Source organism: Peromyscus leucopus, chromosome 2 (assembly GCF_004664715.2).
Source record: "Peromyscus leucopus breed LL Stock chromosome 2, UCI_PerLeu_2.1, whole genome shotgun sequence".
In the NCBI taxonomy this organism is placed as follows: Eukaryota; Metazoa; Chordata; class Mammalia; order Rodentia; family Cricetidae; genus Peromyscus; species Peromyscus leucopus.
The window spans coordinates 41,522,062-41,594,150 of record NC_051064.1 but is presented as its reverse complement, the minus strand read 5'-3'; positions in this window follow the sequence as shown (position 1 = coordinate 41,594,150).

Here is a 72,089-nt window from a genome sequence, read left to right as displayed (position 1 = left end):
AACTCTTTGATTTTATTCTGATTCTTTAAACTTTTCTTAAAGTATGAATTTCATATCAAAATTTACAAGATTAATATATATATATAAATACATACATATATATATATATATGTTAAACTTTGTTAAGATATAAATGATCATATAGAGTACTAATTCTAGAAAGAAAAAAAGTTTCAATTAGCTGCATATATATGTCTTTGTGTTCGAGTCTTTTATCAGTTTTCTGCAGGAAATCACAGCCAGGCCTAACATCAACTGAAGTCTCCAGGAAGAAGATGGGGCCCCACAACAACAACAATTCCACGTGGACAATAATATTATTAAGCTGACAAACATCATCTACAGACCAGCTTTGGACTACAAAGTGCTCAGAGCAATTTTGAGATGGCTAGCTGAGATGATCCAGTCTCAAAGAATACTTCAATAAGTACTTGAGACAAACTCTGAACTTTGGCATTATACATAGACTGGATAATGAAGGATATAGTTACCTTTACTAGAATTTTACAATTAACCTAACATTTTTTTTTCAGGATAAAGATACCTTCGCCCATACCCAGCAGGAAGCAATTTTAAGAATGTGATGCCCACATTCCCAAAGAGGTGGTGTGGGCCTGGTAGTTTTTTTGGTCTTTTTAATGGGTTTTGGATCTGGGATAATTTTCATGGATTAGGAGGGTTGGTTACAAGGTGTTGTCAAGGGTTAGCAAAAAGGCCAAGCAAAGGAGATTACATTTAAGGTTCTTGTTAAAAAAGAAAAGAAAAGAAAAAGAAAAAGACAATTACTAGTTTTAAATGCTTTACATTGGATTGGATTGTTTTATATTGTATACAAATTATATATATTGAAATTGATATTGTTAGACAATCCTATATGTATATTTCTAATTGTACTTACACTGTTCATTTAACAATGTAATGCAAATTTCTGATCCTTGCATGTTATTATTACCAACTATTAGGGTATAAAGAAATGAAAGTTACTAGTTAGACATTATAATAGAACTTGTAGTCATATTAGATATGTTTTAAAAAACCCTTCAGAGATCTACAGAATATGGCATTTAAAATGTTTTAATAATTTAGAAAAATTTCTTTTTTGTTATGACTATGAGACATGTCGGCTCCTGGCAGTACCAATCTACTTCAGAGAAAATATGGGTGTTGAAGAAACTGCATATGGAGTTAACTTTCATTGTGGCAAAAGTTAGCCAAAGGGCAACAAAGTATCCTCAAATCTACAGGACAAATTGGACAGACAGGACATGAAACAAAGGACTACCAATTCTTACAAAAACAAGTGTGGTTATGGCTTTATCAAAAGCATCTTCTAAGGCCAGGAAAATATGGCACCATCCCTGAAGTGGCCTCCGCAATTAGGAAAAGGTACGGTGCCCGTTTCTTTGAAGGCAGCTGAACAGGTAGTGGGTCAATGGCTTCTGATGTGCAATGGAACAGCAGATGAACAGTTATTCTTGAAGAGTAACTAAGCTCACGCCTCTCAATAGTAGACTGACATTTAATAGAGGGATGTGTAGAAGAACGAGATACTGAGATGAAGCCACATATACACAGCCAAGAAGAATGGACAGCTGAATTAAAAAAAAAAAATCAACAACTTCTAGAATTTAAAATCCTGAATCATGACAGGACACTAGTGGAATTCAGGTGTTTCTGGTACATGGACTGCTCTCACCCAATGTGAGGTTGAACTGTTGACCTTGTGTGCATCCTACTTCACTAATGAGTCTGTCAGATACGCTAAGCCTATAGGCTGAAGATGATGCCCCAACACTGTGGAGAAACCTCAGGTGACTGTCCCAGCAGCTGGCTGTTTCTGTCAACTCACAAATTTTTTGGAAGTTGCTTGCATGCACTTCCTGTTTTTATTTTTGTTAGGTTATTTTCCTTCTTGGATCTCTGAGGGAGTTGAAGATTATTTAGTTATAGTTGAAGAATAGTTAGGATAGAAAGTGAATTAGGTACATTGTAGACTTACCAAAATAGGATAGATAATGGAATTGTTTTCTCTGAATTTGTCAAATACAAATGGACTAGACATTGTTTAGGTATGTATTACTTGTATATATTGTATATAGTTATTGTACTTTTGTATATAGTTTTTCTTATGTTAGTTATAACATTTTCCCTTTTTTCTTTTTATTAAAATAGAAAAGGGAAAATATGGTAATATTTTATTTGTATTGAAATTTGATTTTAATTGTATGTTAATAAGTAAAGTTGCCCGGGGATTAGAGTTATTAGAGCCATAGCAAAACCTGGGCATTGGTGGTGCATGCCTTTAATACCAACACTTGGTAACCAGAGCTAGGTAGATCTGTGTGTTCAAGGATACAGCCAGCATTGGAGACACACGCCTTTAATCTCAATACCAACCATAGAAGACCTGGAGGTCTGTACAGACAGGCAGTGACAAGGCAGTCATGTGGTTGGGTTTACAACCAATGAGAAGGCAGAAGAGAACGTCTATATAAAGACAAACAGACAGGAAGTAGGTCTCTTTCGGAGAGGTCTCTTGGCTGAAGAGGCTAGCTGCAGCAATCAGGTAAAGCTCTAACTCTGATTTCTTAGCTTTTTTCTTTGCATTGGTTTTGTGTTTCTTATTTAATAAGACGGTTGGTTACATGTACACCTACCCAACAAGGACAAGACTGTAAACAGATGGTTTTCTCCCACCAGTGGTTCCCTAATAACCACTCAGAGGTTTAATATTACTTATAAATATTCAGCTGGTAGTTCAGGATCATTACAAACTAGCTCTTACACTTAAATTAACCCATAATTCTAATCTATGTTTAGTCATGTTGCTTAGTACCTTTTCTCAGTACTGCATTCTCATCTTGCTTCCTCTGCATCTGGCTGATGACTATATGTATTTTCCATCTTTATGTGGCTTATTATATTTTTTATTACTTTATTTCTTTTTAAAGACTTTCTCTACCCTTTTTGTATTTCAAATCTACATATATTTCATATATTTTTAAACATACTGAAACCTGTTTAGAGGGGTTTTGTTTGCTTTTTGTTTTGTTTTGTTTTTATTTTTTGGAGGCAATTTCTCTCTGTAACAGTCCTAGCTGTCCTGGAACTGGCTTTTAGGCCAGGCTGGCATTGGACTCATAGAGATTCACCTGCCTCTGCCTCCTAAGTGCTGGGATTAAAGGCATGCACTACCAACATGTAGCTCTGTTTCTCTTTTAGATTGGTTCAATCTCGTGTAGCCCAGTGTAAGCTTGAACTCCTGATCTTCCTGCTTCCTCCTCCCAAGTACTGAGATTGAAGGTGTGTGCCACCATTGTCTGGTCTCTATGGTTAACTAGTGGCTAACTCCACCCTCTGATCTTCAGGCAAGCTTTATTTGTCAGAACACAAATAAAATATCATACAATGTAAGACCTGATATTATCACCTAAAATTAAAATCTTCCCAAACCTAAATTCCTGGATACCAGTGTATAAACATACTCAATAACATCCAGGACAATATGTCTCCACCAGAGCCCAGTAACTTTAACACAGTAGGCCCTATGTATTACAACACAGTTGATGCACAGTACAAAGATCTTAAAATAGTCCGTATGAATATTATACAGGTTCTGAAGTATGAAATAAATCAATACCTTAAGGAAATATATTAAAACACAAACCAACAGTAGAAGGAAATGAAAAGTGTTCAAGACCTGAAAGTGGAAGAAGAGTCAATAAAGAAAACTTAAACTGAGGGAAACCTAGAATGAAAATTTTAGGAACTTGAACAGCAACCTTGCAGGCTAGCCTCACCAACAGAATATAAGAGATTGAAGAAATAATATCAAGCATTGAAGACAAGATAGAAAAAACAGACAACTTCATCAAAAAATGTTGAATGTAAAAAATTCTGGAACAAAACATGAAGGAAATATGGAAAAGACAAAGTCTAAGAATAATAGGAACAGAAGAAGAAGAAACACAGGTCAAATGAACTGAATATATTTTTTATTTTATAATTTAATTTTACATATCAGCCACAGATTCTTAATTTTTAGATATTCTGTATGATTGGGAAGTGTTTTTTAGACATGAAAGAATGTATGTGTTATATGCTAATACTATGCCATTTTCACAAGAGGAATTTGAACAGTGATGCATTTTGGTGTTTGAGGAGAGTGTTCTAGAACTAATGCTCTCAGATACTGAAGGATGATTGCAGTTCATTGATCTAACATCACTATCAATATTGTGATTATGAATTGCAATTCCTACTTTTAGCAGTTCTGACAGTAAACACATACCAGCCCAGATCCAAACTAGACTAATTCCAGAATAGAGAGGACACCCAGGCACCATGTTCTACCCCTAGCTAAGGAGCTATTAACAATTGTTAGTTACTGAGAGGCAAAGGGTCAGTTTTATCATGGCCCCTGAGAAGTCAAACATACCCAGTGGGAGGATTCACATCAGAGGATATTTAGACATCACAAAATTGCCTAGATGGCTTCAGGAGTTAAGAAAAAAAAAAAGGCATACAGAGTTGGGTAAGAAGAGAAGGAGAGCCGAACGGTGGTGGCACACGCCTTTAATCCCAGCACTCGGGAGGCAGAGCCAGGCGGATCTCTGTGAGTTCGAAGCCAGCCTGGACTACCAAGTGAGTCCCAGGAAAGTCGCAAAGCTACACAGAGAAACCCTGTCTCTAAAAAAACCAAAAAAAAAAAAAAAAAAGAAGAAGAGAAGGAGGGTTGATATGAGAAGAGTTAGGGAAAGGAGGGTAAACTTGATTAAACTTGTTGCATGAAATTCTCAAATAACTAGTTAAAAATTAAATAAAAAATACAATAGACATCAAGGCATGGTGGCCTACATCTGTAATCTCAGATACCCAAGTCAAAATAAAATGTGTTACTTTGTATATCTATCTAATTAAAAAAAATTAAAATGGCTGGCAAGGTAGTTCAATGGTATAGCATTTGCCCAAACATGAGTAAGAACCTGTTATTCCCCAATTGTGGAAAATGAAAAGGAATACAAATATAGGTAAGTGTATTTAAATTAACAAAGTTCTACCAAACATGGTAAATATGAGAAAAACCTCAGTAATTCAAGTGAGAATTTAAAAATTGCTTGTATTAAACAACCCTGTATCCTACATGAGCAATAAGGCTCAAACCTATGAAAAATAAAGAAATGGTTTAAAATTAATATACAGAGAAAATTAATATTATCCAGTAATTGCACTTTTTAAAAGGAAACGAGTATTTGCCAAGTAATTGATTAAAAGTATGTGTTTCAGAATTTAGACAAAAGAAATGTCTGATTGCTTCCCACACCTGAAAACCTCCTTGTAGGATCCATGGCCTGTTAAGCATCTTAATCATCATAGTAGTTGTTACCTTAGTCATGGAAGTTCAGAGACTTTGGTATTTGCTGCAAAGTCTTACTGGGCCCAGGAAAATATCTAAAATTGCTGTCTTCGTGGTGGTGATTTATGTACCTAATCAGATCTTCTCTCTTATGAAGCTTTATTATGATATACAGAAGCAGTCTACACATAAAAGAATGATGGCAAACAGAAAAATGAAGTAATGCAAAAGTAAAAATAAGCACAGACATTCAAAAGCCAAGATTCAGATGATGTGGGGAGAAGAGACAGAATCAAGAGGTTAAAAATATGCAGGTGGGAGAGCGTTGGCCAGCCAATGAGAGATCGGGTCGACATGACAGAGCAGCTCCTGCTTTGTGTGGAAGCTCCCTTGATGCTGGGAACACTATTGTTCTACTCTAAAAATCTCAGTCCTGATGGTTTTGACTTTGCTGGCATTGGCCCCACCTCTCTTATTTTTCTTTGAGCTCCTAGATGCTAAGTTAACTAAAACAATCTGAATTACCTCTTTGTTGCAATCTGAAGAGTTTAGGCAAAGGTACTGACAATAACAATATCCTTAGAGAGATTTGCCAGACATGACATTGGTGTGAGCCATGGCTATATGGGCAATGAGGAGACATACTTGTCAATGGCAGAGAGGAGCAGATAGTGCTAGAACTTTCCTCTCTCCACCTTCTCTTGCCCTGTTTTTTGCCTATGAATATGTCCCTCCTCCACATACTGTCCCTCACACTGCCCCCTCACCTCTCCATCATAAATGCACTGAGAAGTTTGTGTTTGTTGTTTTTGACCATTTATATGAAGTTGCTCTTTTCATTATGTTCTTCATTCACAGCGGTGGCTTTAAAATTTCCCTGGCTTACCTGAGTTCTCTAATTTCCAAAAAGACCAACATACTCCAGTTGTTACTTTGCTTTAATAATAATTTCTCCATCTGTCTCCCTCACTACACTAAAACTGTTTTAGATTAAAACAGTTTCATTTTAATCATCTCTATGTTCCCAGAGTCTGACACAGTATCTACCATATAATAAGTACTAAATAACTTTAGATGAATATATTAAATCTTTCACCTCTAGTTTAGCATAAAGTTTAAGATATTCATATGTAGTTCTCCATAAGATGGTATGTGATTTACTAGAATCAATAATCATAGTCAATTTTGCTTCTCTTACATGAAATAAAATTGCACTGGCTACTATTGTTCATTTTTGATTTACTTCTTCTCTCATGTCATTCTCCCTCAGCAGCTGGAGAAATAGAAGAGATTTATGTCTTCTCCAAAGGCATAAATGTTAATTTGATTTTTAATTATTTTCCCAAGTAGCAGACATGCTCCAGTTTAGTTCCCACTTAGGATCAATATTGGTTCAAGTTACTTTAGTACTATCACCTTTAAAAAAGCCATGTCACAGCTAGAATTATAAAATTATGAACCAGCGCTCATTATTATTAACAACAAACATTAAATTTTATTTTCTCTCTGATGTTTGTGAAAGTATGGGAATAAGAAGGAAAAAATAATGGTGATTCTTTGAATTGTAATCACTATACAATTCTATGATGTTCCACATGTCAACTGCAATAACTTTTTATTCTACACCTAGTGATTTCTGTTGAATTTCAATCTTCCCAATACCATTAAGTGTAGTAGGATACATTATTTAAATTAATGGGAAAATTGGAGTGTTTTTACACAAAACAGTGACATTTTACAAAGTTTTATTACAGGAAAACAATCTGGCACTCACTATTGAGCTAGATAAGTGGAAGAATTAGATGCAGAACAGTGTGAAAAAGTCAGGTTCCAGGGCCACAAGTTAAAGCATTTAGAACTATGCTTTTCTTCCATTGTTCTTCATTTATGATTACCAGGCTTTTCATTCTTGAGCATAGACTCATCACAGAAGCCCTGAACAAATAAATCCAGGCACTGACTTCCACAATTAGAAGAAGCATATAAGCCTTTTTAAATACGTGCCCTACAGTCTCATGTGAAAACCTCAGTCAGTCATCAGATTAAATGCCTTACTCATCCGTGCAAAGCACTCTGCCATTCTGCCACTGGATGTGTGTCTTTAATATACTCATCCACTAGAGTGCATTAGATAGATCCCTCATTATTTCCTCAAGTTCAACCACCAAGATATGCATACACTACACACACACACACACACACACACACACACACACACACACACACACGTATGTATGTTGCAACAAATAATGAAAAATAAGACATGAACTTGAAAAAGAGCTGAGGGGCACATAGGAAAGTGAAAGAGGAAGTGTGTAATATAATCTTAAAAAGTAAAAGAAAAAATCATAAAAATTAAAACAATATTTCAGTAACACATTTAACTTATGGCTTTTAGAAAAAAATAAAAATATATTTTATTCAGTAGATTTATATATATATATATTTATGTATATTTTTATTGGTAAAAGTAGAAAAAATACTAAACTAATGATACATAGAGATGAGACACAGTAGTTCTTTCAAGGTGACTTACAGCTGTCATTTTATAAATGCTGCATTACATGTTATGTCATTTTCTTACACCTTATTATTAGATTATGTTAAACACACACATACACATACACATTCCTAAATATCTGCAAAAAAAGCCTGCTCAGTCTGTATAATGTCACTTGTATGTGTATTTTCAGGCTGACCATAATTGATGAGCTCTTCTGTTATGGCAAGATAACCCTAAGGTATACAGTAGTGGCATGCATATCTTAGTGGTAGCTAACAGTTCTCTAATAGGACTTAAGATACACTATGATTGACAGACAGAGCCATGGGGCAAAATGAACAGAATAATGTCATCTTAGGAATAGTTTTGTTTGCATGAGAGATAGCTTACTACAAAATGAAAAGCTTTTCCCACTTCTATTATCTGTCAATGCTCTTGCCCTCTACCCTCAGTCAAATTATGATACAGCAAAGAAACCCCAAGCAGATGCTAGCCCCCTGATCTAATACTTACAAACTCAAGAACTGACAAAAAGAATCAATGTCAGTTGTTGATAAATTATTTAGTTTTACATATTCTATTACAAATGCATAAAACAGAATAGTAGAAGCTCATATCACTTTCAGGTTATAATATATTCCAATTAGATTCTGGTCACGGATATGAAGAATTAAATTAAATTAAACTGACCCCATATTGTTTGAATTTTTTGTTTGTGTATTTGGCATAAAGAAATAAAATAATGTTAGGGTACTTAAAAAAACCCTCAGAATTCTTTTTTTTTTTTTTTTTTTTTTTTTTTTTTGGTTTTTCGAGACAGGGTTTCTCTGTGTAGCTTTGCGCCTTTCCTGGGACTCACTTGGTAGTCCAGGCTGGCCTCGAACTCACAGAAATCCACCTGGCTCTGCCTCCTGAGTGCTGGGATTAAAGGCGTGTGCCAACACCGCCCGGCTTAACCCTCAGAATTCTTACAGGTAAACATACAAACATGAACTGACAACCTCACATAACAATCTAGTTAAAGAAATTCATCATCACAAAGAAAAGTTTTTAAGAAAGCATTGGCAGTGGAGGGGGGGCTTTTGATACTGCTTACTTGGTACAGTGCTTGTCTGGCATGCACAAAGCCCTGGGTTAGATACCCAACTCTAGTTGAATTACCATATCAGTGATCTCAGCAGTTGGAAAGTAAAAGCAGGAGCATCAAAAGTTCAAGGTCATCTCTAATGTATATAGGATGTTTGAGGCCAACATAGACTACATGAGACTGCAAAACCAAACAAAATGAGCAAACAAAAAATATTCTCACTCTTCACGATCAAAGATATTAGAATTACTGCATCTTGAATTCAAGGTAATATTCCTAACACAAAAAGACCATGGATAAAATAAACAAAGCCAAACCAACAGAAATCAAAACCTAAAATAAAATAATGAGAAAAACTCAGTGGATCAGGAAAACAGCCATTTAGACAAAAGCTAAAATAATTTATTCTCTGGTAAATAATTCTGAAGCAGTCACACACATAGACTATCTATCAAAAAATATGAAAATCTACTAATCAAATTGAATGCATTAAATAATTAAATCAAATAATTTAATGTAAAATTTAAGGGAAGATATGCCCAATAGAACAATGCCTCAAACATCCTCATACCTGGAGAAGATACATGTGCTCAAGACAATGAAAGAAGAAGGGAGCCCAATGAAGGAAATATAAACTTATGTTTTCAATTAGATAGGAGTAAGCCTCTATCTCATATATATGAGACTTGTAGACTCCAAGTGTCGAAAATTGGAAGATGGTCAATCTTCTAAGGAGGGCATAAGGGGTTAAAGTAGATGTGACTAAGAGAGAGTAGTAGTAGGAAGATGGACAGATGTTGCATGTTTTTGCCCATATGTGAATCTAAATTAAATTTAACAATATGTGTTAGATCTCTGGTGTGTGTGAAAAATGAAGGGTAAAGGGAAGGGATCAGGGCATGTAGAATGACATGAGTAGGTTAATTGTTAGTGAATAAGGTCAAAATACAAGGATACACATAAATGAACCTGGTATCTGTGGTGGTTTGAATAAGAATGGTTACATAGGCTCATAGATTTGAATGTGTGGTCATTAGAGAGTGGTGTTACTTGACAGGGATTAGGAAGCATAGCCTTGTTAGATAAAGGGTGTCACTGGGGTTGGGCCTTGGGATTTCAAATGCTCAGACAAGGCCCAGTCTCTCTCTCTTCTTGCTGAGTGCAGATCTGGATGTAGAACTCTCAGCTGTAGCAGGAATCTTAACAGTTCTTATTAATAAAATCAAACCTGAGGCCAGTTATTGGGGTCCATGCTGGTAGATCAGAGAGACAGAACAAGCCACAGCTATCTCACCTCGCCGGATCCTCAGCTGGTCTTTTCTCCTCAGACTGGAGGCCTCTGAGTCCTCATCCGGAATGGGTCTCAGCTGAATTACTACTCAAAAGCCTGAATGCTTAACCAGCCCAAATCTTAACCAGCCAAATGCTTCTAGTTTCTGGTCCTCACGCCTTATATATCTTTTTGCTTTCTACCACCACTCCCTGGGATTAAAGGCTGGCTTTCTGGGATTAAAGGCGTGTGTCACCATGCTTGGCTATTTCCAATGTGGCCTTGAACTCACAGAGATCCAGAGGAATTTCTATCTCTGGAATGCTAGGATTAAAGGTGTGAGTGCCACCATTTTCTAGCCTTTGTATCTAGTGGCTGTCTGTTCTCTGACCCCAGATAAATTTATTAGGGTACACAATATTTTGGGAAACACAATACCACCACACTCAGCTACCTCCCCAGTACATTGTCTGACTGCTTGACACCATGCTTCCTGCCATGATGACAATGGATTAAATCTGAACTGTAAGCCAGCTCCAATTAAAAACTTCTTCTTTATGAGTTGCCTTGGTCATAGTATCTATTCACAGCAATAGAAACCCTAACTAAGACACTATCATTGAAAACCATTATTCTTATACCAAGGTAGAATTTTAATTTAAAATGTATTGTAAGAATGTAGCCCGATGAGAAGAATTTGGGACAGCAGCCCCTCTTTATCTCTTTTTTTCTTTGATACCCTGGCCACATAGTGAATAATTTTCCTAAGGTCTCTTCCCTTATGTGCTACATCACAAGCTCAAAGCTAGTGGGGCAATAAGCATGAACAAGAACTGGTATGGCCCAAGTGAACATCTTATCATTGTGAGCTAAATATATCAGTTAGTTTTCTAGAGTGACAGAAAGGTGACCAGCCTACTATGGTGGCTGTCAACTTTACAGACCTGAGACCAACCTCTGAGCACACTTAGTAGGGATTAACTAAATCAAGAGGGGGGACTCAGAGAATGTCTGTGAGAGATTATCTTGATTATGCTCATTAATGTTGCAAGAGCCATCTTCGTTGAGGGCATGGGCGTTCTCTGGGTAGGACAATTTGGACTATGTTAAGTTGGGATCCAGGTGAACGTTGTTGTAGATTCATTTGCTGCTCTCTGCTTCTTGAGGGAGAATGTAATGTTACAGGCTGGACTGAGATCCTGCTCCTGGGACTTTGCCTCAGTGATGTCCTGTGATGCAGAACTACATGCCAGGGTAAACCTTTCTCCCTGGACTACTCCTGTCAGAGCTTCTTATCACAGCGACAAAAACTAGGACATGACACTCTGTTCTCCCATAAAGAAGAAATACCACACACAGAACCTGAGGAGGAAGTCCACAGTAGCAGGAGATTTATATGCAATTTTAATGTTTGTCAGTTAAGATATTAATTACAGTAGCTTTCTAATTCTTGACACTATTAAATGAAAAAAAACTACAGATAAGTCATTGACTGGGGTCCTCTAAACCAGCTGAATCCACACTGAGAGGATTCCTCATCCAATTCTTCACGTGGGTAACTTCTGAACTCCTCTTTGAGGCTTAGAGAATGTCTTCATTGCATTTTCATTTCCTGGAGCATTTCTGCCCTGTCACATGAGAGGGTCTAGAAAAGTAGTGCTCAATGAGAGAAGGCACAAACTATCTTTATTTGTGGGTCAAAGTATTTATTTTTATTTATTTATTTTGTGGATCAAAGTATTTCCATCCCTAATGTTCTATGATTACAAATTATTCTCTGGAGAGAATGTGTGTGTACATTTTCTTTTCTCTGGAAATGCTCAGGCCCCGTTTCTTCCAGACATAGAATCTTGAAATTAATCTCTGAAGAAGTAGAAAACCTTTAGCTGCTCCCAGAATGTGGTCATGATACTTTTTTTTTTTTTGGATAGAACCTGCACTATATTTTTAAATAAGGAAAATGGTTGTCTAGCCACAGTAAAGTTTCTCCAGTGGTTTTTATTTAACTTCCTGCCAATATTAGTCAAGTAATTGAAAGCAAAAGAAACTCAATACTAATAACCCTAAATGTGTATATATAGGGTCTTCTATGTCAAGTACATGGTTTCCTTGCTTAGGCCAAATTCCATTCTCATGAATTCCCTTTCCTCATGTGTCTCTACTCCATTTTCTCCTATCTTGCGTCAATCATACTACCATCATGGAGCGAGCATCATCATGCTTGAGTAATGTGGCCATATTGAAACTGGCTCAACTGCAAATGCCTGAAACAACTACTTCAGGCCAAAATATGGGGTAAACTTGTGCCCACGCCCCCCCAAAAAATCTCTCCTTCAACCATAATGAAAGGAAGAGTAGGTTTGCCTGAGAAATGGGAAGATGAAAAGAAAGAATACTCACAGCCACCTCCTCTCATGAATTATTTACTGGCTTTCTAGAATTGATACAGAAAATATCAGAACCTTATAGAACTGCAGAAGCTTCTTCTATTGAAAAGGACAAAAGTCAGCACTTTACAAGATATGCTAGAAACACTTCAGCATAGGTAGAAACATCATCAGTGATTCTCAGATGTTAGTGATGTTTACAGTCTCTAAATTCTGTAAATTTCTTCATCATTCAGTGATACGGAATCACATTAACATTTTATTCCATTCTATGAAATATTTCCATCCATGACTGATATCATAAACCTCAGTCTTTAGTATTAGCCTTGATTTCCCAAAATTTACTGTACAAATTTCCATGAAGTTTAAAGAAGACTTGCTGTATCACAGGGCCTTCTCTTGCTTAAAAAAATTTTTTTTGAGCTAGAGCTTCATGTTCTCAGGCCATCCTCAAATTCAATATCTAGCTAAAGTGACCTTGAATTTGAACTCCTTATCCCCCTGCCCATACTTCCCTTGTACTGGAATTACAGGCATGTATCATCACACTCTGTTCATTTTGTACAGGGGCTCTGACCCAGGGCCTCCTGCATGCTAGACAAGTGCTCTACCAACTGAACCACATCCAGAGCTTGTTTTTCTTTAGAAAATAAATTCAACAAAATATGGCAAGGTTAGAAGGATACTGAGGACAATCTATAAAATGCTATAAAACTCTAACTATAGGATATAGAAAAGGAATCTGATTTGTCTGAACAAATTTCACCTGTGATGATGAAGTAACATGTTTACTCACTCAGTGGGCATCATATGAGTGTAGTACATCAACACCTAAAGAGCCTTGGTTTCTGCAATCAGTGTCTGAAAGAATATTTGCATCAGAGAGGCACATCCTTTGTGATCCGGTGATATTTATTCACCCCAAAAATAAATTTACTACAGCAAGAAATAGGTCCCAAATTATTCAATAAAAAAGAAATTATCTTCACTAAATATTTTAATCAATATATACCCTTTGCTGATTCCTCATTATAATGTTGTCAATATTCAGAGGGAAAAGATCAACAGAAAACACAGTTCATGGCTGGCAGTTTCAGAGGGAATTTCCTATTTGTAGACCGAATTGCTCATAGTAGATTGGTATGTTTCCCTCTAGTGGTTAAATGGCATTTAACTCCATCTACCAAGTCACCTTTATAAAAACAAAGGAGGGAATTAGTACAAGGCAGCATTTAGTGTGTGTGTGTGTGTGTGTGTGTGTGTGTGTGTGTGTGTGTGTGTGTGTGTGTGAATGGGGGGAGTCAGGTTGGAAAAGATTTGCAAGTAGAATCAAGTCTATTTGTTATGTAGAATGTAATTCATAGTTTTAAATACCTGATCAGTTTCTATGGGCTGAACAAGGACAGAGTATATTTTAAATACCTGCTGATGAGAGATGTTGATGACAAGGAAGGAAATGAAAATCAGAAGGGGAAACAATTAAAATACTTACTAAAACCAATTCATTTTAATGTGGTACAAGAATAGTAATGAAGCTAGATTAGCAATTTTTAATTCCAAGTTACAATTCTTATTTAAAAATATCTTATTAAAATAATTTCGTTTTTGCCAAATCTAAATTCATCTTTTGACTTCATTCCAAGGAAGACTGACTGCATTTCTCTTCTGACCCTGTGTCCTCGAGGTGGATAGTGTTCTACACAAGGAGAAAAAGTAGTGACACTCTAGTCACAGGAATCATTTTCCCACATACAGCATTCTTCCCAAAATATTCCTCTAAATAAATGTGGTGGTTTATTCCTTACACTGGCTTCATGTACCATTTTAACATGCAGGTCGATTACAGAAGAGATCCCATTTTCTTTGTTCAAAAAACTACAAGCAGGTTCAGGTATTGACAATCAACCGAACAGCAAAATGCCACACCAGCTCCAAATATGCACACTGGGGTTCCTTGAGCAATCAAACTTGCTGAAATTAAGGGTCAAAAGGCAGCACTGTGACTTTAGACAGCCCAGGGGAAGACAACAATCTCCCACCTCTCTTGTGTTCTATGGACTGACCATGATCACAGAATAAGAAAAATAGCTGGCAGATCACAGGCTCATTTCTGTACCAGAAGCACCTGCAGTTATTGTGTACAAAGACGCTCACAATGTCAGCCTTTCAGAAGCCCATGAAGCTGGGTGTCCATCCAGTTTCTCATAGGGAAGTATGTGTATGCTACAGAACATGGGAAAAGACCGTGGGACAGACAGACAGACAGACAGACAGACAGACAGACAACACACACACACACACACACACACACACACACACACACACGCTTTTTTCAACCCGACTATTCAGTTTGCTCAGTGTTATGAATTATTAAAAGAGAAGAAGTAGAGTTGAAATCAGAAGCTTAGAATTATCACCTCATCACTCACAGAGAGCAGATCTTTGAGGAGGAAGGGGGAACAAAAAGAAGCAATTATTCCATGAGTCCTTTTTGTGTTGAACAGATTATAAACAATATAACCCATACATTTATCTTGCCTCTGTAAGAAAAATAAACAGATGTAACTGGAACGACATGCAAGTATCGATCATTTACTTCGCATGCTTCTCTATTGTCCACAGTCAGCTGTGGAGAAAATATGTTAAAAATGATTAAGCCTCGATAGAAAATAGAATCAAAGGGACAAATATAAAACTCTGCTATTTTCATTTATATTTTGTAGCTGCTACACTAAGCTGCAGGGGGATTAAGCAAAAGGGCCATGAATTTTTAGAAACCTTGAGGAAGGTTATCTCTTCTGAAATCTAAAATATGAAAATTCCAGATGCACATCTTCTTACATACTGAGGTCAACTAATATAGATTAGAAAGAAAAAATGTGTTAATTCCTTGGTATTATTAAAACAAAATAAAGACTTATATAAGATCTCATTTGATGTTTATGTAATTTATAACAAATGAAAGGCATGGACCAACAATAGAACACTTCTCCTATCTGAAGTTATTTTGATTTTCCTTACTTTCCACTAAATTCGGAGTAATTTACAAGATAAAATTGTTTGTAATCTCATTGTTTCTCATGAATCTACTAGAACCGGCTAAATTTGTCATATGTCCCAATCTCTGTTAAAAAGGGTATTTCATCAATTTGTAATATCAATTGGCATTTATTATTGATACAGCATTAAAAATGGATCCTGTGTTTTTACACAAATAATGTGTAATTTAGTCACTGCAATGTGTATAATTTGACAATAATGTTTAAACAGAGCTATAACTGCTTAGGACTCAGTGGAAAGAAATTTTACATTGTGTCTCTTTTTCATCATGACACTGAACCTGGAGTGTGCTTGTAAAATAGTCCAGTTAAAGTGAAAAGAAAAACCAAAACTAATTTTAGTAAAGTGGTAGCTCACTAGAAAACAGAAGATGTGTAAGCAAAGCTTTGTGGTAAATGGAGAATGGATGTAAGAAATGAAATGCTGAAAACTGGGCAACAGTAGCGAACGGCAGATTCAATGCATTTCTTGAGCACCTTTCATGAAAAGTAGAGACATTGTTAAGAATACGTATTAGAACTTCATCATGTTTTATTTTGGTATTTTCCTCCTATAGTTGACTAACTTCATTTCCTGAAAGACAAGGAGGAAACCTTCTCTTCACTTCCCTTATATTCTTTACCAAGTTTTACTTTTCAGACAAAGATAAACAAAGATGACTAACATGAATATTTCCCAGGATACATGTAAGGTGCTCAGTAGACGTCATAAACACACTGGCCAGGAGTTAGATGAACTCTGGCCACAAAGCTGTGACTCAAGTTCAAAGCAAGCATACAGACAATGGTGGACACTAACTAACTGTGTAGCTAAGCAGGCGGCTGTGCCACTGTGAGCAGTCAGTTTGATTTTCCCTTTGTGAGGTAATTATTTCTGGGACAATCCGGAGTCAGGACACTGAAATGCCACCTGTGACAGGGAAGAAAGGTAGTATTTAAAATTTGAAGGGCCTCTCATGGAGCTGAGAAGTAGAGGCAGAGAAGCCACTTTACTGACTCTAACAGGGTGGTGCTCCATGGTGCTGTCTTGTACATGCTGAGATCTGAAGATTCTGAAAAGTCTAAATGGTTTTTCTGTCAAATGCACTTTTAGGTTTTTTTTTTTTTTTTTTTTTTTTTTTTTTTTTTCAGCACTGATGAGTCTGATGAGTTCTTAGGAAGTGCCAATAAGCAGCGTTGAAAGCTGGAAAGGAAGAGAGCATTGATGGCAATACCTTTGTGACAGCTAATAGAGCCCGCCCATCAGAATATTTAGCTGACAAGACCCCCAGCCTTCCCACCAACACACTCTCCTGGCAGTAGTCTAAGAGCCATCTTTTCCTGTCCTGCTTGCATGCTAATATGCCCTCTACCCCTTCGTATTTTCTCCTTTTCTCTTTCTACCTGAGAACCAATTCTCTGCTCCATACAGATATGACTTACCAATGAACCACACATCAGTGAGGGACATACTTGTTTGTCCATGCTTGCAGTCCACCTATACCAACAAAAGTGGAGAATTCAATGTTCTGGAAATATCCTTTTGAAAACTTACAGAGAAAATGCATTTCTCGGTTTTTGTAAAATAAAAAAAGTACATTAGATATCTAATTGCAGCATACATTTCATTGAAAACACATACTTCAAAACCTCTAAATTATAGTTTAGAAAAATCCATTCACATGCAGAAAAATCCTACAGTTTTCTAATAAATCCTTCTAACATAAGTTTTGAAAGCACTGGGGGTTTACCTACAAACCCAGTACAATGTTCCAATATCTTTCTACAAGCCTGGGGAGCAGCACAGGGAGATGAACACAGACAGAAGAATCTATTCATAATTGAAACAGAGATCAACCTTTAGAATGAACAGAAGTAACATGGCTATTTCTCACCACAGGGCTAATCGTGCATTCCATCAGCCTCATTCATGTTCCTTCTGTGTCCCTGCATCAGTAGAGACACCAAACCACTGTCCTGATCACTGGATTCCTACAACTTGACTACAGAGTGTGTGGACAAGCCCTATTTCAGCCAAGCCTGGTATTCCATACTAGAATAGAGCATGGGGCTGATATTACTTGGAAATGAGAGTAGCATTAATCTTGAGTGTGAAGAACCATAGCAGTTTCATTCAAGAACTTCTGGGTGTCTAATTTCATCCCCTTCTATCATTTTACATGAGATTTACCTGGTATAGAGTCATGGACACTAAGCCCTTTTATAGACTCCTGTGCTAGAGGGTAAAGAAACCATTACATGTTTCAAGAGAAGTAAGGTAGGATTGTTGTAGCCTCTACCAGTTTTCAATATCCGTAAGCAATCCACATATTTTGAATTGTATATTGGATACATTTTCTGTGAATTAAACTTCCTAGCATAGCCTTCTAGAAGAGAATACATACCATAATTCTTATGTATCCAAGCATGGTGCTAAGTAGCAAAAGTTGAATGTGTCACCCAGCGATAGTCAAAGAAACTAATTACCTAAGGGAATTCAGGAGAGGCTGCATAGCTAACTGTGCCTCAACAATAAAGTAATGAGATTCGTTTCCACAGGCATACGTGAAAATCCTATTTATTCTGTGCATTAACTTATGCACACATTTCAGAGCATCTATGCAAATCCTACCTGGCTCACTTCTTTCCTCTCTGTGGAGGTTTACCTATCAATATAGTCAGGCACCTTATTTATCTCCTCTGAACTTATCGTACATGTCATTCATTTAAAACTCAGTGTTTGTACTGCCATTAAGAGTTACTGTATTGCCGGGCGTTGGTGGCGCACGCCTTTAATCCCAGCACTCGGAAGGCAGAGCCAGGCGGATCTCTGTGAGTTCGAGGCCAGCCTGGGCTACCAAGTGAGCTCCAGGAAAGGCGCAAAGCTACACAGAGAAACCCTGTCTCGAAAAACAAAAAAAAAAAAAAAAAAAAAAAAAAAAGAGTTACTGTATCATGTCTGTACCTATCACACTTTAAAACAGTCATTTCTATTGATGTGAGAGCCGTGTTAACTATTTATTATTGCTTACCCAATTTCCTGATATTCAGCATCTGAAAGCAATATTTGCTGTCTAAAACAATTTCCCTGGGCCAGGAATCCAGAAGTGGCTCTATAGAGTAGTCGTGTTCTATACTTTTTATGAGTTTCCACATGTTAAGATGCTTGGTAAAGTATGTATGATTTCACTACATCTCCCATGTGTTGGAAGTTTTGCTCCTGATGTGGCTCTGTTGGGAAGTGGTGAGGTTTTAATTTTGGAGCCTAGTGAGAGGCCACTGGTCATGAGCTGCTCTAATCAGAAAACCAACAACAATCTATGAGGTGACTGGTCTTGGACTTACAGCATCCACTGGGTGTGAACTAAATAAACCCTTTTCTTTACAAGGTATCTATCTGAAAATGAACAAATACACTCTTTATTGGAAAATTTACTTATCTGGAGATTAAACTTATTTCACTCTTGGCCTGTCTTAGTCCTTCATTAACTATTAGCTGGAATCCTCCACTCTTCAGCATGTCAAGTCTATGTAGTATTCCTTGGAACTACATAGCTAACTCCATTTTAAGAAACTGTGAAGGACAGAGAAAAAGAGAAAGAGAACATGAAGGAAGGGAGGGAGAGGGAGAGAGAGAGAGAGAGAGAGAGAGAGAGAGAGAGAGAGAGAGAGAGAGAGAGAGAGAGAGAGACGAGGGGAGGCAATGTGTCTAAAGCTCTTTTATAATTTGGTCTTTAAAATTGCAGTTTCTGCCAGGTGTGGTGGTACAAAACTTTAATCCCAGCACTCAGAAGGCAGAGGCAGGTGGACTTTTGTGATTTGGATGCCAGCCTGGTCTACAGAGTGAGTCCCAAGATAGCCTGTGTTACACAATGAGACCCTGTCTCAAAAAGCTCATTATCATGTCCTCTAGTATATTCTATTATTCTGTTATGTGTCATGTAAGAAGAGTCTGTGTGACAAGGACAATATCAGGGAAAGACATCCTTGAGAATCATTTTCAAGATCACCTACTAGAAATAAATATAAATAAATAAATAATTTCCAACGATTACCCCTGTCAAAAAAGTCTGATGCTTAGATTAAATATTCTCTGCTTAGAATAAAGAATCAAAATATATTTTAAATTGATAACTATATTGTGCATTCTCAAACTACAATGGTTACTTTACCAATATGTCTACACTTAAATCCATTGATCACATCAATATAATAGAAAAACAACCCAGCAGTGAAAATTACATAGATTCATTTCTACATAAATAAACACACAGGATTTTGGTGATTGTTTCTCTTTATTTCTCCACATAAGAAATTTTGATTACATTGACCCGCTGCTAGGGAGGATAGATAACACTGATAAGCTTAGATGAATACTATGATAACAGAAACAATTTTCCAGCAGCAAGAACCAGTAATACAAAGAGTAGTAAGATTTTTATGGAGATGTGGGAGCAGCAACCAAAACTGAAGATGTATTAAAAGCCAGAAGGCAACCTGTCATTTAGTAAGATGATTTAAAAATAAAATTTAAATTTAGTACTCACATGTGTTATCATCAAAGAGAGGGACAATGAGAATATTGTTAGCAGGAATTACTAATATTCTAAACTTTAATTATTGACTCATGTTTTTCATGCATTCTGCTATCATTCTAATTTCTGCATCACATTCTTACACAGTTCAGACTTTCAAGAGCTTTGTACTTGGCAAGGCTTTTTTGGGTGATTATTTCAAATTGTAATATTTCCTCTTAGCAAGAAAAAGTTCTCATATAAAAAGAATTGGCAATATCAGCAATAGGAGAAAATGAAATTAAATGAAATATTTCTTAGTTTTACACCCAGTTGGGAATTGAATGTTGAGTTCCCACAAATGTGGTGATATCCTAATCTTTAGAATCCGCAAACGAGTCCCTATGCCGAAAATGAAATTTTGCAGGTGTGAGCACTAGAGTTGGAGCCACAAGAGGCCAAGGGAGTCTTGAAGACATAAATGGCCCATGGCGACTCTCCCTCAGTACTCTTGAGAAAGAACATGACTGCCAAAAACAGAATAGAAGGTTTCTATTTTCACACCTCTGTCTCCAGAAAAGTAAAAGGACACTTTCTACTGTTTTATGTCATCTAGTTATAGCAGACTAGGGAACTAACCAATCTTAAAAAATAAATAAAATAAAATAGCATTCAACATTTTAAATCTAATCTGCATGTTCTCTTTCCAGCAGACTCAGCCTTTGGAAAGTCATGGCCGTAAATGACATCATCTGTAACAGGACTGCCTGATGCAGACAACTCTGTCGCTAAGGATTCTATTTGTAAATAGGAATAAAGCAATTTAGAAATATAATTGACACAACTGGTCAACAAATATGAATAGAAATTACTTGTTTCATGTCATTCTTGACTATAATGAACTTATAAATATGTCTGACCTAAGGGCTTTTTTTTTTTTTTTCATTGTATTAACAAGCAGACTACTGGAGCAAATTGGTGTTGAATAAAATTCAACTCTCATCATTCCTGTTCTAAGGTTAGGATTGAATGTGAAGTATAATGAAAAAGACAATTGTCCAGTGCCAAACAGTCAGCCAAGAAAATAAATACAAGTAATATTATACAGACTCAATGAGTTATATCTAGACATATACACACACACATACACACACACACACACACACACACACACACACACACACACATGAATGTAAAAAATTGTGAAAACAAAGAATCATGAATTTGAAGGAGGTATAGAGGGGTGTACAGGAGGGTTTAGATAAAGGAAAGGGAAAGGAACCAAGTTGTAATTAAATTATAATCTTAAATTATAAAATTTAAAAGGACAGTCATAAGTAAACATCTTTAACAAAAATATTACTGGTGAATAAAATATGGCAAAATGAGAGAATATGAAAAATAAAAAATGGTACTAATATAAGGTACTAATATACTTTACCAATATGTCTACACTTAAATCCATTGTGTTTCCTAGAGTGTGGTTCAAAGACCATTAGCTCCTAGAAATATTTATACTATAAGTATAATATACTATACCAGGGCTACCTGACCAAGTAAATGCTATTAAACCTGTGCTTTGGAGGTGAATGAATGAATGCTCTTGTTTTAAAATGCTACATTGTTTCTCAGTAAAAGCAACCACAATCAGAGAAAAAAGAAGGATAGGAGCAGAGAGGCAGAGTGAGGAGCATGTGGAAAGTGGAGGTGGGGACCTCCATACTCTAGTATTCATACTTCTGATCTTAATTCAGAGTCACCCTGTCTGGAGGAACTTCAGAACAATTGTGCAGTAACAGAGAAAGCTGCCTGTGTTCCACACACTCCTTGGCCATGTTATCTTTAGTTTGGGTTTCATGGTATACAAAATGGGAAAACATATTTTAGTTGGAGTTCATTTGTTATAGCACAGATAAAATATTCCTCATTTAGCAAGCAGTCTGCCTATTGTCACTGTTATTATAGTTCGATGTTTCATAGCAATTAAGCAGTCACTAGAGGAGATGATACCAGCTAACATCTCCACTACTCAACTCATCTCTTCCACAATAATCAATGGGCTGAGAGATTGGCATGTGGAAATGAAAAACTAATTTTTGACAGCAGAGATGACAAAACACAACTGTTAGTTTAGCAAGAGGAAATTATAAGAAACTTGTGGTGGTAATCTAATTGTACTGAAATGTGATTTTGATTGTATGTTAATAAATAAAGTTGCCCGGGGGTCAGAGCTATTAGAGCCATAGCAAGAGTGTGGCCGTGGTGGCACATGCCTTTAATCCCATAGATCTCTATGTGTTCAGGGATACAGCCAGCATTGGAGACATATGCCTTTAAGACCTAGGGGGCTGTACATTCAGACAGTGACGAGGCAGTCACATGTTTAGGTTTACAACCAATGAGAAGGCAGAATGACTGGAAAATTGATTTACAGACAGGAAGTAGCTCTCTTTCGGGAAGCTGGGACACCGCAGGCGGAAGGGTGAGATTTTAGCTCTGAGCTCTGACCTCTCGGCTTTCTCCTTTACATTGTTTCTGTGTTTCTTATTTAATAAGATGGTTAGTTACTTCTATATAAACTTGATAGAATTCATCAGCATATCTGAAGAATGAATCAATCCATCAAGAAGGGAATTGGATAGCCCTGAAAGCCCAGAAAACCAGAAACAAATATAAAGCTTGACACTGATGTCTAAGAGAAGGAACCACAGCTAAGATTCCTGTGTATTCCAGAACATGAGCAATACAGGAATTTTACTAAGATGTTTGTGAAATCACACCACTAGAACTAATCTTACTTTTCCTTTTTGACACCGGATGCTGAATTAAAAATGTTTTTATCAGGCTACTGATGCATCTTCACCTGGTGTGATGAAATGCTGACTTAAAGTGGTGCCATCGAACTTGATTCAACCTAAGAATATGATGATAAATAAAAATTTGCTGCTAGGCCTGACAAAGTTAAATGAGCTTATCCTGTTTTAGGTAGGTACTACTCTCAATAAAAATGGCTTCCTTAAAATAAAACAGAGATATAGGTTCAGAAGCAAACTGAGATTATATGTGATAACTAATTTAAAAGAAAAGAAGCAAAGGTTTGCCATCCTCCAGAAGAGAAAATGGTCTTCCCTAGAGTCCCCAAGAGAGCATGGCCATATCTGCATCTCCATTTGCAATGTTTAGACTCTATAAATACCATCAGATTTGTGACAAGGTTCTCTGCAGCCTCAATTTTTATGTCTTTGTTTTGTGTAATATTGTATTCAAATATATTGTTTATGTAAGATTTAGATCCTATGTTGGCAAATATGGAACAATTCACAATAACAATAGTAACACTGTTTATAATAGTCAAAAATATGGAAACAAGCTAAAATTACATCAGGGGATGAGTGGATGAAGAGAATATTGTATATATGCATGATGAAATATAAAACAATCATAAAAAGTGTAAAATATTGTCATTCACCAAAACATGTATAGTACTAGAGACAAATAAAATAGTCAAGTATAGAAAGTCACATGCCACCTGATCTCAGTCATATATGGAATCTAAAAAGAAAAACTGACTTAATAAAAGATGAGAACATAATGGTGGTTACCAGAGGTTAGAAGCGGTGAGAATGAAAGAGATCAGGCAGTAAAAGGTTGAGCAATGGGTAGGAGTTACATACAGATGAGAACAAGAAGTTCTGTTATGCTACTGTAGAAAAAAACTATGAATAATATAATATAACATACCTTGTAACAAACTATAAGAAAGGCTTTGGATCATTTTTTGCCATAGAGGAAAGATATTTGAAGAGTTAGATATATTTAAACATTCCATATTGTAGCTATGTATTGAAACTTCCTATAAAATCTCATTAGCATGTGCAATTTCTATATTTGTATATGTTAGACCAAAATATTTTTAATAATTAGATAAGAGAACCAAAATAACAGTAATGTGCAAACATACATGAATTTGAAACTTTCTATGACATTTATCTTATAGCTCCACATTGGCATTGTGGTTTTTATCAATACATCTTATGAAATGGTCTATATGGGTTTACCCTGAAAGAAATAACTATCCTTATATTTTTGTGGACACCATTAAGGCCTCTTTTTGTACTATCCTGAGTCAAGAGACCCTTTGTTCTTCTAGGTATTCATGTAATACCTTTCTTAATGGTCTTTATCCTTCATTTGACACTATCATGGTCTTTGTGGAGGCTTTGTGGGAAAAGCAGCAAAAATACACAAACAAAAACAAAAAAATACCAGTCATTGATGAAGTTCATGTGGCTCAGCAGAAAAAGACACTTATTACCAAGCCTGAATTAAACCATTTGGTCCTACATGGTGTAAGGAAAGAATTGAGGAGCAAAAGTTATCTTTTGAACCTCACATGATCTACCTCGCATGAGCCTTTTCATAAAGTAAATAAGTTCAGCTTAAAGAATTAACCACCATACAACTACATTTAAAAAGTCTCCTATATTACAATATAAAATGCTTCCATAATATTATTGTACTTTGCCACTCAGAACTAGTACATAGATTTAATTGTCACTTAAGTACTAAAAATTCTTGAGAGTCACACAGATTTCAACAATAGTAATACTAATGAATGCAGATTCTTAGCCTTTGCAATTTTAATCAGGTATTTAAGAATGCAAATGTTTGTTCTAAAATCCTATGCTGCATGTGAGATTTTAGTAAGAAATGATAACACCCATACATATTTTCCAGTTTGTTTTAGATGAGACAAAACAAGAGACATTTAGTAAAATTTTATTTTTAATTCCTACAGATAATCACAATTCTAGTATGCTGATATAAAATGTTTTTAATAAATTAATTCAATTTGTCAGTTAGTCAAGAGACATTTTTTTGAGTGCTTGTGTTGGCCTGGGACATATGCTAAGTGCTGGAAATGTAAAGTAAATCATACTTGATGAATGCATTCCAAGCAATGGTTCCTCCCTGGGAAGAAAGGCCGAAACAATTACTGTAAGTTCATTTGAGTGCTGTGAAAGTCATGTTAGGTTCCAGAATCTCAAAGCTTATATCTGCTAGGGAAGATAGGAAGTGGTCAGTTAGCCTCCAGGTAGATAACAGCAGCCAGAACAGTCAACACAACAGGGTGTGTTGAACAGCCTGTCTAGACTTAACTATTTAAAACCCCTCTTATCTTTGGATGTATATTCTTGTTTGAATGAATCAGATATGAGATTTGCTTTTAACTGAGGTCTTATTGTGCTGCCCAAGCTGACCTTGGCCTGACGGGTCCCACTGATCCTCCTGTCCCAGCACCTCAGCCTGCTAATATCAGGGACTAAAAGTGAGTCCCACTTTGCCCACTGGGAAGCACTTGTTTTTTGTAGTTTTCCTTTAAAAAAAAAATAGTAATCCCCAAAATGTCCTTTTCAATTAAAATAAACTTCCACTGACTGCCCATAATTGGCCCAGAAAGTCAGGCAAACCAGGTTGTTTTAAAAACAAAACAAAACAAAAAAAAAAAATCACAAAAAGTAAACAAAACTCAAACAAACAAAAAATTTGTTTCTATGTCACACAGTAAGAACACTCTAGATTTCTCCTACAGCACATTCAAAAGAAAACAGATACAAACTGCAGCAGCTTGGTTTGTTTGTTTCTGCTCTTACAGGAGAAGATTTGAAAGCCATCACTTGCATACTTACGTGGGACTACCTAAACATCAACAATCTCCTTGTCCTCAAAAGATTCAGTTTGTAGAGAAACCCTGCCAGTCTCTTGCTTGCCCCAGATCTTGAGAGGCAGATGTGTTAACAGCCAAGATCTGCTTACCTGGAACAAAAAACATTGACCAACAGAACAATGAAAGGTAATTTTGACAAGGTACTGGAGTTTGAGGATAGAGAAGTTGAGAGTGAAACTGGGATTCACGCCGGGGATATTTTCCAGAGAGGACTACACTCCTTGTAAAAGGGGCAGCCTTATTACTCCAGAAAAAGGCAATCGTGAAGTCCATATCGCGCTTCCTTCCTGTGAAAAGTGGGAATGGTGGTGGCTGAGCACCGTAAAGAATCACTTGTGGAGTTAGTAGTTGAGGCCTCGTAGGGCTAGCACGAGGTGCTAGATTTGATCCACCACATTGCAGGAAGGGAAGAGGGAAGGAAGGGAGAAATAAAGGTCAAAGAAAGGACTTGTGGAGAGAATCCCCTCCTCCAAATCAGGACCACAAACAAAACCAAAAGGAAAGCCTCCAGAAGTAACATGTTGCACACACAAATGCGGATGTGAAATCTGCATAGTGCCCAAGGAACAAATGCTTGAGAGTGGCCCTTCTGCCCTTCCCGACTTGCCTTACTGGCACAAAGTAAGGTGATTCTGTCTTTTTTTAAAAAAGCCCTCCACTGGTAAAATGAGCAACTACATTGAGAACCTCCACAAACATCAACACCAGCTGACTTGGAAAATTAACTGAAGTGCCGGCGTGTGCGCACGCTTTAATCCAGCACTTGGAGGCAGAGCAGCGGATCTTGTGAGTTCGAGGCCAGCCTGGACTACAAGTGAGTTCAGGAAGGCGAAAGCTACACAGAGAAACCTTGTCTCGAAAAAACAAAAAAAAAAAAAAAAAAAAATTAACTGAAGTACACAAATGTACTTTGTGCCCCAGTGACTTCCAGATGTAGTCCAGACCCCATGGTGAAAAGTCAGTAGGTAAGGATGGGGCAGTGGTGGCACACGCCTTTAATTCCAGCACTCCAGAGGCAGAGACAGGCGGATCTCTGTGAGCTCAAGCCTGCCTGGTCTACAAAGTGAGTTCCAGGACAGGCTCCAAAATTACAGAAAATCTCAAAAAACAAAAACAAAAACACAAAAAACATCAAAGCACAGGCTGAACTCCTATGAGGAGAGAAAAGCCAGGCTGTCAGTCTGTTGGTGCAGGGGGAGCAACTTAGTAGAGGAAAGAGTTTGTTTGGCTTATACTGCTACCTCACAGGAATTCAGGAAGGAGTTTGGAGGCAGGAACAAAAGCAGAGACCACAGAGAAATGATGTTCACTGGCTTCCTTTTTGTGGCTTGCTCAGCCTGGAATGGCAGTGCCCACACAAGATTGTCCCCTCTCACATTCATCACTAATCAAGAAATGCCCACAGGCCATGTCCACAGGCCGATTTGATGGGGGCAATTTCTCATTGGAAGTACACTCTTCTCAAGTAACATTAGTATGTGTCAGATTCACCCAGGCCCAGTGGAACTTGTGCAGACAGCACATCAGAGAGGTCGCTTGCAGTGTGGGAAGTTAGCTAAGGTGGCTGGCCCTTGCTGAGGTCTAAAGATAACCTTCCTCAGCAGGAGGGAGCAGACTGAGGATCAATGCCTTGCATGAATTCAAGTGGGCAGAGATGCCTCCCAAACAGATCAAGCCAATCAACTGTCTCACTCATTCAGAGGGCCTGATCCAGTTGGGGACCCCTCAGCCATTAGTTCATAGTTCATGTGTTTCCATTCCTTTGGCTATTTGTCCCTGTGTTTTATCCAACCTTGGTTTCAACAATTCTCGCTTATATAAACCCTCCTTTTTCTCGCTAGTTAGACTCCCGGAGGTCCACCCAGGGCCTAGCCGTGGATCTCTGCATCCAGATCCATCAATTGTTGGATGGGTTTCTGGCACAACAATTAGGGTGTTTGGCCATCCCATCAACAGAGTAGGTCAGTTCCAGCTGTCTCTCGACCATTGCCAACAGTATTTTGTGGGGGTATCTTTGTGGATTTCTGTGGGCCTCTCTAGCACTTTGTTTCTTCCTTTTCTCATGTGGTCTTCATTTATCACGGTCTCCTATTCCTTGTTCTCCCTCTGTTCTTGATCCAGCTGGGATCTCCCACTCCTACGGGTTCTCTTTCCCTCGAACCTTTCCCTTCATTCTCCCACTCATGTCCAGGCTGTTCATGTAGATTTCAGCCATTTCTCTGTCATTGGGTGATCCCTGTGTCTTACTTGGGATCCTATTTTCCAGGTAGCCTCCCTGGTGATGTGAGTAGCAGTCCAGTCATCCTTGTTCCACATCTAGTATCCTCCTATGAGTAAGTACATACCATATTTTTCTTTATGAGTCTGGGTTACCTCCCTCAGGATGATTTTTTCTAGATCCATCCATTTGCCTACAAATCTCATGATGTCATTGTTTTTCTCTGCTGAGTAGTATTCCATCGTGTATATGTGCCACATTTTATTTATCCATTTTTCAGTTGAAGGGCATCTAGGTTGTTTCCAGGTTCTGGCTATTACAAACAATGCTGATATGAACATAGCTGAGCAAGTGCCCTTGTGGTATGATTGAGCATTCCTTGTGTATATGCCCAAGAGTGGTATAGCTGGATCTTGGGGGAGATTGATTCCCAATTTTCTAAGAAAGCACCATATTGATTTCCAAAGTGGTTGTACAAGCTTGCATTTCCACCAGCAGTGGAGGACAGTTCCCCTAGTTCCACATCCTCTCCAGCATAACAGAGGCATCCAGGCAGTGGGACCGGGTCCTGTGCTCATTGCATGATTTGGCTGTTTGAAACCTGGGGCTTATGCAGGGTCGCTTGCCTCAGCCTGGAAGGAGGGGACTGGACCTGCCTGGACTGAGTCTACCAGGTTGATCTCAGTCCTGGGGGAGGCTTTGCCCTGGAGGAGGTGGGAATGGGGGATGGGCTGGGGGAAGGGGAGGGGGCAGGAGGGGGGAGCACAAGGGAATTCATGGCTGATATGTAGAACTGAATACTATTGTAAAATAAAATAAAAGGAAAAAAAAAAGAAAGCAATTCAAGTGAGCAGAGAAAAGAGAAGGAAGGTATGGCAGCCTAGGTAACCTAAGCTGTTAGACGAGAAGGATGAGCAACTGAGTCCTCACCTCTGCAGTAAGGACAACAATGGGTCAGGGACCACGTTTATACCAGCAAGGAACATATACGAGAAGGATGAGCAACTGAGTCCTCACCTCTGCAGTAAGGACAACAATGGGTCAGGGACCACGTTTATACCAGCAAGGAACATGAGGAGTCAAAACCACAGGGCTTTGCTACTTGGTCTATTGTATTGACCATTTCACTGTTTCCATTTGAGTTTTTATCTTGCTGCATTAGCTTTTCTGACTACCCTGCAGTTCTTTCCAGCTACTGTGCAGATCCTCTTTTATTTCTAACATGGTTAGCACATGCCCCTTTTCTTTCATTCCTACTTTACTTTCTTGTTTTCCTTTCCTTACCTCTTCCTTTCTTTACTTATTTATTAATATATTTAATTATAGTAATCTCTAACATTTTAGCATGCCTACTAATGTTCTTGTTCCTTTATTTAGGAATCTTTAGGGGATGTAAATAAAGCATCTAGTAGCTTTTTACACTTTTAATCATGCAGTGTGTTCTCAAATATTTGGGTATGATGCTACTCTCTGCTTCACCTCTAAATTTATAGTGGGACTCATAAGCCCCAGAGGAAACTACCTGTAATATGAATTGCTAAATGGCCTTATTAATTAAAAACCTGGAGCCAGATATTGGGGTTAAACCTATCAGAGGAATAGGACAAACCACAGCCAACCTTACCTCACCAACACCTCAGTCTCCAAAGAGACCTACTTCCTGTACACCTACACCTATGTGCCTTTCTATCCCTGCAATCTCACTCCCTCTCCACCCAGCTACATCACTTCCTCTTCCTGCCCAGCTCTGTCACTTCCTGTCTGTCTGTACAGACCTCCAGACCTTTATGTTTAACTACTGTAGGAATTCAAGGCATGTGCCACCACACCCGGCTCTATTCCCAGTGTGGCCTTGACCTCACAGAGATCTGGATGTATCTCTGTCTCCCAAATGCTGGGCTTAAAGGTGTGTGCTACCATTGCCTGACTTCTGTGTTTACTATAGTGGCTGGCTTTTTCCTCTGATCCTCAGATACACTTTATTAAGGTGCACAATATATTGGGGGACACAATATATCACCACAACTACACACTAATAAGACCAAGACACCTGAAAGAAATAGAAGAGTGGAAAATATGTAAGTCACAATGCAACATATATACATACACACACACACACACACACATATTTGTATGCATGCATATATGTGTGTGTTAGAGAGAGAGAGAGAAGAAAGAGAAATATCTCCATAGATATATGGATAAATATATTCGTTAAGTGAATTAAAAGGTAGGTAAATGTATGAGAAATTAAGCATGGAGACAAAAGTAATTTTCAAAAACACAGACATTCTACAAAAGTAGCCCTTCAGAAATATGAGAAATAAAAGAATCAATCAACTAAATAGGAAAGAGGAGTAATGATCATCAGTAGCCTAATCAAGAATAACAGTGAATAACTGAGATGAAAATCAAGGTCAATGAAATAATTCATTGTCTTAATTAGGGTCAATGATATTGTGATAAAACACCATGACTATAGCACTTTGGGAGGAAAGGGTTTGTTTGACTGACACTTCCACAGCACTGTTGATCATTGACGGAAGTCAGTGCAGGAACTCAAACAGGGTAAGAAGGCATAGAAGGGTGCTGATCACTGGCTTACTTCTCATGGCTTGCCCATCCTGCTTTCTTATAGCACCCAGGACTACCAGTCCTGGGATGGATGTACCTACGACAGGCTGGGCCCTCCCACATCAATCTCTATTTAAGAAAATGTCCTACATGCTTGCCTAAAGCCCTATTTTTTATATTTTTTATTATTAAGAAATTTTCTATTCATTTTACATATCAACCACAGATCCCCTCCCCTTCCTCGTTCTACCTCCCTCCTTTCCCCCCAATCCCACCCCCTATTCCCACCTCCTGCAAGCTAAAGCCTCCCACAGGGAGTCAGCAGAGCTTGATATACTCAGTTGAGGCAGATCCAAGCTCCTCCCCCTGCACCAAGGCTAAAGCCCAATTTTACAGAGGCATTATTTTTTTAATTGAGATTCCCTCTTCTCAGATGACTCAAGCTTGTGTAAAGTTGACACAAAACTACCCAGCACATACCTCCAGGTATACCATTTTTAAAATAAAGCATTACCAGATATTTCATTAACTATTGGAAAGGGCAATGAAATCAAACCTGAATAGGGGAGGTGAAGACCATAACACATAGTAAAGCTAAAAAAAATTACACTGTAATATTTTCAAACTTAAGTGAAGATATGGACATACAGAGGTGTCAAGAAACCAAAATACACATAACCAAAACAAGAAGACCTTTCTAAGACACAAAATACTTAAAACTAAAACCAAAGAATCAATATTAAAAACTGCATAAAAACCCACCAACTCAGTTACAAACACAACTAAATCAGAATGACATCAGGCCTATTAGCAATGATACGGGGCACTTCAGTCTGGGAGGAAAGAGATAGGTCAATAGACAACACCATTACAGAATGTTACAACTGGTCATAAAGCAAAGATCAACTGATCATAAGGGTCCAGAGACAACTTCCTGAACAGAAGACAAATCATGCAGGCACCAAGATTGACAATTAACGAATGGGACATAACGAAACTGAAAAGCTTCTGTAAAGCAAAGGATACTGGCAATAGGACAGAATGAGAAAAGATCTTCACCATTCCCACATCTGACAGAGGGCTGATCTCCAAAATATAGAAAGAACTCAAGCAACTAGATATTAAAAACCCAAATAACAAATATACCAGGTCAAACTAGATGGCTTTATGTAGAAGACTCCAATACATCAATATTTATCACCCTATGTAGAACTCAATTCCAAATAGACCAAAGACTTCTGCAAAACATTTTGAATATGATTGAAGATAGAAAGCAAGAATAGCATTGAACTCACTTGGAACAGGAAATGTTTTCTACACAGAACACCAATAGCTCAGGCACTAAGAATAACAATTAATAAATAGGACCTCATGGAACTGAAATCTTCTGTTTGGTATAGGACACCATCATTGAGACAAAGAGGCAGCCTGCAGAATCGGAAAAGATGTTTAACTACTACACAACCAATATAGAGCTAATAGGTAAATATATATAAGAACTCATAAAACTGGACATCAAGAAAATAATTAACACAGTTTAAAAAAATAACCAAATAATCCAATTCAAAAATTCAGTACAGATCTAAACAGAATTCTCAACAGAGGAATCTCAAATGCCCAAGAATCTCTCAAAGAAATGTTCAACATCCTGAACCATTAGGGAAATGCAAATCTAAACTATACTGAAGGTCCATCTTACACAAGTCAGAATGGCTAACATAAAAAAATCACAAGTGATAACTCATGCTTTAGAGGATATTGGTAAGCACCTCCACTGCTGGTGGGAGTACAAACTTATGCAGCCCCTTTGGAAATCAATATGATGGTTTCTCAGAAAATTAGGAATTGATTTACCTCAAGACCTAGGTATACCACTCTTGGGCATATACCCAAAGGATTCTCTATCCTACCACAAGGACACTTACACAACTATGTTCATAGCAGCTTTATTTGTAATAGCCAGAACCTGGAAACAATTTAGATATCCTTCAACCAAAGAATGGATAAATAAAATGTGGTACATTTACACAATGGAGTATTACTTGGCTGTTAAAACCAATGACCCACTTGACAGGAGGGGGTGCCTGGAAGGGGCAATGGGGATGAGACTAGGAGGGATCAGGTGTGGGGAAGATGAAGGGTGAGAGCAGTGGGAGAGATAACTGGAATCTGGAGGCATCTCTGGGATGAGCTAGAAACCTAGAGCAATGGAAACTCCCAGGAATCTATGAAGGTGATCCTAGCTAAGACTCCTAGCAATGGGGGATATGGAGCTTGAACAGGCCATCCTCAGTAACCAGGAAAAATTTCCAGTGGTGGGACTGAGACCTTAACTCAGCCACAAACCCTCAGACCTACAATTTTTCTGGCATACCAAATGTACTAGGGTAAAAATGGCACAGAAAATTTGGGATCGAGAAACTAATGACTGATCCAGATGGAGCCCATTACCTGAGAAGCACTTTAGCCCTGGGGACCAGAATCCAGAGGTGAGATACCCCAGATACATAAGATAGAGCCAAAAATGACTGTCAAAAAGAAAAGGCAATGAAATAATCCCTAATGATATTCTTCTATTGTCATAGATTGGTGCCTAGCCCAATCTGTCATCAAAGAGGCATTATCTAGTAACTGATGGGAACATATGCAGAGAATCACAGCCAATCATTAGGCAGGGCTCAGAGAATCCTATAAGAAAGGGAGAAGGATTGTAGAAGCCTGAGGGGTCAAGGACACCAAAAGAAAACCTACAGAATCAACTAACCTGGGCTCACAGGGGCTCCCAGAGACTGAATTGAAAACCAGGAAGCGTGCATGGGACTGACCTTGGCCCTCTGCATATATGTCACAGTTGTGTAGTGTGGCCTTCCTGTGGAATTTCTAACTGTGATAGGAGCTGTCTCTTATTCTGATGTCTGCTTTTGGGACCTATTCCTCCTACTGGATTGTCTCATCCAGTCTTAACACAAGAAGAGGAGCCTAGTCTCACTGCATCTTAATATACTTCCACTGGCTGATATCCATCGGAGTCCTACCTGTACTTGAAGAGAAACACTGGGGGAGGAGTGGATGAGACAGATATAGAAGGAAGGTTGAGGGACTGGAGTAATTGGAAAGAAGGGAGAGAGGGGGAACTTTGGTTGGGATGTGAATCAAAAAAGTAAATAAACAAGAAAAAAAAATATTCCTCAGCCTCAACAGATATATCTCCAATACAATTTCTATACCCAGGATTCAGGGAACATCATAAAATAGGGACAAAATGGTTTTAAGGGCCAGTGGAACACAAAGTTTGTTATGAGATCATAGCACTTAGAAATAACAGGGAAACTATACCCATGACACATTAACAATATGGCTGCCTAAACAAGATCTGAACAATGGCAACACCAATAGATAAGATAATGTAGATGGAAGGAAGTATCTAGGGGTCCCATATCTAGACAAAGGACTGTGGGCTAATAATATTTGCTGAGAGAGAGATGATTAATCTCTCCCAAAGAGGAGTCCCTAATTGGTTGCCCAATACAAATTATTCATCTTTGCAATAGTCATATACTCACAAGCAACACTAAATGGACTTAACAAATTGTATTTATAAAATAATTACAGGAAAAGAGGTTATCAATTTGAGAGGGAAGGACAGGATAGGGGTTAGAGGGAGGAGCCATAAGAGGGGTTGAAAGGAGAAAGGTGAAAGGAAAAATGATATAATTATATTTTTAATTAGAATAAAATTTAAAAACATAGTAGAACAATGGATGATACATTGTAAACACTGGAATTAGATAGCTGTCAATCAAGGTTATCATTTCTGGCAAATATATCTTTTAACATTGATGGAGAAATGAAACCTTTCCAAGGTCATCACATACTCTAGTATTACAAAGACAATAAGCCAACATTGCACAAAATGCTCAATGGAACACAGCAGGGAAAAGACAAACTCAATCTCTACAGCACAGGAAAGAGTAAACCTCACACAGTAAAAGATAAACATTCGATAACTGGAAAGTAACCAAGCAAGTCCAATTCAGTAAATCAACAAGCCCTTAGACAAATAAAGCAGGTAAAAAAAGGATAGCTAAAATCATCCAGCAAAGAAACCAACAAATTGCAACATCTGTTGCCTTCTCTTAATAAAAATCTTATAAATTTAAATCACCTGAACTCTCCAATACAATCAGCATAGTTGACTGGATGATAAAACAGTATCCAAATATCTGTGTCAAAAAATTTACCTCACTTAGAAAGTATAAAAACAATATAATAGTGAATGAATGAAGTCATTCCAGACAAATTGAAGTAAAAAAACAAAAATCAGTTAGGAGTACTTTACAATTGGTAAAATGGATTTCAAGACAAATTTAGAAAAAAAAAATAAAAAGCAATTCTTAGTAATAAAGAAAAATATCATAAAAAAGATATGATTAAATACACCCATGTATTTAACTTACCAAATTTCCTAAAAAAATTCCATACATCAAAAAGGGAGAGATAGTGGATTTAGTACCTCAGTTATATCAATTGATAGTCAACAATTAAAGGTCAATAAAGTAAGTTAAAATATTATGCTAATTAATTTTTTGTCAAATTGACACATAGCTAGACATACTAAGGAAGAAGGAATCTTAACTGACGAATTCCCTCCATCACCTTGTATCTCTGTAGGTTGTTGCCTTAATTGTTAATTGATGAGGGAAGGCCCAGCTCACTGTAGGAAGTCCTACCCTTGGGCAGGTGGGCCTGGGTAAGAAAGGGAACTGAGCAAGCCAGCTAGTACAATCCAGAAATTATTGTAACTCCATGAATTCTTCCTCAGCCTCTTGCCTTGAGTTCCTGTTTTGCCTTACCTCGATGTTTGGCTATAATCTGTAGGTGGAAAATAATGAATACCAGCTCAGAAATTAATTAAATAAAAATAAAAAGAACACAAAGAGTCAATGAAACACAGTGTTGGTTCTTCAAACAGATAAACAAAGTCTGACAAACCCTTAGCCAAAAAAAAGAGGGGAGGGAGAAGGAACATGCAATTATTAAAGTTATAGAAGAAAATGGAAACATAAAAAGTATCATTAGGAAATAATTTGAAAACCTGTAGTCCAAAAAAATTAAAAATCTAGGAAAATGAATATATTTACACTCACATATTATCTAGCCAAATTAAATTGTTTTATAGTGAGTAATGAGATTGAGTAGGTAATAGACTCACAACAACAGCAACAATCATCCTTGGACAAATGGCATTCACTGCTACTGAATTCTCTCAAACATTTAAAAAGAAGCTAACACCACAGTCCCTCAACTTATTCTACAAGACAGACAGAGAAAGAACATTACCAAAGTCATTTTACAAGACCAGTATTTTCTAATAATAAATCCAGATAAGAGCATAACAGATAAAGAAAAATATAGATCAATCCCCCCAAGAAATGAAAACACAAAAATTATCAATAAAATATGTGGAAACCAAATGAAAGTGCACATTTCAAAGATTATATACTAAGAAGGTTGGGAGACACTTCAGTGCATGATGTGTATTCTGCATTCTGTGAAAGCATTATGAAAAACGTCCCTATCTCCACAGAAACGTTAAGTGGGCTGAGCATCCTTTCTTCAAGCCAAGTGCACAAATGAAGACGGAAGATCCCAGGAGCAAGCTGCCTAGGTGGACCAGGTAAACTATCAAACTGAGTCCATGGGAGAGATCTGGCCTCAATATGTGAGGTAAAAAGCTATTGAGAAAGACACTCCACATGTGCACAATCATCCACATATATATATACACCCCCACAATAAGAAAAGATACACACTCTGTATGTATGTATACACACATGCAGAAATACATGTGTCCCTAAATACACATGTGTGTCCATATAAATAAGAATACATATGTGCCATGCATACACATGGCACACATGCATATACATGAAAAATAGAAAAAAAATTATACACCAGGTCAAAATTTTATTTCTTACAGAGATGTAAGAATAGGGCCGGGCGGTGGTGGCACATACCTTTAATCCCAGCACTCAGGAGACAGAGGCAGGTGGATCTCTGTGAGTTGGACGCCAGCCTGGGCTACCAAGTGAGTTCCAGGAAAGGCACAGAGCTATACAGAGAAACCCTGTCTCGAAAAAAGCAAAAAAAAAAAAAAAAAAAAAAAAAAAACTGAATGGGTTGTCTTTGACAAATTTTAACATTCTTTTGTGATCAAGGCCCTGAAGAAATAAGAAGTCATACCTACATACCTATACATGATAAAGGCAATATATAATAAAGCTAGTGCCAACATAATGGTAGATAGAAAAAAATGAAAACAATTCCTCTCAAATCAGGAATGAGAAAAGAGTGTTCAATATCTCATAGCAAGTGGAATAAGTCAAGAAAAATAATTAAAAAGATATAAATAAAAAAAAAGGGAGAAGTCAGTCATCGCCATTTGCAAGAGATATAGTCTGTACTTTGCATACACTGAACACCAGAGCTCTCTCAGATTTCATTATCACTTTTAGCAAAGTACAAGGACACAAAATCAGCATATAAAAAAATGTGGGCGGGGGACGCAATCAGCACTCGGAGCAGAAATCTCTGTATTCGACAGCCTGGCTACCAATAGCAAAAAAAAAACAGAAAAAAAAAAAAAAAAAAAAAAAAAACCTGTAACTTTTCTATATCTCAATAACAAATTTTCTGAGAAAAAAATTCTCATTCTCATATCTCCAAATAAAAAAAAATTCAAACAAAAGATTTAGGAATGAACCATTTAGAATAACTCCACAATGAAAACTTTCAAAACCTGAAGAAAAATTGAATACAGAAGTAGACAAAAGGACTCCCATGTTCATGAATAGACAGATTAATGTTGTGAAAAAGAATACATTGCCAAAATTATTTAAAAATTCAATTCAAGATGTCAAAAAATGCTATTGTCATTTTTCCTCATTTTCAATTATACCACAGATCTTCAAGTAAGCAATATAAACACTGTAGAAGTAATAATAAAACAGTCAGAGACGAATAGACTAGAATACGAAAACAGAAATGAAACCATAAAGCCACAGCCACATGATTTTTACAAAAGTCCAAAGCACGTTCAGAAGCCCCATCAACAACAATAATAAAAAATTTACTGAGGAAACTTGGTACCAACTTCTAAATGAATTCAAATAGGTCTGTATCTCTCACCCTGTGCAAAACCAAACTCCAAATGGATCCAAAACCTTAATGTCAGTTTTTCAGCTCTGAAATACCTAGAGGAAAATATATAGTGATATAGAATTAGACAAAAGCTTCCTGAAAAAAAAACAAACAATAGCTTTGTACATGATAGTAAGCATTTACAGATAAGATTGTAAGAAATGTAAACAGTTTCTCCACAGCCAAAGAAACAGAGAAGAGTTAGACTGTGTAATGGAAGCAAGTATTCATCAGTTATGCATTTTCCTGGAGATTAAATTCAAGAGTAACTCAAATGAAAACACGGAAAAACAAATATTCCAATAAATAAATGGAGAAAATTGGGCATTTTCCAAAACAGTAGTATAAATGACAAGTCAATATATATTTTTAATCCACATACTTAGTCATTATTGAAATGCAAATATTCAAATTCCATCCCACTCCAGTCAGGATGGTTATTATTAAGAACAGTGGATACTAGTGAAGCTGCAGAGAAAAAAAAAAAAACTCATACATTACTGATGGAAATGTAAATTAGTCCAGCCAATATGGAAATCAATGTAGAGACTCCTCAGAAACCAAACACACAAAGTTACCATATGATTCATATATTTCATTCTTTGTTTATATACCCCTTCAAACGTTCTTAAATCAGCATACCACACAGCCACAGAAGTACTTTGCCCATCCATGGTTAATGTTTCAATATACACAACAGCCAAGTAATGAAATTCTGCTTGGTGTTCATCAGTTGATAAAAAGATAAATAAAATATGGTGTGAATGCACACAATGGGGTTTATTCAGCCATAAAAATAATAAATTCAGGCCATTTACAGGAAAGTATTTGGAACTGTATTAAGCCAAATCAGCCACATTCAGAAAGACAAACACTGCACATTTTCTTTCACAGGTGGAACCTATATTAATACCTACTTACCTAGGAGCGTACACACGCACACGCACACACACACACACACACACACACACACACACACACATACATACACACGGAAAGAGAGAGAGATACAGAGACAAAGAAAAGAAGGGAGAGATGGAGGGAAAGAGGGAAGTGGGGGAAGGAATTTTTGCTAGGTTCACCAGAAAACTAGAAAAACCCTTATATTTTTGGTTGTGAGCCTAGCCTTTAACAACTGAGCTATCCCTCCAGCCCATACAATGGAAAAAAGAAAGCATCTTCAAACAAATGGTGCTGGCATAACTGGATATCATCGTGTAGAAGGCTGCAAAGAGATCCATATCTGTCATCATGCACAAAACTTAAGTCCAAGTGGATCAAGAACCTCAACATAAATATAGCTAGTTTGAACATGCTAGCAGAGAAATTAGGAAATAGTCTTGTATGCATTGGAATAGGAGATCACTTCCTAAATATAACACCAGTAGCACAGACACTGAGAGAAACAGTCAATCAATAGGACCTCTTGAAACTTAGAAGCTTTTGTAGAGCAAAGGATATGGTCAACAAGGCAAAGTGACAGCCTACAGAATGGGAAAAGGTCTTCACCAACCTCACATCTGACAGAGGACTGATATTCAGAATATATGAAGAACTCAAGAAATTAGACATAAAAATGCCCAACAGTCCAATTAAGAAATGGGCTATAAAACTAAACAGAGAATTCTCAACAGAGGAAACTCAAATGGCTGAAAGACATTTAAGGAATTGCTCAACATCCCTAATCATCAGGGAAATGCAAATCAAAATGACTCTGAGATACCACCCTACACCTGTCAGAATGGCTATGATCAAAAACACTGAAGACAGCTTATGCTGGAGAGGATGTGGAGCTAGGGGAACTCTCCTCCATTGCTGGTGGGAATGCAAGATTGTACAACCACTTTGGAAATCAATATGGTGCTTTCTTAGAAAACTAGAAATCAATCTCCCCCAAGATCCAGCTATACCACTCTTGGGCATATACTCAAGGAATGCTCAATCATACCACAAGAGCACTTGCTCAGCTATGTTCTTATCAGTATTGTTTGTAATAGCCAGAACCTGGAAACAACCTGGATGCCCTTCAACTGAAGAATGGATAAATAAATTGTGGTAAATATACACAATGGAGTACTACTCAGCAGAGAAAAACAATGACATCATGAGATTTGCAGGCAAATGGATGGATCTAGAAAAAATTATCCTGAGTGAGGTAACCCAGACTCAGAAAGACAAACATGGTATGTACTCACTCATAGGAGGATACTAGATGTAAAAAAAAGATGATTAGACTGCTACTAACAACTCCAGGGAGGCTACCTAGAAAACAGGACCCCAAGAAAGACATAGGGATCACCCAATGACAGAGAAATGGATGAGATCTACATGAACAACATGGACGTGAGTGGGGGTAATGAAGGGAAAGGGTCGAGGGAAAGAGAGCTTAGGGGAGCGGGAGATCCTAGCTGGATCAAGAACAGAGAGGGAGAACAAGGAATAAGAGACCATGGTAAATGAAGACCACATGAGAATAGGAAGAAGCAAAGTGCTAGAGAGGTCCCCAGAAATCCACAAAGATACCCCCACAATAGACTGCTGGCAATGGTTGAGAGACAGCCCGAACTGACCTACTCTGGTGATAGGATGGCTAAATACCCTAATTGTCGTGCTAGAAACCTCATCCAATGACTGAGGGAACAGGATGCAGAGATCCACGGCCAGGCCCTGGGTGGAGCTCCAGGAGCCCAATTAGCGAGAAAGAGGAGGCTTTGTATGAGTGAGAATTGTTGAGACCAAGTTTGGAAAAAGCACAGGGACAAATAGCCAAACACATGAACTATGAACCAATAACCGAGGAGCCCCCAACTGGATCAGGTCCTCTGGATAAGTGAGACAGTTGATTAGCTTGATCTGTTTGGGAGGCATCAAGGCAGTGGGACCAGGACCTGTCCTCAGTGCATGAGCTGGGTGTTTGGAACCTGGGGCTTATACAGGGACACTTGGCTCAACCTGGGTGAAGGGAGGAGGGGACTGGACCTGCCTGGACTGAATCTACCAAGTTGAACTCAATCCTCAGGATCCTCAGGGGAGTCTTTGCCATGGAGGGATGGGAATGGGGGGGGCGGGCTAAGGGGAAGGCGGGAGGGTGGGTTGTGGGGCGGGGGGGGGGAGGAGAACAAAGGACTCTGTGGTTGATATGTAAAATTAAATTAAATTATAAAATGATTTTTTTAAAAAAAGAAACAGAAAAAAAGAAAACTAGAAAAAATATGGAACAAATCAATGTTTGCTTCTGTGTCACTAGAAACTTATTAAACTGAAAGACAAAGAAAATAACATTAAAAGGTTGGGGCTGGAAGGATTTCTCAGTGGTTAAGAGCATTAGCTGCTTTTCCAGAGGACCTGGTTTCAATTCTCAGCAACTACATGGTGGCACACAACCATCTGTCACTCTAGTTTCAGGAGTTCTGATACCCTCTTCTGGTCTCTGTAAATACTTAACTTAATGAACAGAACTTAATGCAAGAAAAAACACACACACACATAAAATAAAACTTAAAAAGAGAATATTGAAGAACCATCAGTCATAAAAGAATTATCATATATATATATATATATATATATATTGATATGATATGAGAAAAAGAAAAGAAATTCCAGTAGTAGAAATATTTTTAGTGATGGTTGAATTTTTGGCAAAATTTGTTATAGATACTAAAACATAGTCCAGAAAGTTCATAGAACATCATGTAATAGAAATAACAAAATTTCTTCACCTATCCATCACATGTGAACTTCAAAAACACTAAGTGAAGGTTTTATACAGGCCAAAGGAAAGGAAATTTTGTTTGGGAAGGAAAATGAATAGTAATTAAAGCCATGTAGGAGAGAGGCTAGTGAGAAATATTTAAAGTATGAAAGGGAACAAGTTCACAAACAGTATAGTAGAACTGTCATTCAAGAAGGTAGATGTAATGATTCTTTTTGAGACAAACAAAAGCTGGAGAAAATCAGCAGCAGCTGATTTGCCCACAGGGCAACTACAAAGATTATAGAGACATCATTCTTATGGGATTGAAACTCAGAACTATGTAACAGAGAAAATTAACTTACATATGTTTTAACTTGCCTACTCATGTTCATTTCTGCTCCATTTATAACAGCTAGGCTATTCACAACAGCCCAGATGCCAACAACCAGTCAATGTATAATGAAAATCTGATACATATATACAATGGAATTTTATTAAACTGAAAAGTAAAATGAAATTTATAGTAAATGGGTGAAATTATAGAAAATTAAACTAACTCGGGTAACTTAGGCACAGAAAAATAAACACTACATTTTTGTTCTCATATGTGGATCCAATTCAAAATAGAGTTTCTGTAGAATTCATAGGAAGTGGGGAGCCTTAAGGGAGAGTAGATAATAGATAATACGTAATAAGAAAGAGGAGATGGGGAATGCTGGTATGGAAAGATTTGAGTAAGAAAGAGGTAAGAGATAGGGAAGATGAAAGATTAGAGACAGGAACAAGAAAAATTTAGAGGGCATTAAAGAGACTGGAAAATGCCAAACTTAAATGAGATATCACCTTGAACACTAGAAATAGCTCCTCTTTGAAACTATGGGTTAATAAAAAAACAACACCGGCAAAAGTAATGCCTAACATAGGATAACTTCTAATGAGTTGTTAGTCAGGGAGGGCCCAGAGATCCACAGAATAAGACAGACCTCTGATATTGCTCTTACTAGATGATAGGACCCTACTTTTGAAGACACCATACATCCTGGCTGGGTGATAAAGAGTAAATCAAACTAAAGAAGAGTTCGAATCTCTTCCCTTTCAGCTAGCTACCATGGTGTCTGAAGGTGTTATGTAGGCTATTTGGAGGAAAGGGTACTAAGAGTCTTATCCAGCTGCAAAATCCTTGAACTATGACACCAACCTGGCAGGCAACAATTATTCATGTATGCAATCATGTCATAACTGTTATGGGGGCAACCAACCATGCTCTGCTTGGATTTGAGTTACATTCCCTAAGAGGAAATCCATACCTGGCCCTGTAAACCTCAAAAGCCCATGGTGTGATAAGATATAGGATCTAGAAGGAAACTTAATTCTGTTTTAAAAAAATCGACAGTGTTGAAAACTTGGTAAATGTATATGTTGTTGTGCAGGACAATTGCCACTTTAATCAGAGAAAACTCTCCTTCCAGTGAACTGTGATAAAAGCAGCATCTTAGGACAATACAGTTGCTCGAAGTATGTGATGGCTGAGTGCTCAGCCCTAAACAAGGCATTTATACCATCTGCACCAAGCATCATGAAACATTGCGGAAGAGAGTGGAAAGATAGTAAGACCCAGAATATAGGCAGAAAGGCTGTGAAATATCATCTTCTGGACAATATATAGGCATTGCAATCAAGAACTCTCAATTACAAAAGACAACTTCATTGGGAAATATTAGAATATAGAAGGGCTTAAGAGGTCCCATATCCTGGACTGCTGACTTACATGCTAAGGATAGGTTAAGAGAAGAGAGGAGTCATTGACTTTGGCTGTTTGTCCATAGGTCCCCAATTGTTGCATCCCTACCATGTTCTAATCAATAATAGTTCTCTTGCTGGTAAGTTTTACATTGTATCTGTCTCTGTCTCTGTCTCTCTGTCTCTCTGTCTCTGTGTGTGTGTGTGTGTGTGTGTGTGTGTGTGTGTGTGTGTATGTGTGTGTGTGTATGTTTTGTTTTCAGCTTAACATACTGAATTGAGAAACTGCCCCATCTACATTGGTTTGTAGGTAAGCTTATGGGCCATATTATTGATTAATGGTTGACATAAGTGGGCCTAACCCACTGTGGATGGTGACCTCCCTGGGTCCATAGTTGTGAGTAGTATAAGAAAACAGGCTGAATAAGACATGGGGAGCAAGTGATTAGGCAGCATTCCTCCATGGCTTCTCCTTCAGTTCTTGCCTCCAGGTTCCTGCCTTGACTTGCATCCCTAATTTTCTTTTATGATGGACCCTGTCTTGTTTACTTTACTATTGTTGTGATAAAAGACCATGACTGAAGTATCTTAAAAATTTGACTTATGGTTTTATAAAGTTTGAGTCCATGTTAGCAGAGGAAAGGAATAACTGAGAGCTCACATTTTGAGCTCAAAACCATGAGGCAGAAAGATAAGAGAACTGAATCTCAAGGTTACTCCCAGTGCCATATATCCTCCATCAAGACCTCCTAATCCTTTCCAAACAATTCCACCAACTGGGGACTAAGTATTCAAATACATCAATCTATAGGAGTCATTTTTACTCAAACAACCATAGACTGTTATGTGAAAGTGGAAGCAAAATAAACCCTATTCTCCCCAAGTGCTGTGCTCATGATGTTTTATCACAATAGAAAGCAAACTAGGATAGTCTTAATCCAGTGGTCACAAATATACTCCTGAATAAAACAAAATTTATAAATCTGTGAAAGTAACAGATAAGAATCATGGATAGTATACTAACTGATTTTCTTGTGTCAACTTGACACAAGCTAGAGTCATCAGAAGAAGCAGCCTCAGTTGAGGAAACGCCTCAGTGAGATTCAGCTCTAAGGCATTTGATCATCCATTTCATCATCAATGTGGGAGGGCCAAGCCCATAGTGGGTGGTGCCATCCCTGAGCTACTAGTCCTGGATTTTATAAGAAGGTGGGCTGAGCAAGCCAGTAAGCAGCTCCTCTCCATGGGCTCTGTGTCAGCTCCTTCCTCTAGAATCCTGACCTGTTTGCATTCCTGTCCTGACTTCCTAGAGTGATGAACAGCATTGCTGAAATTTAAGCCAAATAAATTCTTTCCTCCCCAACTTGCTTTTGGTTGTGGTGTTTTGTCATAGCAATGGAAACCCTAACTAAGACAGATAGGTAGTAGTAGGAAGGACAATAACTAGAATGAATTATATACATATATGAAATTTTCAAAGAAATAACAATTTTGAAAAGGAAAATGTGTGCAATTCTATACACAATGATAAATGACAGGGCATCATTCTTTTTATGGTTGTATAATATGTAATAATGTCATCATGTCACCTGACTTTTTTTTTTACTCATCCATTGATCATCTTTTGTTCACAGTATTATTTGAGTTTTGTGACTAGTGTAAACATGGGCCTTGTTGACTTGTGGTTCTGGAAGCTGTAAGTCTTAATGATACTAGATTCTGACTAATTTGTGTTGAGGGCATCATGATGCATAATAACAAAAGAACAACAGAAGAAAGGCATACAAAGAAAAGAAAAAAAAAACATTCGGCTCAGATTGCTATATAGAAACCTTCTCTTGAAAGAAGGGACCCACTCCTTCGATAAATTGTTAATACCTCTTAATGGGCAACTTGCGACTCTGCCATAATGGCAGTAAATTGACAACATGGGATGGGGAAGACTAAAACCACAGACTATGTAGAGCATGATAGAAATTATAGATTTGACAGCTCTCATTACATTCATTAAATTTTTCTTTGAATGTAAATTGTCCTGTAAAGAGTCTGTTAAAGAAAGAAATGAAAGCAAAGAGAGAAACCATACAAATTCAATTTTCCAGCCCAAAATAGTCACTTTCAAAAATGGAAAATCAATCACCTTCAGTCAACTTTAGTGTCAGCAGAAATATAAAACCTGCAGGTTAGAAATAGATGTGCTTTACCCTTCTTGAATGTTCAATGTTACTGTGCCTCCTTTGGTTTCCAGTAGTAGTTTTGTGGTAATTTTCTCTGAGCATGTACTGGTGCTTTGAGGTAAACACTGATAACGAGCAAGACAATATTTTATGTTTGTTTATTTGTATTACAGATGGTACTATCTATTTACATTAAAATGGGTGTTGAAATTATATTTCTATTTTTTCTTAATTTTTCCAACTTAACAATATTGTATATAAACTCTACCTGGGATAGAATAAAGGGTAGAAGCATGTTCAGCTTATCATTTTAACAGATGGGAGCCTGAAATTTAATTTAACACTGGTTTTATGATTAAAATTATTGGTTTAGTCAAAGCAAAATTTAACAAATTTATTATAACAATATAATATATACCAAACTTTGGACAAAAGAATACATTACATTTTCAACAATCCATTCATTATTCTATTAACACATGGGCCAGAGGCCTTTCAGTCTACCTTAGCTCCTCTATGTCATTTTAAAAGCTAATAGAAGGTAAATTACTCTTGATATCCTCTAACTGTTATCTTCCAATGCTCCCATCCAAAGGATAACTGTTTTTAGGCTTAATTCTCCATCCACTTAATCCACAATTATTTGCCTAAATGCTCAAGAGTTAATTGAATTTCTGCATTTCATATAGCTTGTAGGCATCTTCCTTGAAATTGCTACACATTATTAGGTATTATATTATCGAGCAATACTTTAATTTTTAGAAACTATCTTACTTAGTATTTTCAACTACTTTGATATTCCCAGGAGATTAGAACTACGCTAATAGTTCTGCTGTCAAACATACTCCATTATCTAATAAAATAGAAAGCAAATCAACTTGCTATCATGTTCAGCGACACGTGAGTTTATCAACTTAACAAGATGGATATTTATTTGACCCTTAAGCTTGGATATTCCATCTGGTCATCTGAGCCCATTGCTTTTGGGCCTGTGCTGAGGCAACATACAATGGCTGTCTATCTAATCTATCGGGGAGGAAAGAAAGGGAAGTGGAGCTCCATTAACCTTACCACATTGTTTCCCATGACTCACAGACCGCCCACTTCCCAATAGTGTCACACAAACAGAGGACCAAACCTTGAACACATAGTCTTATGGGAACATCCAAGTTCCATACCACTGAAACCAGCAAAGACAGACTGGTCATTGAAGGGATTCGATCTGGTTTACAAGTAATACTCTTATTTAGCCTATTTATTGAAGAATGAATTTGTAAACAATAGAGTTTCTATACAGTATGTGTTGAGTTTCTTTAACAATCGTGGTTGAAATATTTTGCTAACTTCCTTAATGAAATGCTTTCTTCTCAGATTATTTTATCAAAAGTGAAATTATGGTTGAATTGTTTGAAGAAAAATGGAGGACATGAAGTCAGGGGGAGTGTATTGGTATTGGCAGAGAGTCAGCGTATGAGAAGGGGTGATATGATTCTAACACACTGTGTGCATGTAGGAAATTCTCAAAGAATAAACTCTCATTAAAATATTTTGAAGTTATGTGAGAAGTCACCCTTAAAATGAAAACATGCTGCTTTTTGATGAACAAATTCAATACCCATTAAAACAATCATTTCAGTGTATTTGAAAACTCTCAGTGCAATTTGAAGGTTTAAGTCTGGTTTAAGTCTCCACCAGGCCCAGGATTTCATGGACCAGAATCTTTGTTGTTATTGCTTGATTCTCCTCACAGCAATTAAGATCCAGATTTTCAATTTAGCACTCCTCTTTCATGTAAATGTAAAACTTTTGGCATAAAATTAATCATATCACTGTTTTATAATTTGTAGTTGCTATGTAATACACCATAATATTCCTACTTAATTTGAATTTTCTATCTCCTCTTAATTAATTAATTAAAAATTTCCAAGGTTTGTCAAAGTTATGAATTGTTTTCTTATAATGCATTTGTTATCTCATTGATATTCTCCAATCATTTCAATTTTGAAGTTTGTGGTGTTTGCTATAATTATTACTATTATCTTTCATATAATAGCTTTAAGACTATGTGTGGTACAGATGCTCCATGAAACACTATTCAGCCAACGTAAAGAATGAAGCTCAGTCATTTGCAATAACACATATATTGCATAACACAACCATATCAAGTAAAATGAGGAAGTAACAGAAATTCAATGCCATCTTACCTCATCCCATATGTAGAATTAAAAATAGTTGGTCTCTTTGAAATTGAGGCTCGGTGGAACTCGGAAGCAAGAGGGATGGGAGACAGTAATCAGGGTCTGGTATGCCACTGCGTAGTGGAGGTTACAGACAATGAGGGCATACAGTATAGTTCAGAAAGGCAGAACTAAGCATTTATTGTTTTACCATCCAGAGATGTTAAATGTGGAGTGCTGTGGGATGGTCTGTATGTCAAATTACTCTGATTCATCAATAAATAAAACACTGTTGGCCAGTGGCCAGGCAGAATTAGGTGGGACAAGGAGAGAGGAGAATTCTGGGAAGCGGAAGGCTGAGGCAGAGAGACACTGCCAGCGGCAGCCGCCATGACAAACAGCATGTGAAGACTCCAGTAAGCCACAAGCCATATGGCAAGGTATAGATTTATAGAAATGGATTAATTTAAGATATAAGAACAGTTAGCAAGAAGCCTGCCACGGCCATACAGTTTGTAAGCAGTATAAGTCTCTGTGTTTACTTGGTTGGATCTGAGCGGCTGTGGGACTGGCAGGTGACAAAGATTTGTCCTGACTGTGGCAAAGCAGGAAAACTTTAGCTACAGTGGAGTGAGTAGTTATGTTTACCCTGATTTAAATACTACATTATGTGTACATGTATCTTACCATAACTATGATGCACTGCAAATATGTGTCATTTTTTGTTTGTTGGTTGTTTTTTGTTTGTTTGTTTTTAGAGACAGGGTATCTCTGTGGAGACTAGGCTGTCCTCGAAATTACTCTATAGACCAGGTTGACCTTGAACTCAGATGTCCACCTTTCTCATTTTGCACTTACATGAAATTTGATAGAATTTAAAAGAAAAGATTACACTGAAATGAATTACTGAATTACTGAGCTTTCAAATAATATTCAAAGGTTTCTAGAAATTTAATAACTCTATTTCAATATATTACTTACTTTTTCCAGAGTAACATACTAATTGATTACACATTAGAGTTTCCTTAATGTTTTGCCATCAATTATTAAGAGTATACTGAAAATCAATTGACATCATAAAGTAATTTTAGAGACTAAATTTTTTCTTTGATACTATCAGAACATCAAAAGATTTACTTATAAAACTAAAATATGTCCAATATTTGCCTCCCTCTTATTTGTTTTATAAAAGCAAACAATATTCTCTCAGAAACCGAGGTAACCTTGATATCAGAGGTAATGAACTGAGGCAAGTTCAGATTATACTACATATTCCCTCACAGTCAACATTTTTTGATTTGGCAGTGATAGCCAAATGATGGATATTATAAACTATTGGGTATGAAATGTCTGTAAAAAGAGCCTATCAGAATTTAGACATTCTTTTTGTCTATTATTGAAAAGAAAATTATCTGTGCCCTTTTTGGAGTATAGTTTCCTTTTTGTTGTTCATTGGAGAAAGTCTATTATGGACTATGAAAAATATTCAGTAGTCACTTTGCTTTGACTTAGTAAGACAGAATTGTCAGCATTATTCCAAGGTCATCCTGATCAGGTGCAGCCATGTTTGTAAACAAAGGTTTAAACAGTGAAAGAGGAAATGCCAAGCACTTGGGATCTTCTGGGTTGCTAAGTTTCTCTTTCCATTCTTATAACATATTTCATGGAAAATTTGACATAAACTCAGTAATTATATTACCCTTTCTGGAATTTTGTTTTGCACTATTCACTCTTACAAAAATGAAGCTGACAATATTGAGAAATTTGAACATATTATTTAAATGATCCCATGTTCTACAGAGGTCCCAAAGACACAAATGATTATTGTATGCATTCTTGTTCAGTTGGGCCAAATCCTCTGTACCAGACTTTGCTTCATAAAGATACATTGCTTTGTCTTTTACCTGCCAAAACAAATATTTCAGAATAGCTACACTAAATGTGATGATTTTACGATTGTTAGTTTTGTATTTCACTAAATGTTTAAAAAAGAAAAAGAAATAGAAATGTTTTCTCTGGGGTCATGGGGTCCTGACATCTTCTTTGCAGCAGATTGGTGAAATGTGAGCTAGTGTGTCCCTTCATTTTTCTATCAATCTACTGAACAGCATGGCAGCAGTATTACACACCAGGAAGAAATAAGGTCCTCAAGCGTTTGCTGGTTCTCTATGTTATTTAGCTCTCCTAGTGCCAGTGGAAAGTGTTTTCATCCTCTAGTGTTTTCTTGGTCTGGGAGAAAAATGGATAATGGATGATGATGTGGGTGACAAAGTGCATGGACTCTCAAACTGACAAAGAGGAGTGGGAATCCAATAAGGAAAAAAAAGTGCTTCTGAGGGCATAGCAATATGAAAAAACCTCAGGAAGCACAGGAGTGAAGTCCTGTCGTAGCTTCTCTGCTGTACAATGCTTTTGTTTCTCAGTCCCATGGCGCCTTCCTACTTTGCTTAGAAACTGCGTACACAACATGCTCTTTGGGAAGGGGTTTTATATCTCTCCTGTTACTGTTTCAGATAGATTTATGAGTCTTTGTATTTCTTCAAAGAGTTATTTAAATTGCTCTTTTCGTGTGTGTGTGTGTGTGTGTGTGTGTGTGTGTGTGTGCGCGTGCGCGCACACGCGCACCATGGGGGCAAGGGGCACAGAGGACAGGACACTGCATCTCTTGTAGCTGGCAGTTGTTGGTCACCTGCAAGTGTTTCTAATGCTGAGCCATTTCTCTAGCCTCCAAGTCCTTGTACTATTTATTTCACTTTTTAGTTTATTATGTTATCCCTATCAGTATTAAGTTTTATTCTGTGACATAAATAGAAAGAATAAGGAAGTTAGATGCAAGCGAATCCTGCATACACTGAAATTCTGATATGTGTTTTGCTATTTGATCATCCTTGTTTTCATTTAGCCATCATTCTTGAAATTATTTATTCAACAGCTATGTTGGCACTGGCCCTGTGCTGTGAAAAACTGTGTTATAAGGGTAGACACACAAACAGTCTGGGAAAATATGAACTTGATTAGGGATACTCGCATGGGGTCTTACTGCTTATGTCCTCCTCTGGTATCCGTTCAAACATATCTTTCCTTTATTAATAGACCACATTTCCCTTATTATTTTCTGTACCATACTTGTGAGCTCTGAAGCATCTTGAATTTGTTTGCTGTTTGCTTTCATACAACCTTTCCTACTGCAGGTTTTTTTTATTATTATTGACTAATTTTTTTAATTCATAATTCTGGTGATAGATAAGTGGCACAGAATACACACACACACACACACACACACACACACACACACACACATATATATATATATATATATATATATATATATATATATATATATATATAAAAAATTATGATGGAAGTCCAGAAATGTGAAATGAAAATACTGAAGGTCATATTGCTTCTCATGATAGTTTTTTTCCATGGAAAATATAAGTATTAAATAAGAAAAATAAGATTATACATTAAAAAGAGATCGGTATTTTATAAGATACAATTAAGTTAAACTCTAATACTTTCATCTCCAGTTTCTGGTTTATAGATAAGTAACAAGAATGTAGAACTCTTATAGAAGAATGTAATATAGAATTCTATTATATAGGATTCTGATATATATATTACTTCTTTTAAGTGTTGTTTAAAATTCTTTAACTATTATTGATTCTTTGTAGATTTCACATCATCTCTCTTATGTCCCCATCCCCTCACATCCACCTTCTGTTCTTGCAACCTCCCCCCCACCAGAAAACAAAATTTGAAAGAAAAAACAAAAACCAACCATAACAAATAAAACAAAACAAAAAGCACACAAATAGACAACAAAAAGGAGAAGAATCTGATTGTGGAAGCTGTTGTGTGGCATGTTGAGTCACATAGTTTATCCTTTGTTCATTCATCTTTAATTGCATGTGTTTATTGCCAGGAGTCATTGGAGTCATTGGTCTGGCTGGAGACTTCTACCTTCTGCTACATCACTGATATAGGGCTCTTACTGGGGCTCCTCTATGATATCTTGTTTTTGTTGTGTGTCACTGAGATCCTGCTGTTTTGTATCTGTAGGTTCATCCTCTTCACATGCTCCAACAAGTCATAGATGAGGTGGATGTTGGGGTAGGCTAATTCATAGCCCTGGTTCTGTGCCCAAGGGGTAGCTGGGATGGTCAGCCCACCAGCTTCCCTTTATAGTCACTACCCAGGCAGTCCCCCAGCACTGCCTTGGCTAGCTCATCCAATGTAGCCTGCAGCAGGAAGTGGGGCCAGTTCTGCTCTCAGGCCCTCATATCCTGCTCACCCACACCCACAGCACCAGGGCCAGCTCTACTGTTTTGCCCAGGTGAGATGCAGAGCTTTCTCTTCTGACTGCTGTAGAGACATATAAGGGAGAGGCAAGATCAGTTCTCCTGCTCTCATGACCTCAGGGTTGGCTCAACTGCACAGCCTGACAACATGGTCAGTTCAAGTGGGCTGCCCAGGTAAGGTGCAGTGCCTGCTCTCCTGTGTGCTGTAGCTGGTAAGGGGACAGGGATAGTTCTCACACTCCTGTGACCTGGGGCCGGCTCTTTTGCCTGTCACACATAGCAAGGGGCAGAGGCAGGAGGGCACCTTTCCCTGACCCGTGCCACTGCATGGGAGACAAGAGAGCTGGAGGGGTCAGCTCTCCTGCTCTCATGGCCTCAGTGTCAGCTCACCTGCATCTGACCCAGGTGAGGTGCATGCCTGTGATGAGGGGCAGGACTTTCTTTCCCTAGTGCAGGGGGTGAGGGATGGGCCCAGCTCTCCCATTCCAGTATCCAGTGAGGGCAGGGCCAGTGAAGGGAGGGGGAGCTGGCTCAGCACAGGAGGTTCCAATGACCCCCTGTGCTAACATTTGCCATGGATCTCATCATTGACCTCATGGTATATTTTCATTTAACAAATTAAATGAAGAGCATTAGAGGCAGATTTTGATTAAAAGAAATTTAAAGGAAACCCACATCTTGAGAGGACCCACTGCCTTTTGACAGGACAAACTCCAAATCTTAATAATTGGTGAAAATGAGAAGTTATTCAGTAGTGACTGAACAAATATTTATGGTTTAGACAATAGTCCCAAGAAAACTTCAGTTCTTCACATTCCTGGGATAGGGTTCAGGGCCTCACCTATATAGGTTATATTCCCAGTGTAGCATAACCACAATTTTTCTCATAAATTGCCCAAATAAATAAAAGACCATAAATTGAGGGTTGTAAATAAAAACAAGTCAAACACTACAGAGCACTGTAAATCTTATATTTAAGCTCAAGCACTATCTTTAAACAAAGAAAAAGTCATTTACCTTATACAAAATTAGGAACAAGTTAGTTATAGAAGTAATATGAAACCTCTATGAGCACACTAGTTATGCATTCAGAATGAATAAATGAAATTATTCTATTAGCAGATATTAAGCAAAACTCTGCGATTGCCATCTTACTTTTAAATGTTAAAGAGAAAAGTGAGGGCTTTGCTTTATGTTTGCTAGTGCTGGCAAAAAATGAAGTTCCTTCCCCAGCATAAAATGACAGCGCTTTCACCTTCTGAAAGTGCAAAGTCTTATTAACATTGTGCATATAAAACACACAAAATTTCAAAATGGTCTGAAAACTTTATGTCTAGGGGACTGTAAATAATAGGTAATTGCACAGTGCACAAATCACGCAGAGCAGATTCTGTTAGCTTTATCATTTCTTTCTATAATATAACTGCTCTTAAGGTGACTGCAAGATTTATGTATATTTCCTCCATCTAACATTTCTATTTTTTCCCATGTTTTCATCTAAGATTATATGTGCTTCTTACAATGAATAGAAGTCTCCATACGTGGAACTGCATAATATGTAGACACTTTTGTCCACATTTTTAATGGATAAGAATGTCAGAAATATCCTTTGCAAGAATTTACTCATTTAACTGTAGTTTTAAGGTATCCCTAGCACCTGATGAAAACTGACTCTCAGTCATTCTGGCAGTTTCCAATGCATTCAGGAAAGCCATTGGAAACTTACCCAACAGTCATCCTTCTCAACTGAGGTGCTTATCCACGGGAAAAGCCAGTTAAAACCATAGTCACAAGAGGAGAGTCATTTTCTGAGGATTAAAATGGAAACGCAAACTTAAAAGGTGGATATTTTCTTAGTGGATACCACATTTAAAAATATGTTTAACATAATAGTCCAATTTAAAGGAAAATGCTATCATTACAAATGTAAGATAGTAGTCTTTATTCTTAACTATACAGTAACTTTCCTGAATACAAAGCAAAGTATTCTCAACTCCTAACCCTTACCACTGCAACCTCTCTATATTAAGTAAGCTTTTTCTCCCCTCTTTGACTTTCATGCATAACAAATAGACCCCGTAATGAGCCAAGAATCCTTCAGGAGTATAACATGCCATTAGAAACAATTTGAATACACATATTTTGGTAAATATCTAGAAAAAGAAAATTTAACTCACTCTCAAAATTTACTTTAAATCTATAAATACATCAGCATTAAATCTATAAATAAGTCAACATTACTATCACAGCCAACAAAAAGCAGAAAGAGTTTAATTTCTTCACCCATTTTCCTTTTTGAGCACAAGGTCAATGGATATAGACTGGAAACTACTTGAACTTTTTAGTTTCCTGGTTGCTCTAGATTTACCAACTATTCACCTGTTAGTGACTTCATTAAATTCTGGTTTTGAAACTAATTTCAAAGTCTGACCTTTGAAACACTGATAGTGACATGAGGATAAATGAGGACAAATGGAGGGATTGGAGCAAACCTCAAATTATACTTATATTCTACAAGTTACCTCATGAGCCAGTCAACTGTTGAATATAAATTCCAAATTGAAAGTAGCCATCAATTCTAAAGTGCTATGCTACGTAATGGCCAGACTGGGGAGAAGCGTGGCCCTTCCCCTCTAACAGGCTCAATAGGAATGCCCTGGTGGCCTCACTTCTGAGGCTTCTCCGTGTTCTCTGCATCTGTGCAGCCCCTACAGTGGTGATGCTGCCCTCCTCTAGGGGCTCTGAATTGACTTCCATGGTATACTTTCACTTAAGAAACTAAATGAAGGGCATTAGAGGAAGACTTTGGTTAAAAGAAATTTAAAGGAAACCCACATCTTGAGAGGACCCGCTTCCTTTTGAAAGTGTCCATTAATGCAATTGCTAGGTAGTAGTGACTCTGCAGGGGAGATTTTTAAAAGCAACCTACTTGTGGGGTTGCATCTGACATTTAGCAACCTAGCTACATCCCTTCAATGTGCTACAGTGGTGGTGAAAATATTCTCTTCAGCATTTTGAAATGGGATATCTAGTCTACAACTCAATTCAAAAATGTCCAAAGCTACTGATGCAGTTGAAGGAAGCTATAACATTAGCTGAAAAACAGGGATGACCAACTTAGTCTTAATGTATTTCTGTAAACCAAAGTACACAAGTGCAGTTCTTAAAGTCAGCAAAGTTTGCCCTGCAATCCTGGAAATCTTTACTGCCATTCACTACAGAAATGTAAGTATATTTTGTATACTATATGTGGACAGGAATATGAACTCACAGTGTCCTCTTGTGAGAGATTAAGTTATTTAATCTTAATCACTTTTATAAATAATGTGAGCTGGGTGAGATCTTTCTAACCTGGGAAATGGTTTTTAGTGTTTGACCATGTACTGAAATCACATGGCATGGTAAAACAAGAAATGAAAATTACAGTGAACCTCAAATCCAGTTTTAATTTCCTGTGTTTAGAGTGAGTCTGGGTAGGAAAGCTAGTAATTTGCATGCACAGCAAGAGCACTACAAGTGCTGGTATAGCAGAGCTTGCCATTCTCAATGGTTAATGTGTGTGTAAACACTTGGGGACCATGAGAAATAGGACTCTGGTCCTGGGTGAAACCTGAGGCTTTGCATTTGTCATCAGGTCCCACATGATTGTGAGCTGCTGGCTTCCAGGCCACTTAATGGAGAAGGATGCATGCTACTCAGCTCAGTTAGAATCCTTAAAACATTTGGGAGGGTCTAACTATAGTTTCCTAACCACTCTGTTACCTGACTCAGCCTCTGCACACGCCACTTTTTCTCACTTGCAAGTGAATTGTAGGTCATTAGATCTGGTTTGTGATATGATCTATGGAAAACTGTGCTGGGACTTTAAAATGTGTCACTAATAAAAACTGCATACTGGGACATTTCAAAGGAGTAAACTGCTTACTGGAGGCAACTCAAAAGGCTGCTATGCGTTGTTAACCATCTACTGCGGAGATGCTCACTCAGTGCCTTCAAGAATGGCAAGTGAGGCCTTTACTGTGATTGGACGTACTCATGACATTTATTCAAGGAGAGGATAAGCTGAAAGAAGAAACCCGAAGAAAGAACTGGTTATGTATATCGGCAGGTCTCTGGTAGTTCTGTATGTATAATAAAAGTATTTAAACTGAACTGCTGTGTGCACACCCAAGGGGCCTGGAAGAAGCTAAGAGGCCAACTGATGCTGTAGTCCTGCTTTGGAAATTTCAAATTCCTGATGCTGTGTCAAATGCATCTCGGAATGTATCCCTTTGCTAGAGCGCATTACTTAAACATTATGACATCAGTAATTCTGTATTTGTTGTACTTTAGATCTTGTGGTCTTTTTTGTTTGTTTTAACATTGAGATGCATTTTCTATAGAAAAATTTGAGTTTCAATAAGGGACTGACTGGGGTGACAGATTGTAGTTAACTGGGTGTCCTGACCACGAAGGACATCCAAGCTTGTCCTGATCCTTGAACACCTCTAGGTTAACAGACCTCTCTAGTTTCTAGAGCCTGCAGTAGCAAAAGCCCTAGACCTGCCTTCCCCACCTTGGAGCAATTAAAACTCACATGCCTTTCCTGTATTAATAATCTTCCCCAACCATCCATCCTGCTATTTGCCTTCTTTATTAATCTTTGTTAAACTCAGCTTCTTCTTTTTTTTTTTTTTTTTGGTTTTTTTCAAGACAGGGTTTCTCTGTGTAGCTTTGCACCTTTCCTGGAACTCGCTTTGGAGACCAGGCTGGCCTCGAACTCACAGAGATCCGCCTGTCTCTGCCTCCCGAGTGCTGGGATTAAAGGCGTGCGCCACCGCCCCCCGGCATTCAGCTTCTTAATATATACATTTTTATTTATGATTATATATGTGAGTATATAATATATGAATATATTTATTCCCAATCCATATGTTAAATATATATATTCATTATATTTATTTTCATATATATTCGTTTCCAAACCCTATGCTAAATATGCATATATTCATTATATATAAATGTATATTCAAAACATATATATTAATTTCCAAACCCCACGCTAAATCTCTGTTCTTGATCTCCTTCTCAAAGCCACTGTACACACAACAGTCATCTACTCTTAGCAAGTTACCTTCAACTCTGGTTTCCATGAGCAGCTCTCATTCAGCACCATCTCCTAGTGAATGATGTCAACGAAAATGGGCTGACAAGGTCTTCTTATTCCCCTGCATTAGAGCTTTTCATTGTTGATAATGGGAGTTAGAATTCCTTAACAACTTTTCAAATACCCATATTTCTTATCCATGTCATTATTTTTCTATTCTTGTTCTCATACCACTTAACCAAGTATAAAAATATTAAATTTATTTTATAAACAAAACAACAAAACTCATTCATAATAAAAATACACCCAGTCAAATTTTATAAATAAATAAACCATGTGTTTGAGAAGCAGCTGACGGGTGTCAAATCAATTAGTTGTGTTCCTTTGCAATTTTTTTATTTGCCTTTGTAGCTTGATGCAGTTCTATGCATGCCTTCATGCCTTTTAACTGTTACATGAAGCCTGACATATTGTGTACTTCAGTGATTCACATATTAAGAGCTGTAAATACATAAAGACATAAATAATTTCCTTTTATTTGTTTGTATTTTGCAGACATCACAGACAGATCCATTTGATATGCCCATTTTTGGTTCTTTGAAATTCATTCTATTTTGAATAATTCACTTTGGGTGTCTGGGAAGAAGTTACAATTTTATCTTCTATAAAAGATATTTATATTGGCATAAGTAATGTCTCTCCAAATGACTAGCAAATATTTATTAGCCACAATCTATAGTATCTCCAAACATTGCTATAGTCAATTCTTTGAAAGGGAGATTTTATGTACTTCCAGCTAGATTGACACTTGCAAAATCCCAATGTACGCATTGCAAATAAGGCCTTAGATATACACAGTGATGAGCTCCAAGTAGAGTGAAAGTACAGAATGTTGTTGAGAAGGTCATCTTAGGTAATAATTATATATATATATTAAAATATTTGGTGAAATACAATTTAAAAAATACAGATTTTGAATAATAATTGGATTGTGTACAAAATTAAATCTCTTGGTATTCATTGCCCAAATCCAGGAGCTATTCAATTGCTTGAAACATAATATGTACTCAATAAATATTTATTGAGTTTCTGCTGAAGGATGTGTTCTGTCAGTTCTATGTTAAAGTGAATCACAAGTATGTATTATGTAAAGAGATCTTTTTGTGTTTACTGCATTGCTTGGTCAACATGCTTTGAAAAAAATAGAAATATTTATGAGTGAAACCTGACTAGATTCTCGTCCTCATAAGCAATTGTTATAGCAAAGACATGCCAAGGCTAATTCTAGGATAGGTCCCTGAAAATAGTGATTAACAATCCTCTTTCTACAGGCATTGATCCCAGGTATGCTTGAGGCTTTACTGAGCTAACCGCCATCTCATTCTAGGTAACACATGGGGCAGCATCAGCCTTGGGAATGGAGCTATGCCTACTCTGCAGAACCTGGCACTCTCTGCATTCCTGCCTTTTTGAATCATGGTCAGTACCTCTGCCCATATAAAACCCACTCTGTTTTCAGTTGTTGCATGCCAACAGTTCCTGCTGCTATTGTCTCCCAGCAGCCCAAAGCAATGTAGCACCACTTACCACAGAGGGGTTTGTCGACATTGTCAGCCCACCATATTTATGAAGAGGAACATTTGTGAAGATGAAATACAGCCAAATTCATGTCATTTCCAGGCTGCTTTTTCCATAACTGTCATTTCTCTGGCTTGAAGAAGACAATACTTACTTTCCTGGGAGCAAAGCAAGCCTTCTTTCAGAGTGGCTTCTAGAAGAGGATTTACATTTTCACACTAAACAGAATTTGTGTCTTAAGAATATCAAAATCAATAAGAATCACAAGAAAGAAAAGTAAGAAAATGTTAAGAAGTGTGGAGTGTGTGTGTGTGTGTGTGTGTGTGTGTGTGTGTGTGTGTGTCTTTCTAAACTCAATGGATCTGAAACTCATTCAGGCAGTTGCCTTGTTTGAGATAGAAGTCAATTAAGAATACATTATCTACTTTTGCTTGTAAACACATTCTGAACTCCTTTCTGCAAAATGTTATAACACTCTGATTAATGTGGATTTTACAATATGGACTTAAAGAACTACTTATTATGTTCTACATATAACCTGCAATATGTTATAGGAAACACAACCAGGACATGCAAATTCAACAGCCTAGATAGGGCTCAAGCAGTAGAGATCTGAAGACCTTCACTGGTTAGGAATCCCTGCAGTGAATTCTAAAAATCACAGCAAACAAAACAAAACAAAAACAAAAACAAAACAAACAAACAAACGACCCCCCCAAAAAAAAGTCCAACTCTATTCTAAGGTTTCAAACACACACACACACACACAGCACACACAAAAAACAACACACACACACACACACACACACTCACAAAGCACATGATTACACTGACAAAACATGCAATTTAAGATGGGGCAAATTAACAAAAGCTAGCCTACAGCTATTATTTTGTGAATCAAAATCTGCTTACTGTTGCCTTAAATATTCATTTTTTCTTTTAAATAAGAAAACATAATTAAGAAGATATAATTGGTTATTTACTTGTGTGTGTTCATGTGAATGCAGACATCCATTTAGAGCCCAAAGGATAACCCTAGGTGTGATTCTTCAGGTGACCTTCCTTCCTTCCTTCCTTCCTTCCTTCCTTCCTTCCTTCCTTCCTTCCTTCCTTCCTTCCTTCCTTCCTTCCTCCCTCCCTCTCTCTCCCTCCTTTCTTTCTTCTTTCCTGTTTTCCTTTTTTTTTTATCTTTCTTTCTTTTTTTGAAACAGGGTCTCTCCAAGTCTAGAATTAGCCAAATATGCCAAGCTGGCTGATAAGCAAGCACCGGATTCTGCAGGCCTCTGTAAATTGAGGATTATAAGTGTATAACACTTTTCCCCATATTTTTACATGCCTTCTAAGGATCGAACTCAGGTCCTCGTGTTTGAAAGCAAGCACATCACCAGACCTCAGTCCTGGGCTGTTTATTCAGGATATTGTTTTTTTTGTTTTTTTTTTTTTTAACAGACTTTTCAGCAGTTCAGTTAGCAGTGTTTGAAAATATAAAGGGAGTTACAGTGTTTGAATATATAAAGGGACTTTCTTTACTTACAACAAAGAAAATTCTACCATTTTGAAAATGAGCTCGATTTAAGTACAAGTCATGTATCTTCTGCTTTGTTAAAAAAAAAAGCATCATTCAGCTACTTTTTAATGGTTCCAGTGTAATTTTTCTTTGAGATATTTTACTTTTATGTCAGATTTGTTTTACTTAGAAAAAAACTAAGAATATACAGATGATATAGGGCAATAAAATTGAAACATAAAAGCATTAATTATAATATATATTTCTATAAACAGAAATAATCATAAAATTTAATAATAGAAATATCTCAATAAACATTTAATATTTCAGCCTGGGTTGTGACTGAACTATGATAAACAATGGTTTCACATCACTCATAAACAAGTGGATTAGAGCTGTGTTGCAATTTGCTTAATTGGTAGCAAAGCAAAAATTATGCTGTACTGGACAGGTTGTTAACAGAATGTAACAAAGGAAGAAAAATGTCGTCTCTAGCAAATTCAAGTCTCACTTTATAATGTGATCCCTACCAAGGCAAGCAGATTGGCTTAAATGTCATGATGAATAATTAGGAAACATGAGTCTGATCTGTGATCACTCTGAACATGTTCTATTATGATACTGTACATTTCTGACTAGAAATTTTGAATTTTTAAATCACCTTTTAAGAAAAAGGTGCTAATGAAAAGAGATAATGTTATACCATCAAAAGTAGAAGTAAGTATTCAAGAACAAAAGCCACATTTTTTATAGTGAAAATTCAAATTTGTATCCACTTTGAAATGTAATTTGAAAGGCCAGGAACTGATTTGAACATGGCCATATTCAAGTTGGATTCTTGACCCCTTTTTACATCAAACATATGTGCAAAGAATTCTTATAATATCTTAATCAAGTGAAGGCATGCATTTACCATCAAGCTATATAGCACCAGTTGTTGAAATTAGGCTTTCAAATACATAACACCCCCCCAACACACACACACACACACACACACACACACACACACACACACACACACACACAATCTACCTTCATTTCTTTAATTTTGTTCACATAAACAAAAACCTAAGGCAAATTTTTAACATTTTACTTGAAATTCAATGTCAAAGAGCTACCAGGAAGTGGTCCATACTTTGTATATAAATATCACTGTAGCTGGAGTTTTCCTGCCTTGCCCACAGACAGGACAAATCTCTGTCACCCACCAGTCCCACAGCTGCTCAGATCCAATCAAGTAAAGACAGAGACTTATATTGCTTACAAACTATATGGCTGTGGCAGGCTTCTTGCTAACTGTTCTTACAGCTTAATTTAATCCATTTCCATAAATCTATACCTTGCCACATGGCTTGTGGCTTACCGGCATCTTCACATGCTGCATGTCATGCTGGCAGTGATTCCTTCTGCCTTCCTATTCTTTCTTTTCTCCTCTCTGTTAGTCCCACCTATACCTCCTGCCTAGCCACTGGCCAATCAGTGTTTTATTTATTGACCAATCAGAGTAATTTGACATACAGACCATCCCACAGCATATCACTACTTACAAATGTTACCTGCGACTTATTACATTTTAATATTTAATTTTAAAACTTCATTCAGTGCATATTGACCGTAGAGAACAGAAATGTGGCAATCAACTGAGTGACGAAAGAAAATCCAACAATATTTTGAAACTTAATGAGCATTTAGAAAATGCTTTTCATCACTAGAAGCCAATGTAACTGTGAGATGTGTTATATACCTTCGACATGCTAATATGGCATGTTCAATCTTCCTCAGCCTATGTCTCTGTAAATAGACAAATAGAAGTGTGTAAAAGGGGCCATGGGTACCCTATCCTGCCAGCATCAGTTGACTACTGCTAGCATGGGTCTGCCTTATTTCATCTAATCAGCTTTTAAAAGGCATCATGGTTTCTTCAACTATTAGGACCAAAAGAGATGCTTGAGATCTTCTAGTCCAAACTCATTATGCAATTCAAAAATGTCAAACAAAGTATATTTAAATATCTAATTGGATAATTATTTTCATAATCTGTAGCTTCACGAAGGTACAATCTAAACAGGTCTTCTGGTGTGGACACATCTAACATCTCAATCATCTGAGGTCTCAATCCTTATGAGGGGCTTCTTGCTATCAGAATACACTTTTTTTGGGTAAAATCTAGTCATCAATTATTTTGAAACCATTTTGTTCATCTAAAATCACACCATGTGTGGCAGGATGGAGGATCACTGACCCACGTGGATCTTATGAAAGACACCCACTGAGAGACAGCAAAATGTAAATGAAGAAAACAACAAGAGATGGCCATTTTTGAAATCAAAACACATTTTAATATTGCAAGCCAATTTGCACATGTGAATTACAGAAATATTTTTTCATGTTTATTACATTAATCATTATGCATATGTGTATTTAAATTTCAAATTAGGGCTCTTTTGAATTTTGGTGACATTAGGGTTATTAGGAAGCACACTAATTGTGCTCCACAACATCGCTGTAAGGTATGTATCATTACTTCTGTTTTTACAAAGGAGAAATGCCAGGAATAAAGAGCTGAACCATCTACCCAAAGTCACACAACTAGCCAAGAGGAAAGTAAGAGAGGATTCTAATGTTTAATTTTTTGTTAATAAAGTTTTCCATAAGGGTAGAGAAATAAAATTGAGAACTTAGTGCTATCTTTTTAAAGAGCTGTCTCTTTAATTGTCATTTAAAGATTTATTTTGGAGTTTCTGTGTCTAGTTACCTTGGCAGCTGGAGGGACTTTGGCAAAGTCCAGGACCAGGAGCTTTTGCTAAGGATTCAGAACAAGACATTTTGTTCTAGAAGATTCAGGAGCTGTCTGAGATCAGAGCAAACAGAGTAATGTATCATGTAAATACTCCCAGTGCTGACAGTCAAATGTGTAGCCTGGAAAGCAGTGAGTCAAATTGAGACAAAGAAAGAAAAGAGCAGGTCCATATATAATTTTTGGAAGAGTTTAAAATGAACTAGTGTAACTCCACAGTTCTGCCACCTCAGTTTCCCTATATCCCTAAAGAAATCAGAAAATAGCAATTGGTAAAAGAAAACGTTTTTATTTATAGTTTTGCCAAACCTTGAAGAGAAAATATAATTTCTGTGCCTATAAACATTGTTTTAATTTTATTTCCTGTTGCTATGAAAAATTTCCTGTCAAAAGCAACTTAGGGAAAGAAGGAATATTTACACCAAGGCTAAAATGGAAAACAATGGTAATCTACAGGTGGAAGGATTTTCAAGACAAAGTGCTTCATAGGACTATTAACTGAAAACATGATTTGTAATAAAGAGTCAACTGGGAAAAACAAAAACAAAAGCATGAAGGTCAATCATGACACATAATGTTAAGTTACAATGGGAAAGGTATAGTAAGTGTGGGAATCAAAAGAAACATGTAAAGGAGCAAGAACTTTGAGGTGAAAAATGGAAAAACATTTGGTAAATAACTGAAAAACAAAGATGGAAAATATTATAAAGACAACATAGTTCCCTGCATAAGAACACCCTGCATGTCTTCTTAGGTCTGGAATATGATCTGTGGTGTAAAACTTCCTTTAGCATCTGGTAGTGGCTATAGTAGCCAGTGATTTCCCTTTGCAATGGTCTCAACTACTTAAAATGCTTATCTATTTTTTTCTATTTCTTCATCCAAAAAATGTCTGTTTGACTCATTTATCCCATGATCATGTAGATGTAAATTCAAACTACATTGTAATTCTAAGTCATCACAGAGTGGCTACCAAGAAAACAAAATATGTTAGTAAGGAATGGGTAATTGGGGTAACCAATTGCTGATGCGAATGTAAATTAGTTCAGTCAATATGGAGGATATTAAGGATATGGAAGTGGATAAAGGATAAGCATGAAAGTGGATAACAGAGAGGATGCATGCAAGGGTTAGTTTTAGTTGTCGTAGTGACGCATCTTAGAATTACTTTGGAAGTGGATCTTAATCAGGATTTGTCTGTGTTGGATCAACCTGTGGACATATTGAGTTAAATGATGTGAGCAAACCATCCCACTGTGGGCAGATCCTCCCCAGGGTATCTTGAACTATATGGGGTAGATAAATCAAGCTGACCACAAGCAAGCAAGTGGATGAACATTTACATGTATGTTTTTCTCTGACCTTTACTGTGAATTTGACTCGATACTTCAAGCTCTTGCCACTGTGACTCCATTGCTATGATAGACTATAACCTGAAACTATAAGCTAAAAAGCACCCTTTACCCCATAAGTTGCATTTTTCATGGTATTTTAGAAACAGAAATGAATCAGGGACATAAATTGAAACTGAGAAACTAGGATCATTGCTGTGATTTTAAACTTTACATTGTGTTTTTTATGCCTTAGGAATGTTTGGTAGGAGAGTTTGGAACATTGGATATTCCAGTGATGTGTTGGCTATGATTCTGTGTGTGATGAATTTGCTAGGAGCAACTGTGATTATTCAAGAAATCAGCACCTTTTACTCATTGAGACAATAAGAACATGTTTCCTTGGGATCAGTACTCTGAATTGCTATAGCTATGGTCCAATGGACCTAGGCTACATCCTGAGCTGGAAGCAGGAACTTGACCATGTAAGCATCATCCACATCATACAGATTTGAATGTGTGAAAGAAACAACAAGACCTAGGAACATAGAAAGCAACAGAAGAATGGCATAATATAGCAAAGTTGAGGTCTCTGTGAAGAGTTCTTGGCAGGCCAAAGATAATCCCTCAATTGCATGGAGACACCAAGATATTGAGGATGATAGGAATATGGTATTTCTACAAAGGAGAATTGTGGGAGTAGAATGTAGTTGATAAAGAGGCTGTGTGTTGCAATGGAAGAACAGGAAAGACAGGCTGCTCGTGTCCTTTGCAGCCAAGACTACATTGTGAGGAGTAGATGCTGGAAATGGGAGTTACAAGATTTGGTATTTGCCCTAAGGGATTTTTGGTTATAATTTCATCTGATTGTTCCTGTGATACATCGATTTGTCTATTTTTGAAGAAAAGTATTTATTCCATGCCATTATATATTATGAAGTGTGTAACTTGCTTTTCACTTTATAGGAGCTCAACGTTGGAAGACTTTAGACTTTTAAGGTGTGAGTTTTTTTTTTTTTTTTTTTTTTTTTTTTTTTTTTTTAACTTGGGTATTGGATACTTTAAATGCTGAGTTGTGTTTTTTTTTTTTGTTTGTTTGTTTGTTTGTTTTTTTGGTTTCTTTGAGACAGGGTTTCTCTGTGTAGCTTTACACCTTTCCTGGGACTCACTTGGTAGCCCAGGCTGGCCTCAAACTCAGAGATCCTCCTGGTTCTGCCTCCCAAGTGCTGGGATTAAAGGCGTGTGCCACCACTGCCTGGGTGCATAGTGTTTTATATTTAGATAAACCTCATAATTTAAGGACAAAGGGTGGAGAGTTATGGTTTAAAAGTAATGTGTTTTGTACATCTAGTTAACAAGACAGAGTCTGTGATCACTAGGTTTGTCAATGATACAGCCTAATATTATCTAGGAAGAAAGTCATGATGACAGATTTCTAAATTGAGTTAGCCTGGAGGAATAGTTCTCTTAGTTATGTCAATGGGTATAGGAAGACCTAAACCACTATGGGCAACATTATACGCTAGAAAGGGAATCCATACTATAGTAGAGTATGGAAATGGAGCTGAACACAAGCAAGCAAGGCAGTCAGAGTGTGCTTATTTTTCTATGTTGTTAAGAGTAAATGTGATGTGACTAGTTGGTTTTAATTCTTCCCTTTACTTGCACACAAGGATGGACTATGACCTGGAATTTCAAGCTCTCTCTCTCTCCCCTAAGTTGCTTTTCCTCATAGGATTTGCTAACAATAGTAAAAATGAGACCAGGACAAAGCATCTACAGATGTGGTGATATTTTATTTGTGCTCTAACAAATAAACCTTGCCTGAAAATCAGAAGGAGGAGCTAGCCACTACTTAACTATAGAGGTCTGGAGGTCTGTACGGACAAACAGGAAGTGACAGAGCTGGGCAGAGAGAGGAAGTGATAAGATGGGTGGAGAGAGGAGCCTGGTCTCTTTCAGTGGAGGATTTCTAGGGGTAAGAACTAGTGGCTTGCTGCTCTGTCTCTCTGATCTTTCAGATTTCATCCCAATATCTAGCACTGTGTTTTTTATTAGTAAGACCATTTAGCAATTTGTGTTACATATAGAGGTATTTGTTTTTGTTTGTGTTTGGTTTTTTGAAGACAGAGCTTCTTTGTGTAGCTCTGGCTGTTCTGGAACTTGCTCTTTAGACCATACTGTCATAGGACTCAGATATTCACCTGCCTCTGCCTGCCAAGTTCTGAAATATGATTAGAGTACCAACATGTTCACGTACATATGTGTGTGAGAAGGTAACAATGAAACCTTCCCTTTGCATGTTAATACTGACTTTAAAAAGATTATGCACTAGGAAAAAATTATTCTATGTAAACTTTATGCATCATCTCTGGGTGGTAACTGCTGTGTCTCTACTAGAATATAGTTTTTGCTCCCAAAAAAGTATGGCAGCTGTGGGTCTCTGGTAGAGAGTAGTTCTACAGTTCTGTGGAGAGTCACAGAATATGGAGATGAGTTAGATGGAATGGCTAGAAAAGGTGGTAAGGATGAACTAGGGAAACATGGGATCCACACCAGGAGACCAAGTGGCATTTGCTTCTTTACTTATGTACATTCCTGAACTCGAAATATGAGACAAGCTTCTAAGTACAGTGAAATCTTTTATTGGGTCCATGTAGTGTTCCAGGAAATCTGCTTAATGTGAGTAGAACTATTTTGACTAAGAACAAGCACACATACTCCTGGAATATTTGTTGGAAGAAATAGGCTAAATAAATAAAATTGGAATATATAATTATCATTGGTGATATTAGAATTAATACTACTATACTTTTTGCATTAAATAATATGTGACTTTTCTATATTGCTCGTAATCATTTATTCCCATAGTCAATTGTTATGTTACAAACATCCTAAAATAAGTTTGAAATTACCATTTTTCAATGTGTTGCTTGTATTATACCTTATCCTCTCATAAGTTTCCCCAGATGCCTTAAATCATGCAATCAATAACCTCAGGCCCAGGACTCCATTTCCTGCAGCAATCAAGTCCATGTGTAAATGAGAGTGCTAGAACACCATAACTTGAATATGTCTCTTTTTCAATTTTTCTCAGTGTGAAAATATGTTAACTCACTGATAAAATCATCCAGTTCCCAAGACAGCTAAGAGAGAATGGTGGTATGGGCATCACGTTAGACAACCTGTTCATAAAAATAGAGGAAACAAGAGTTCAAATACCTGTTGCTGTTTTGCACTGGTGACTTCCAGGCAGACTTGTTGCCATTCCCAATTTTGGGAAAATTCTCAGAAAGACTTGTCACTGTCTTCTGAGATCTTGGCAGCATTATCTGAGTCATGTTACATTTTTGATGAAGCATGTTTTTATGCCCGAGTAATGACATTTATCATTTGACTTCTTATCATGATTTGGGAGACTTTTTGTTTTATAAGATCTCTATCTACTTTAGTTCAAGCTGATAATTTTTAAAATATAAATCCCTAGACAAACACCCTAACACACACACCAAGGTAAGTTCAACTTCATCGCAGATTTCCCAAAATGATGCTATGTCAAGAACTCACTAAGAACTTTTGGAATGCATGTGTCAGTTTAAGTGCACTTTCAAGACATCCCTTACGTATGGACCCTTAAAACAGTTTTACAGTTAAACACAGGTTTTCTTGATCAGACAATATTTTCCTAAGACTGCCCCAGATTTAATCTATGCTGGAGTCTGTTTCTTAATTAAGCATCCTTTGCCATCTGCAGAATCTAGGAATGAAAAGTCATGTTATTTTTTAATTCACTGAGTTGAGTTCTCTGCATATCCAAAGTTCTTTCTCTTCCTTATCTCATCTTATTATTAAGTAACTAGAAGAAAATTAACAGTATTTTATATTCTTTACATAGAAAACTCAAGTCATTCTACCAGGTTTTTTGGTATAATTCCTACTTTCTGTCTCTTGCTGGAAGGAATTTCAGCAAAGTTGCAGGCATCTATTACTAGACCTTTGATATTCTGGATAGTTTTTAATATCAATGTGTTGGATAGTTTTGTGTCAACTTGAAAAACACTAGGATCATTTGAGAGGAAGGAACCTCAATTTAAAAATACCTCCATAAGATTGAGTTGTAGGCAGGCCATAAAGCATTTTATTAATTAGTTATTGATATGGGAGGGCCTAACACATTGTACATGGTTCTATCCTTGGCCTGTGGTCCTGCATCTACAACAAAATAGGATGAACAATCCATGGGGTGTGAGACAGTAAGCAGCATCTCTCCACGGCCTCTGCATCAGCTGCTGCCTCCAGGTTCCTGCCCTGTTTGAATTCCTATCCTGACTTCCTTCAATGATGGCTAGTGATATGGAAGTATAAACCAAATAAATCCTTTCCTCCCAAACTTACTTTTTGGTAATGGTGTTTTATCACAGCAATAAAAACTCTAAGACAGTCAACTTGATACAAGCTAGTGTCATTTAAAAGAGGGAACCTCAACTTTGAAAATGCCCCCACTACATTAGTCTGTGGGCAAGCCTATGGTAGCATTTTCTTGAATAACAATTGATAGAGGTCTGCCCATATCATGGTGAGGGACACTGCTAGGTCAGTGGTCCTGGGTGGCATAAGAAAGCAGGTTTAGCCAACCTGGGGATGAAAACCAATAAGCAGAAATCCTCTAAGGCCTCTACATTAGTCCCTTCATTCAGTTTCTATTCTTCAGTTCCTCCTTTGATTTTCCTGGATGATGGAGTATAAGCTATATGGTGAAATAAAGTTTTCTTCCCTACAATGCTTTGGTTACAGTGTTTATCATAGCAATAGAAAAGTAATGAAGACTCAAGGTATTTAAGTGAAGTGATAAGCATGGCACTGAGGCAAGAGCACTCAGTCATCAGTCTCAAAGCAAAATTATAATACGACTTCATCCCTGAATGACAAGACCAATCTATCCTGGCCAAACTCTAGATAAGATTAGGGCTTTATTAGCTGATATGCAGTTATTTCCATTTAAAGAAACAGGCACACATTAGACAAATAATTTCACTAAGAACAAAACACAGTAATACTGTGATGTAATTGTTCATACTGAAGCTACACTGACTTCTGATATTATTTCTGCTTTATCAAATATTCTCAAATATCTACAATATTTCTTGGAATTTTAGAGATGCACACAGAAATCCTCTTTCTAAAATTCCAAGGACCTAAATAATATGTTGGTTCCTGCAACCCCAGCACTTGAGAGGTAAGAGGATTGTCTCAAATTTTAAGCTACTCTGGTCTGCATAGGAAGTTACAGATCAGCCAAGACTACAGAGTGAGACTCTGTTCCAAAAATAATTCAAATATATTAAAATTCTAATTAATTCTATAAATTTATACATTTCCAATAATCCTCCATGGTTACAATGTTTCTTGGAGGGCAAAGATGGATGTTTGACACATAAGTTTCCAACTCCTTAGTAGTAAGCTTTTGATACATACTAAGAATAAAACTGTCAAAATGAACTGAACTTCCAATATTATCTTTGTATGGATCTTGGTACTTTTCTTCCAGGGGATGAAATATATCTTGGCATTAGAAAGTACCACTGTTGTCTTATAGCTCACTGACATGTCAATATCAAAGACACATAAAGAAGGAAATAATGCTTTATAAAATAAGTGCTTTGAAAGAGGAGTTTCAAACATCAGTCTTCAGGCAATAAAGATTATCAGAGTATTTCAGACCTAAAAGGGTAAAGGATAAAATAAATTTGCCACAACATGGTAAATAACTAATACAAGTGACAAAGTATTACACAGTTGTCCCGCCATGACCATGTAACATGGTTCTAGGATCCCCTGTGGATAAATGAATAGGTGAGTGCTCTAGGGCTCAGTGTGAAATAGCATAGTATTTTTATATGCATGATATGCATCTGTGAACCTGAAGTCTTCTCTGGCTGGCACATAGACTCAATACTATTCCAACACAATGTAAATAGCTGTTATGCTATTATGGGAAATACAAAAAGAAAAGTCTGCATGTTCAAAACAGACCCATATTTTTCCTGAAATTTATTGTCAGTTGATTAAATTCATAGAGATGGATCTCCCAAATTTGGGGAACTAAATATGAAACTTAATGCAATGATTATTCTATGACACTTGATTGGAGCCATGGGTCCAATGTAATTGACGGTGCTCAATACAGAACACTAATCTATGTGCTATATCATGAATTGAACAACACAATAGATACCTTAAGAATGTAACAGGAGCCTTAGAATGGTCTAAAAGTTCATTATACTAAGTTAACAGGATGGAGTTGATAAGATATGGTGATTGGTACTGATTGTATTGACAAAAGTTCACAAGAGGAGTGATGTACTGTGACTATTAGACTTTTAAAATAATTTAAAGTTAATGGTTGTTTTCAAAAAGAAGACAAAGTACATGTAAAATAGATTTAATAGTTAGCAAAAGTTATATTAAAAACATACAAATTCATAACAGCGAACAAAAAAAGTTATATGATCACACACACACATATAACTCATTTACATAAAAAGATGGTGTCATATAATCCCAACAATTGAGAAATCTTGAGATAAGACTATGCTTTAAAGGCCAACCTGGGTTACAAAGAAAGGCCATCTCATAAGGAAGAGACATTCACAATTTATTTCTATAAGACATTTTTATCCATGGCTGATATTGTATAATGTTGATTGAGGAGATATTCGATTATGGTGACCTATCATATGCCCTCAATTTAGTCATCTGTGTTTCTGTAGAAAAGCTAAGCAGTAAAATATTGAAAAAGAAAGAGGTTTAAAGATAATATATGGCTTATCACTCAAAGGTATACCTAGCATGTACAAGACCCTGTCTTCTATAACAAAAATAAAAATAGATAAATGAACAATAACAGAAACCTGATGGAGAAGCTAGTCTAATTTAACATCGCCAACAATAAAACACAAATTATATTAAAAATATTACAAGGAATAGAATTTACTAGCTCTGATTGGACAAAGAGTTGAGTGACTCTTCTCCTATCCAGAGAGTCCTGCCTCTAGGACCTAGGCTCTGAGGCACAACCTGTTAACCCCCACTGCCCATCATCACTGCCACAGGTTGCAGGTCAATAGGGAAGACTCCTGCTGGCAGGCTTTCCCACTAACAACCCCCATCTGACCCTGCAATCCACAAGACCCACTTCCTACCCCAATCACACCCATCTCCCTGTGACCTCTGTGGCTTCCTGAGGCACAGAATTCACCAGCTCCAATTAGACCAAGAGCCACAATTGCACCAAGAGTGGCCCCCTGAGAAACAGACACAGCAAACCCAGATTGGACAAAGAGCAGCTCCCTCAGACACAGACACCTTTTGCACCTATTGCAGAGAGAGATGAATAGATGCCAGTGCAAAAATACATACAACTAGAGAGCAATATGGCACCACTGGAACCTAGCGGTATTTCAACAGCAAGACCTGAACATTACAACAGAAGAAGCAGAAGAAAGCAACCTTAAAAAAATAACTTTATGAAGATAATAGAGGTTTTAAAGAGGAAATGAGAAATTACCTTAAAAATTGAGAAAAAAGCAAACAAAAAATGGAAGAAATGAATAAATCCCTTAAAGAAAGCCAAGAAAAACTAAGAAAAAGCAATTAAACAGGTGAAGGAAACAGTTCAAGACCTGAAAATTGAAACAGAAACAATGAAGGAGACACAAACCAAAGGATGCTAGAAAAAAATCTGAGCAGGAACTACAGATGCAAGCATAACCAACAGAATACATGAGATGGAAGAGAGAATCTCTGATGTAGAGAATACAATAGAG